Source organism: Sus scrofa, chromosome 13, assembly GCF_054392235.1.
Source record: "Sus scrofa isolate SSC_HxYL_T2T_F1_AM1 chromosome 13, Sscrofa_HxYL_maternal_Yorkshire_Landrace_v2.0, whole genome shotgun sequence".
NCBI lineage: Eukaryota > Metazoa > Chordata > Mammalia > Artiodactyla > Suidae > Sus > Sus scrofa.
This window is the reverse complement of record NC_139395.1, coordinates 131,828,990-131,901,078: the sequence shown is the minus strand read 5'-3', so window position 1 is coordinate 131,901,078 and position 72,089 is coordinate 131,828,990. Positions and strand designations below refer to the sequence as shown.

Genomic DNA, 72,089 nt, shown 5'->3' with positions numbered 1-72,089 from the left:
ATGTCTGTTGCCAATATATTTATTTATTCAGTGAATAAACACCTATTATGTACTGGTTAATGTCCTTGGCAATGAGAATACAAGTGTATATAAGATAGAGTCCCTAGTCTTTTCATGAAATTTACATCACGGTGGGGGATACAGACAAACAGGCAATTACCAATGCAGTGAGTCAATACTCTGACTGTAGGAGTACAAGATGCTATGGGAACAGGAAGCAAGGATATCTAACCCAGACTAGACTTTTCAAAAGGAGTTGATATGAAAGATGAGTAGGAGACAGCCAGTTAAAGGGATATGGATGGAGTGTGCAAACGTTTCAGGAAAAACAAATAGCATATGTACATGAAGCAGAGAAAGGCCAAGGGAGCTGTAGGAGGAGGAAGAAGAGATGAATCTAGAGAAAGAAGCAAGAAACAAATCATACAGGTCTTCAAAAGCAAGGGTTTTACAACCTGTCTATTAGAATTACCTGGAGAACTTAAAAACAAACAGATGTTTGAGCTCCAGCTCAGAGCAATTAAATCAGAATCTCTAGAAATGAGGCCCTGGCAGTGTTTTTTTTTTTTTTTTTTTTTTGTCTTTCTTGGTCTTTTTGCCATTTCTGAGGCCGCTCTCGTGGCATATGGAGGTTTCCAGGCTAGGGGTCTAATCGGAGCTGTAGCCACCAGCCTATGCCAGAGCCACAGCAAAGAGGGATCCGAGTCTCGTCAGTGACCTACACCACAGCTCAAGGCAACGCCGGATCCTTAACCGACTGAGCAAGGCCAGGGATCGAACCCTCCACCTCATGGTTCCTAGTCAGGTTTGTTAACCACTGCGCCACGACGGGAACTCCTGGCAGTGGTATTTTCAAAAAGCTAACTAAATGAATTTAATACTTAGCCAGGATTGAAAACCACTGTAAGCTATATGAAGAAATAAACATACACATTTATTACTGCAAATAAGGGAAAAAGTGATCTTAAATCATTAAATATATCTGGCCCTAGTTTCTTTGTCAAAAAGCAGGATAGAGCAGGTTACAGGTAGCATGATAAAAGAAGTCACAAAACATTAGTTTTGTCAATGAGTCTGTCACCTGACACATGTCTGACCTTATTAGATTAAAACATCATTTCTCAGAGATAGTAATACTGCCTTCTCTGAAGGACTGTTGTATAGCTTAAGATAAATATATTTAATAAAACAGCTCAGTAACTGTGCTAATATAATAAAAACCATAATTTCCCAAGATTTATGCTTCTCAAGTTGTAGTTAAGATTATAAATATTTTCACCAGAGGTGAAGTTTGCTATGCTTAAGAAACACATTTCATTTAAAGAATCACCCAAAACTTGAAATTCAAGATGGTAAAGTAATAAAACAGAGAACTGATCCTTTTAATGCTATTCTAGTCGCTGAAAGAGATTAAATGGGATTAAGTCAGCCCTTTCCAAATAAACAGATCAACAGAGCAAATGCCCTTTACATGGTAAGAGCAAATGTTAATTTTTTTTCGTTTTATTCAGTAAAGGGCACTAATAAGGAACGCTATACACAAAGTAAACTATTTCCGGAAATGTTATGATCTACTTTATTATATAAGTATTTTCACTTATAAATTTTTATAAGGGAATACTTATTTGGGACAGAGAGGATCTTATCCTGACAGGAAGGAAGCTCTGCTTCAAGAAGGGTTGTTCTATGCAGAGCTAGGCAGAGCCACTGCTCTTTCACAGCCTTCCTTTTACATATACCTATCCCCATGAGAATATACACGTTCACAGAATAATTTTTTGGTTTAGGTACAGTATTTGTATTTAGTGACATTTCTTTAAAGCTATATTTAATTTACTTAAATTGAAAAAACCTTTAGACATATAAAAACACTGTTCTGCATTTATATCTAGTTCATTTTTAATTCTACTAAAACTGATAGGAATGCCTTTCAAGCTCTATATTCATAGTCAGTGATAATACATTAAGTTAAAATTCATTCACTTTTTTATTTTTCCCATGAAAATGAGAAATACTATGATGAGCTATCATTTCTTTCAATCATCTATTTTGTGATTTTTAACAGAATAGTACTCTAATTTACAATGATGAAAAATGCACAAGAAACTTTTGAAAAAAGTTACGGATGAAGTTTTATTTAATTTTATCCAAAAACATGAGGTGCGGAAACATAGAAAACAAAACATTAACACACACACACACACACACACACACACACACACCCCACTGGGCCATCATCAGATAATTTTGGCTGATGACACCACAGAACAGTTAATCTGATAATTAAAATTTTCCAGAACATGTGATGTTTAGATAGAGATCTATGCTGTCAAACAGAATTCAATGCTTTGGTTAAAAAATGTTAAACCTTGAACACACAGACATATTAACAAATTCTTACACTGCAGTTGCTTCTAGAGTCCATTAATGAAGAAAAACTGTTCTGATTTAGACAATATAAACTAGCAACATGGCATCTTAAGTATTTTCCAGATCTTTCCTTAATAGCACGCAATCCAGCACAAAAACAAAATCTGTGAAGTGCAATGTAAGCAAATACTCAGAGAAGCTACTTTCTGAGTAGAAAAACATGCGACCAATATTGCCTACAGTGGTTCAAATGTGGCCATAGTAATTACCCGACGATTTGAGTTACCAGGAGTTCACCAACCCAAATTTTCTAGGGGTTCTCCGAGGCCTCACAGACTAGGATTCAAAACATCATCTCAAAAACCCATGTCCTGCATGTGCACAAAGGCGCAGTACTGGAATGAGGAAGCTTCACAAAACGAAATCACAACTCTACTTCACTAAAGAATATGCAGGCTATTTTTACAAAGCCCCCTCTTGTTGCGCTCCTCTTAACCTTTATATAAAAACGTAAACAGTTCCCCAATTACTGACATCTAAGAAAATAGCTTCGGATTCCCAAGTCGGGTAACTAGCCACCATCACCACTATCCCTTTAGCATCCTAAAATAAACCCCTCAAGCCTCGGTCAAAACACACTGGCTGAACGTCTGGTGTTTACATAGCCCAATCCCGGACGCTCCCCTACCTTTCCGAACCACTTAGGAACTATGAAACAGTCACCACATAATAGACTCACTGAAGTCACAAATCACGAGACAACGTCTCAAGTGAATGAATGAAAGATCCCATATATTTGTCTCGGTTAAAAGGCGCGGGGCGGGGGGGGGGGTGGACTTCGAGAGGAAGGGTGGGAGGGGAACTGCGGGGTAAGGGGGGAGCGGTTTTCCTTCCAAGCCCCAGCCGGGTGATTTAAACCCAGTATGAGGCAAACGCAGGGTCGCCAGGCTGGCGGGGCCGGAGTCCTCGGGTGTGACAGCCCCTCAGGAACAGCTCGCCGCTCGACGCGGGGATCCCTTACGCCGCGGTACTCGCGAGCCGGGTGGATGTGCAAGGGTGCTGAGGACCGAGCCACAGCGGCCGGGGCGGCGGCCCTGGGTGCACTTCCTCAGTCTCCAGCCGCCCCATCCCCAAAAATGGGAGGGGAAGGAAACGAGAAACAAGGCAGCGGCCAGGAGAAAAGAGGGAGCGGCGAGCCTTCGCCTCCGTATTTGGGTGAGGCCAGTGGCCGCCGGGGGAGAAGGAGCCGCGAGCGCAGGCGAACTCCGCTGCGGGCCGACGTTGGGAGAGACGACCGGCGGGCAGCCCCCGCCCAAGACGGCGGGCGCGCCCGTAAGTCCCCGGCACCCACCCGGCCCCATCCCGACCGCACCCGTTCCAGGCCACTCCGCGCTCTACTCACGCTCGGGGCTCCTCCAGGCTCCGCGGCTCCAACCGCATCGGGTCCCAGCCCCGCGCACGACGGCGGCGGCGGCGGCGGCGGCGGCGGCGCCGAGGGAGAGGAGAGCGGGCGGCACAGCCCCCGCCTCCCGGCCCCTCTCCCCCGCCGCTCCGGAGCTGCCCGGCCGGGCCCGAGCCCTGCTTCGCCGGCGGCCCCAGCCCCAGCGGCCGCAGCGGCAGCAGCCCGAGACCTTAGCGGCCGCAGCGGCGGCACCGGAACTGCCGCTTTCTCCTTCTCGCAGCCTCTCCTCGCTAGCCCCCGCCGCACGCCCCCCGCCCCCGTCTCCTTTCTCTGTCACCCCTGTTTTTTTTCCTTTTGTTTCCAGAATAAACTTTATTGGTCTCTTTTTCCGCTCACATCGTGTAAACAAACAACGAACTCTTCCCCACCCCCTCGACTCCCCCCTCCTTGGGTAGAGGAGGGTAAGAGCCGATGAAGGGGCCGAGCCTACTATGCCCCGGAAGCAGATGCGCAAACAAGGGGAAGTGAAATTGCAGAGACCTGGAGAGGGAAATGGGCAAATCGGGTAACAGTGTGCCAATGCGCCTGCGCCTTGGTTTTCTGCCCGAAGTTCGGGTGGTGCTGGAGGGGCTTTTCGGGCCCGCGAGTGTTTAATGCTGTTGTTTATTTGCGGTAGTGAGGCTACTGTGTCATCCTAGGGCGGCATATATGTCCTATATCTGTTTCTACGAGCAGCAGGCAAGTTAGGGTGGAGATAGAAGAAAGAATAATTGGGAGCAAATGAGCCCGTTCACTTTTACGCCCAAAGAGATTTCCTCCCGTTTCGTGGCGAAAGCAGAGGGCGCGGTAGTTAACCACCTATGTCAGCGGCTAACCAAAAGTGAATATCGATACTGGGAAGAAGTCTTTTTACACAACGTTGCTGCGCGTTCTTCTGCCAACGTAAGGTTAAGTTGTAGCCCATCCCAAAAGAGGAATGCCCTGCCACAGCCCTCTGCAATCCTTTGACTCACTCGGGGAGACCTTTTGCAGTGTCCTCCACCCCTCACCCCAAGATTTGAATTAGCTTGTAGGATTCAATTATGACTATTCAAAATACGTCTTTTTTTTTCATGTAGTGCCCACGAGACCTTAGAAAAGCCATTTTGGCTACACATTAGGTTCAAGGTGGTACTTTGGTACGGCGCACCATAGAAGCCTCTTTTTCCCTGAGAGTAAGAGGATCTGTTGCCTTTCGAGATCACTATTGATAAAGGTCCTGTTTTTTGCGTGTTTCCCCCCCTAGTGGTCTTTCATTGTATTGAAAAGGCGTAGGAACAGTGGTAAGAAGACTTAAGTCCTCTAACTAGGGCTCTCCCTTGAATTGTAAGGAGTAGAGGACTTGGAAATAACCGACGGTAGAGATGTTACAGTCCAAGTTGTCATCCAGAGCAAAAAGCTCACCAATAACCAGTTTTTGCTCTAACACCACACGTCCATACCCAGTCGTAAATAAGATCCATTCCTCTCTATGTGGTCATAGTCTCATTTGACTGTATTTCTGTCTTTCCTGTGTTTTCTTTCTTAAGCTCTGGTTTTCATCTCACAATTCAGAGGTCTACGTTTCTAAATGCTTTTCTTGAACCAGTGTTTTTCAGTAGTTTCAGAACACTATGTTACTCCAGAGCAGGGGATTAAAAAAAAAAAAAGCATAGCATTAAATTACTAGTCAAAGTAAACTTTATGACCACATTTCCCAAATTGTGTTTCCAGGCACAGAGGTTCATGAAATATTAATAGGTAGTCCTAAGTGGGGAAAAATTATAATTTTCCTTCTAAAATTTTTAAGAGAAAAATGCTCATTACATGTTACGATTTTTGTTATGTGATAATCTGTCTTTAAGAAATAAGTGTCACAGCAGAAATTCCCATACTTGGTACTTAAATGTGTGATTATTCAGTGATGCAGGATTAGCATGTACTGCCCAATTCACAGTTTTGATGTATATGGTTTATTTGGTGACCCTTGATCTATCATGTGTTTATCTTGCTTTCAGAAGTATTAGCACTATTGTTCAGTGTTTAGAATATGTTAGGCATCTGTATGACAAAACTCATTGCTCAAAGTCCTGCAGAAGAAGAATGTTTCAAAGGAAAAATTGAAATTGTTATTCCTGGGCTGTAAGTCAAACAAAAAATGCAATACCTCAGAATTAAGGAATTGTTTTCTTAAGAGGTGAAATGTCCAAGATGAAACTATTGTTCCATTCTAACACATTGGAAATATGATAACAGTTACTTGCCTTTGGTTTCATTTCCATTGAAAATAAAGATAACTGTTACTCACATGTGCATTGTGCACCAAAACATCCTCTGACAACATTTACCTCACTACTGAGCTTTGAAGTCATTTGGAAACAAGACTCAACTTGATTATGAAGCAATATACTCCAGATATATAAAATTGCCAAGTTGAGCAGTAAAAAAAAAAACAACACACCAAGGCCTAACAAAAGCGAGCTATCATGTAGCACTTATTAACTCAGTTATGGTCAAAAAACCATATTTTTAAGATTTTAGTTCTTTTCCATTTGTTAAGGTTTGTTTTGCCCCAGAATATCTTGGTAAATGTCCTGTGTACACCTGTAAAAGAACATTTTATGTATATTATTTGGTGGAATGTTCTGTGTTAATTATATTAAGTTGGTTGATAATGTTAGGTCTTCTATATATCCTTACTGGTTTTCTTCAGTAGTTCTATCAGTTTCTGGGAGAGGAACATTGATGTCTCCAACTATAGCTATGGACTTGTCTATTTCTCCTTTTGTTTCTGTATGTTTTTGCTTTATATGTCTTGAAGCTCTGTTGCTGGTGCACTTACGTTTAGAGGATTATGTGTTTTTGATGAATAGACTGTCATTATGTACCATCATTAAGTCACTTGTAATATCCGTGTTCTGAAACCTATTTTTTAAATATTAATGTGGTCATTCCATCTTACTTTGACTAGTATTTGTATGATATATAGTTTCCTATCTTTTTATTTATCTACATTGTTGTATTTTAAATAGATTACTTGTAGAAAACACATAGGTCTCTCTTTTTAAATTCAATCTATTTCTTTTTTTGATAGTTGTGTTTAGACTACTTACATTTAATGTAGATGTTGATAAGGTTGCATTTAGACCTACTTTTTTGTTATCTATTTTCTTTGTTCCCTATGTTTTCTCTGTTGCTACTTTTCTGTCTTCTTGTGGATTTTTGAATATTTTTAATATTACATTTTATCTATTATAAGTTAAACATATCTATTTGTACTTTTTCTTATGGTTCTATGGTTTTCAATATATACATATGAATTTTCACAATCAGGTAAAATGTGGAAAGACACCTTGAAACCACATAGGTCCCCCCCATTCACTAACCTTTATGGTATAGTTGACTATGTATTATATTTATATATATGGAAACCTCATCAAACAATTTTATAATTTTTGCTTTCAACACTCATACAGGCATACCTTATTTTGTTGTGCTTTGCTTTATTGCACTTTACAAATACTGATTTTTTTTTTCTTTACAAATTGAAGGTTTGTGGCAACCCTGAGTCAGAGTTTACGCTGTTTTTACAATAGTATTTGTTTACTTCATGTCTCTGTGTTACATTTTGGTAATTCTCATGATATTTCAAACTTTTTCAATATTATTATATTTGTGCTGATGATCTGTGATCAGTGATCTTTGATGTTACTGCTAAGACTCACTGAAGGCTTACCTGATGGTTGCATTTTTTAGCAATAAATTATTTTTAAGTTAAGATATTTATATTTTTTATGTAATGCTATTGCACATTTAATAAGCTACAGCCTAATGTAAACATAACTTTTATATGCACTGGGAAACCAAAAAAATTGTTTGACTTGGTTTATTGTGATATTTGCTTTATTGAAGGTGTTTGGAACAAAACCTGCAATATATCCAACATATTCCTGTATGTACTTTAGAGAACATGAGTGGAAAAATAATCTTTTTTATTTACCCATCCATTTACTTTTCCTTTTCTCTCCTTTCATTCCTGAAAACCCATGTTGCCTTCTGGTATAATTTCCCTTTAGCCCAAAGAATTTCCTTTAGCATTTCTTTTAGAGAAGGTATGCTGGTGATGTTTTCTCTTAGTTTTCCTTCATTTGAGTGTATCTTTATTTTTATTCCTGAGGGTTATAGTCACTGGTCATAGAATTCTGGATTAACAGAGTTTTTCCCCTATGGCTTTAAAGATGTTGTTCCACTGTCTTCCCTGTCTATGGTCATTCAAACAGTTTTCACCCTATATGTAATTTGTCTAGAAAATCTCCTCTAGATTATTTCATGATTTAACACTTTTTGTTTCAATTGTTTGATTATGATGTAGTAGGGGGTGTTATTTGAGTTTCTGTTTGAGTTTTCTGAGTGCTTGAATTTGAATATTTATGTATTTCACTAAATTTGGGAAGTTTTCAGCAATTATTTCCTCATGTATTTTCCTGCCCAGTTTCTTCCTCCTTTTCTGGGAATCCAGTGATGAGAAATTAGACATTTTGATGTTGTCCTCCATGCTTCCGAGGCTCTATTCATTATTTAAGTCTTTTTTCTCTTTCTTCTTCATATTGGATAATTTCTATCAATCTCTCTTCCAGTTCTTTGTTTCTTTTATATCCATTTCTACTTTTGAGCCTACGAAGGAAATTTTTAAATTTTGATATTTTAAAATTTTCTAATTGGCTCTTTTTTGTGGGTTCTATTTCCCTAAGAACTTGTATTTTCCCATCTTTCCCAGACTTTCATTTCAAGTTTGCTTGTCTTTACCTCAGAAAGCATAGTTACTAATAAGCTTTGCAGATATTTTTGTGAAATTCATTGGGCAAAACAGCTCTGAAGGGAAGAATAATCAGTTTTACTGCATTTTAAAAAATTCAACATTGTTTAAAAAGAAACAGATTTTGCTTGTAGGCCACAAGGAAGAACGATTTTCTTATATTGATGGCTATGGTTAAAATCAATTCTACAATTGCCAAAGATATTTTCAATGCCATTGTATAGTCTAAGGATTTGCACAATCTCTGTTAAAATATTTCTACCTAAGAAACAACAGGAATATTTGTGTTTGGATCCCCTTACAGTTAGTTAAACCAGTTGTGTTAAATGAGTAGGATCATTGGGTTCTAATAGAAGGGACGTTTCAATGTTGGGTAAAACAATTTTTTAAATTTAGCCTAGTGATTTTCAATGCAGCCTAACTCAGAAATACTTGAATATTGAAAACCATGCACTTCATTTTCTTAATCACTTTGGTGTACTATTCCTATGTGGAACAAAATCTTTACATTGTACTTTAATAAAAACAAATTGTAGAAATAGACTTGATTTTTCAGTAAGAGTATCCATTTCAACAACATCATTCCTGAGTGGGTGGTTTATGATAATAAGGCAAAAACCACTGTTCTAATTTAAATGTTAGCAAATGTAATTTCATAAAAGCTTCTTCATCCAAGTGTTATTTTTATTCTTTTAAAATAATGACTGGAGTTCCCGTCGTGGCTCAGTGGTTAACGAATCCGACTAGGAATCATGAGGTTGTGCGTTCGATCCCTGGCCTCACTCAGTGGGTTAAGGATCCAGTGTTGCCATGAGCTGTGGTGTAGGTTGCAGATGTGGTTCAGATCCCCAGTTGCTGTGGCTCTGGTGTAGGCCGGAGGCTACAGCTCAGATTCAACCCCTAGCCTGGGAATCTCCATATGCCATGGGAGCGGCCCAAGAAATGGCAGAAAGACAAAAAAAACAAAACAAACAAAAAAAACAAACAAAAAAAAAACAAATAAATGTTTAAAGGGGAAAAAAGTCTCTAAAAGATAAAGATGGTTATTTTTACTTTGATATACATCTTCTAGCCCTTTTCCCTCAATGTATACACACACAAATTATTTTAAAAAATAAGTAGCAAAATTTACAAGCAACTTAGATGTCCTTCAATAAATGAATAGTTAAAGAAACTGGTACAATAGTGCCATATAATACTATTTAGCAATAAAAAGGAACAAATTGCTGATACAACATGAAGATTGAAATTATTTTCTTTGGTAAAGGACTTGTCTTGCCTCTTTGCCATTTTCCTAGGCTCTTCACTTATTTGAAATGTCATATTAATCAAATAATAAACATCTACATACATCTGAATCTATTTATGAGTTTTACTCTGTTCCATTAATCTCTTTGTTTATGCTAGCATGGAAGAATTTGAATCATGGTGCCTCTATTATTCACTTTGATATCTGATCAAATTTTTTGGCCACGCTCAAGGCATGTGGAAGTTCCTGGCCAGGGATCAAACCCACACCACAGTAGTGATCTGAGCCACAGCAGTGACAATACTGGATCCTCAACTCACTGAACCATTAGGGAACTCCCTGATCAATCAATTCTGCTGTCATTATTCTCTTCAAAAATGTATTGGTTAATCTTATAGAGAAAAGTACAAAAAATTATATAACAAACACTCATTTTCCTGCTGCTTAGGATTAACAGTTATTTAACAGTATTATGTCTGAGTGAAATTTATTGTTTCATGTCAAGGAAATAAAATGTTGAAATAAAGCTGAAGGGAGTTCCCATCGTGGCTCAGGGGTAACGAATCCAAGAGGAAACGGGTTTGATCCCTGGCCTCGCTCGGTGGGTTGAAGATCTGTTGTTGTCATGAGTGGTGTAGGTCAATAGACGCTGCTGAAATCTGGCGTTGCCGTGGCTGTGGGATAGCCCATCAGCTACAGCTCCAATTCGACCCCTAGCCTGGGAACTTCCACATGCCAATGTGGCCCTAAAAAGCCAGGAAGAAGGAAGAAAAGAAGGAAAGAAAGAAAGAAGAAAGGATGGAAGGAAAGAAGGGAGGAAGGGAGGGAGGAAGGAAAAAGGAAGGAAGGAAGAAAAGGAGGGAGGGAGGGAGGAAAGAAGGAGGCTGAAGTATTATTTGGCTCCATATCCAAGCCCTAATTCAATTCTTCCCTAGAACTAACCACTATTTTTAATTTGTTTTTTTTTTCCTTTTTAGTTTTATTCTAAAATTTTGCATTTTTCATACTTCACCAGCCTGTATCTAGGAACAAGGAATAGTATTACTTTTATTTTTTTTTATTTTTATAGCACAGCAGCAATCCAACACACTGCACCGTAGAAGAACTCCCTAGCTTATTTATTTTAAAAAGCCTGACACATTCTTCTCTCCATTTCCAACTCCTGTATTCCCTTGGTTTGCTAGCTCAGTTCTTTTAAGTCTTTATTCAAATGTTGGTGTGGATTTCCCTGACCATCCTTTAAAAAATCACACATACTTTCTCCCGTCTCAGCTTTGTTTTTCTCCATAGCTCTTATTACCATCTAACATATTATGTACTTCTCTATTTGCTTATTACTACATTGCTCCGAGAATGTAAATTACATGAAGGCAAGGATATTTGTCTGTATTATTAACTGCTATGTCTCCAGTTTTCAGAACTGTACTTGGCAAATAGCAGCCACTCAAATAAATATTTGTTGAATGAACCAATGAATTTTAGTGATATGGCAATCAATAGTTAGGTTATTTTCAATTTTTCCATATTTCAAGCATGCTACATTGGATATTGTTCTGTGGCTCCTGCATGACTGTGAACTTCTAAGTAGTAGTGTGTCCATTTTTCAGTTTTGCTTAACTGCTAAATTAGTTTTTTGCTATACCAATTTACCATCCTATCAGTTATGAATTTCCCCTTTTGTAACAGTTGGTAGTGTCAGAATTTTTAAATTTTGTTCATCTAATGAGTAAAAACATATGCCACTATCAATTTATTTTTTAACATTATTATGTTTCCTTTCACTCTTTGTTTTTTTAAACTTTTAACACTGTAACACATGCACATATACTTAAAAATATAATGCCAAAAAGATTATATAGAAAAGAGTAGTTCCCCATTCTTTCCATCCTATGATTAGCTTTACACAGCTATATTTCATAATTTTTTTTTCTTTTTAGGGCTGCATGTGAGACATATGGAAGTTCCCAGGTTAGATGTCAAATTGGAGCTATAGCTGCTGGCCTGTGCCACAGCCACAGCCATGTAGGATCCAAGCCGTGTCTGCAATCTACAAGGCATCCTTTACCTGCTGGGAGAGGCCAGGGATCAAACCCGAATCCTTGTGGATACTAGTCGGGTTCATTACCACTGAGCCACAATGGGAACTCCCTATTTTATAATTTCTTGATTGAGCTCTTTTACAGACACAATAATATCCTTGCTTCTCCTCCTTTTATACACTCAGTGTAATTAAAATTTTCATTTAAGGATCAATATTTATATTATGACTACGTTAATATTGTTAACAACATAGCCAAGTAATGCATGCTTTTTTTGTCTTGGGAAGTTTTTTTCTTGAAGAAAATAATTGTATCATTTACCACATGTATATTTTTCTACATACCTATTCTTACTGTTTTTCTAATTACATATCAATTCTGTCATATGCCTAATACTAGTTCTCTTCATCCAATGCTCAGAAATATTCTACTTGTTTTTTTTCAGAGACCTCATCTTGGTGCTCTTCCTCCTCCTGCTCCAGTCTAGATCACCAACTTCCTACTCTCTTATAGTCTGTCATTGGCAACTTCCCTTTGCCATGTCCTGTTTTAGAGTCCTTATTTCCTGGATCCTATGCTTTGCTCTTTCTTGATTATCTCCTCATTTCAGAGGAACCCTCTTCTAGTAGTTTCCCAAGAAAGGGTAAATGGGAAGTAAATTCTCTGAAATCTTATGTATCCAAAAAGGTTTTCATTCTATCCTAATGGTTTTCAACTCTGGTTGCCTATTGGAATTAGGGAAAAACCTTAAAAAAAAAAAAAAAAAGTACAATATTCTCAGACCCTGCCTCAGACCAAGTAAGTGAGAATTCCAATACTAGGATTTAATAGTTCCCCAGGAGATTCTAATGTGATACTAGCTGAGAACCAGACTGTCTCAAACTCAAAACAAAAATTTAGCTGGATGTAGTAGGCCAGATTCTAAGAATATCAGGCGGATGTTCTCCTGTTGGCCTTGAAGATGAAGCAAGTTGCTATGTTGTGATAGGAGGGAGCCATATGTAAAGGACATGATGATTAAGCATTAGGAGCTGAGAGCAGTCCCAGGATGACAGCTAGCAAGAAAAGAAGGACTTCGGTCATGCAACCTCAGGGAACTGACTTCTGCCAGCAAAAATGAGATTGGAAGAGGACTGTAAGTTCCAGGTGAGAGAACAGCTTCAGTTGACAATTTGATTCCAGCTTTGTAAGATCCCAAACAAGGAATCCAACTACTCTGTGCTCAGATTCTAACCCACAGAAACTATGAGATAATAAATGGGTGACTGAGATGATGGTAATTTGCTCTGTAGCAATAGAAAACTGATTATCACAGCTGAGAATAGAAATCTCGAAGGAGGATCATTTTCCCTATGAATTTTAGGAGCATTGCTCCATTGGCTTCTAACTATGTTGCTCTCGTGAAATTAGATAACTTTTTTGGGGGGAGGGGGGGTCTGTGCCTGTGACACGTGGAAATTCCCAGGCTAGGGACTGAACTTGTGTCATAGCGGCGATCCAGGCCACTGCAGTGACAACGCCAGATCCTTAACCTACTGTGCCACAAGAGAACTCCTTTCTAATCCCCACTTTCTTGAACCATTTGCGAGTAAATTTCACAGAACACGTCACTTTGCCATTAAATATTGAGGTGTATTTCATAAGAACAAAGATGTGCATTTAACAACAGTGAAATTATGAAAATCTGGAAATTTAACTTTGTTGTAACACTTTTATCTACAGATCTTATTAAAATTTCCCCAATTATCCTAATAACGTCCTTTGTAACATTTTAAAAATAACCAAGATCAAATCCAGGGTCATGCATTGCATTTAGTTTCCAAGTTTTTGTGTCTCTCTAATATTGAACAGTTCCTCAGACTTTCTTTCTGTTTCATGGCATTGACATTTTTGAGAACAAGAGTCCAGTTATTTTGCAGCGTGTACCTCAATTTGGGGTTGTCTGATGTTTTGTTATGCTTAGATTCAGGTTATGTATTTTTTGCAGGGATACTACATAGATGTTGATGTGTTCCTTTCAATACATTTCATCAGGAGGCAGATGATGTCAATTTGCCTTACTTATTTATTTATTTTGCTTTTTAGGACTGCATGTGCAACATATGGAATTTCCCAGACTAGGGGTCGAATCAGAATTACAGCTGCTGGCCTATGCTACAGCCACAGCAACTCCAGATCTGAGCCACATCTGCAAACTACACTGAAGTTCACTGCAATACTGGATACTTAATCCACTGAGAGAGGCCAGGGATCAAATCCGCATCCGCTGAATACTAGTAGGGTTCATTACCGCTGAGGCACAATGGGAACTCCCTGTCTGCCCTATTATTTGTGATAATAACTTTGATCTATTGGTTAAAATGGCATCTGCTGAATTTCTCCACTGTTATTTTTCCTTTTATAGTTAATAAATAATGTATGTGGAAATTTTTGACAATGTAATTATTCTGTTCTCAAATAACTTCACCTACTATTTTTAGAATTTTTGTCAATTCTTGCCTGATTCAATTGTCACCATTTTTAAATGATCTAAATTCATTGTTTCATTCAATTTTCAGTGATGTTTTTCTCTCTGAAAGTGCTAACCTCTCTATCCTAAGTGTACCCTAATTTCATGATTTCTGTACTAGAATTTAATGATACCAATATAGTTTTCCTTTATTCATACTTTTGAGTACTCAGTAGCTTCTTTTAATCTGGGAATTCTTGCCCTTTAGAAAAACTTATTTTGATTATTTTCTATTCCCCTTTTTTGGAATTCTTTTTAGTCATATATTTATACCTTCTGTATCATTCTTATTATTAATATTTTCTGCACTATATCTGTTTCTTTAATCTTCTCTTTGTTGTAGATTCTGGAATACATCAATCTGATACCTCCATTGAAATTTTTTTTTTTTGGTCTTTTTATGGCTATACCTGTGACATATGGAAGTTCCCAGGTTAGGGGTCAAACCAGAGCTGTAGCTGCCAGCCTACACCACAGGCACAGCAACTCCAGATCCAAGCCACATCTGTGACCTACACCATAGCTTACGGCAACACCAGATCCTTTAACCCACCAACCGAGGCCAGGGATCAAACCCACATCCTCATGGATCCTAGTCAGGTTCATTACCGCTGAGCATAACAGGAAATCCCAAATTTTTAGTTTTTATGATTATATTTAAAAATTTTCCAAGGCTATTTGTCGTTGTTCAATTGTTACTTTTTAAAAAAATCCTGTTCTTACATTATATTTATATTTATGCATTTATATATATGGGATCTTGTCCCTTTACCCACCAATAAACATGGTGAGTCAGCTATTAGAATCCCTAGACATTAGTATTAGATACTATAAGCAATTTTCTCATAGCCATTTAGTTTCTTTAAAAAAAAAAAAAAAAAAAAAAAAGATCCTCTGGTCTTCCGCTTGTGAAATATGTGTCTGATACTTGGGATTCTAGGATGAAGGAAGGGTCTTGGCTTCTCACTACCCAGAATTCATGTTTTTACACAATACTTCTCTCCTATTCTCTGCTGTGCCTATTTTGTCTAAGCACAAAGACTTTCTGATTTCAGTTTCTTCAGAGAGGGTTGTGATTTGGCTATGCTGAATTGAGGGAAGAACCTGTTATTCTAGTCACTTTGCATGCAAATTTTGACCCATTTCTCTGTTTTCATCCCTGTGTCTCATCCCCACAAATGGGATCTGATAAATCCATGTTTTGAGCCTGTCAAGGGTTCAGTGAGGTAAAGCAATATACTTGTCTCTGATATAGGCATCTTAACTTACAGCATCTTCTTTTCTTTATCCATCTTTCAAAAACTTGCTGATATCACTTGCCAGTTATCCCCTGCTGTCTTCCTTTTCCCCATGAGTTTATCTTTTTCAAAATCCATATAATGTCATTTTTAGGTAGGATTTTGGAAGAAGAGAAATTAAACTTCTATGGTCAACGTGACATTTCTATTTTAACATATTTATTCTTCTTGATGAATTTATAACCCATTTTCTATGTTATACTAACTCACCTACCCATCCACAACATGGGAATTTACATAGAATTGCATTGAATCTATAGGATAACTTGAGAGGAACATTATTTCTACAACACTGAAACTTCCATTCTGGAAATTCTCCATTTATTCAAGTGTTCTTTGACATATTTCAGAAATTACTATCAGGTGCTTCTTCTTCTTCTTCTTCTTTTTTTTTTGTGCCATGCCTGTAGCATATTCAAATGCTTCTTATAAAGCTTGTATATTTCTGGTAATTGCATTGATAGATATTTCATCTTTTTGACTGCTCTGTATTGTCAAACCCTACTCCAACTCCCCCACTACATTTCTAACTAATTATAGAAAAGAAAATAATTATATATTTATCTTGTACTGATCACTTTGATGAACTGAAAGTTCTGGAAAAGTATAGTTGATTTTTTATGTAAATGTGTATAAATATTTGTAAATATATATATTTTTATGAAAAGAATGCAAAATGAAAGCTATTTTATTAAGCCTGATAAATTTTGTTATTCAATATTATTTTTAATTTTCTGGCAGCAGTTAATCTGAGAGTTTTTTTCTGTTTTCTTTTTATGCAAATAAGCATTATGTGTTAGATGTTCTTCTTGATGGAGATCTGTTCACATACTTTCATTTGAGAAGTATCCCATGATCAAATAAATTTGAAAAATGCTGTCTTAAAAAACCAGACACTTAGCAGTAGTTCAACAAGAACATACTGAGTAAACAAATGTATTCAGTCTTTCCAACCATCTTCTTTCCTTTGGGCTTATTCTCTAAACTCAGACAGATGGGAAACATTTTCTAAAAATTCTCCAAGGTGAATATTTCATAACATCCCTAGAAACTCATGTTAGTGTTTGACAAATCTCAATGTCAGGAAACTTCCTTACCCTAAGGCTATTTTACTATAGTTTAAGTCATTTCCTTTTATTCTTTCTTTAATGCCTTTAGAGAACAGGTTACCATTCCTTGTGTATAAATCTAGGAAGAACGTTGCATGGAAGTAAAATTTAGTTTAAGGTGTGCTTTAGACATTCTTTTTTCCTCTTTCCACCATGATTCTATAACATGAGAATATTTCTGCCACCCACAAAAAAAGTGAATTTATGTCAGAATATTGGAAAAATATGTCGAACAATTTTAGAGAAAAGTGATACTTGAGTATGAAAATGTTTTATCTCACTCCTCAGAACTCTTTAAACCAATAGTTTCCAAACTTGACTAACTTTTATATACACCATCTGAGCTTAATAGATGTAAGGATTTTTGGCCCCCATGCAAATATATTGAATTTGATTACCAGATGAGTGTTACTTAGAAACTTATAATTAAAAAGAAAGTCTGGGAGTTCCTGTCGTGGCTCAGTGGTTAACAAACCCAACTAGCATCCATGAGGAACCAGGTTTGATACCTGGCCTTGTTCAGTGGGTTAAGGATCTGGCGTTGCTGTGAGCTATGGTGTAGGCCAGCAGCTACAGCTCCGGTTAGACCCCTAGCCTGGGAAATTACTTATGCCACGGGTGAGGCCTTAAAAGGACAAAAAGACTATATATATATAGAAAGACTCTCTCTATATATAGAAAGACTCTCTCTCTATATATATAGAAAGACTCTATATATATATATAGAAAGACTATATATATATAGAAAGACTATATATATATAGAAAGACTAAAAGACTATATATATATATAGAAAGACTAAAAGACTATATATATATAGAAAGACTATATGTATATATAGAAAGACAAAAAGACTATATATATCTATAGAAAGACTATATATATATATATATATATAAAGAAATTCCACTCTGGAAGCCTTTAGGATCTCATACTTATGTCCAGTGTTATCATATTCTAGTTTGGGTAATTTTTCATATTTTGTGTTAGGCGGTAGGGAAGCCCTCTTATGAAGTTAGAGATGTATGTCCTTCAATTTTGGAAACAACTTTTATTTAATTATCCCATCTTTTATTTATTGGTTTTCTCTTCCCTGGCTTTTCAATTAGTTGGGAATTTGAGCATCTTGAGTAAAGCTCTATTTCTCTTACCATTTTTCTGAGAATAATCGTTGCTGATTTTTTGTCATCTTTTCTCAACTTTACCTGTCAATGTGCTTATTAAATTTCTACTTTGATAGCCACAATTTGATCATATTTATAATTTCCTAGAGCTATTTTTCCTTTTATGTGGTGGTTTAAAGTATTTCCACAAATTATTTGATGTGCCCATCACAAAGTAAATCCTGGAGTTCCTGTCATGGCGCAGAAGAAGTGAATCCAACTAGGAACCATGAGGTTGTGGGTTTGATCCCTGGCCTCGTTCAGTGCTTTACACATCTGGCGTCACCGTGAGCTGTGGTGTAGGTCACAGACTCAGCTCGGATCCTGTGTTGCTGTGGCTGTGGCGTAGGCCTGCAGCTATAGCTCTGATTCCCTAGCCTGGGAACCTCTCTATGCCGCAAGAACAGCCCTAAAAAAGGCAAAAAAAAAAAAAAAAGTAAATCCTAATAACCCTTTCTTTGAATATGGGCTGGACTTAGTGACTTGTTTCTATAGAAAAGTTCAATTGAGAGTGTGTGACTTTTGGATACCAGGTAATAAACGGCAGTGTGGCTTTCTTATTGCTCTTTCTTTGGATTACTTGTTCTGGAAATCAGTTGCTATGTTGGGAGAACACACAATGGTGTTATGGAAAGTTCCATGTACTGAGAAAATAAGGTCTCATTCCAATAGCTGTGTAATAAGCTGTATTAAAGAGGATTCTGCAGCCCCTGTTAAGTCTTCAGAAAACTAACCCCAGTTGAAAGCTTGATTATAATCTCATCCATCTAATCTCCAATTCCTAACCCAGAGAAACTGTAAGATAGTAAATGTTTGTTGTAAGTTACTTAGTTTTGAGATAATTTGTCATGTGCAATAGATAACTATCATATCTTGCCTCTGAGTGTTCCTTTTTTAGCATTCTGTTCTTGTTTCATAGATGTTCTATCTTCTATAATTTCACAAGACATTAGTAATCTCTTTTGTTTTAAATTTTATTATTGTTGATTTATAATGTTCTGTTAATTTCTGCTATACACAGTGACCCCATTATATATATATGTACATATATATATATATATTCCTTCTCTCATATTATCTTCCATCATGTTCTATCACAAGCAATTGGATAGGCTGTGCCACTGGCATGTGGGAGTTCTTGGGGCAGGGATCAAATCTTCACCACAGCAGTGACCCTAGCTGCTATAGTGACAACACCAGATCCTTAAACTGCTATACCACAAGGGAACTCCATGATATTAGTAATCTTTATTTGCTATTTTAAGTTTTCTTTTCCTCATTGCATTGTCTCTAATTCCTTTGAAGTTAATTTTTTTTTGATTCTGGATAGTTGACCCAAAAACCCAAAGAGATAGAAGGGGATACAAATTCTGGGAGTGAGAACAGGAGAGAGGAGGCAAACAAAAGGCCAATCAATGTCTGCTACATGAGTCAAGAAAAGGAAAAAAATTAAATATGTTATAAGAGAAAGAGATGTGTGAATATATTTTAAACAGGTTTGTATTGTTCATGATATCATCACCTAACATTATACTCAAATTCCTTAGTCTGCATCATCTTTGGTAAAGATCTCTAATATAGCATAAGTTAGAAGTACTCAATAGTGCCTCTACACTGTTTAACTTGAATTCTGTTCCTAAAGTTTTGTTTTGTTGTTGTTGCTTTTTAGGGCCGCACCTGCGGCATATGGAAGGTTCCAAGGCTAGGGGTCTAATCTGAGCTACGATTGCCAGCATACACCACAGCTCATGGCAACACCGGATCCTTAACCCACTGAACAAGGCCAGGGATTGAACCTGCATCCTCATGGATACTAGTCAGGATCGTTACCTCTGAACCACAAAGGGAACTCCTGTTCCTAACATTGTATAATAGATAAACCAAGAGATTATGAGGCTATGTTAAAAAAAAAAACCTACATTTTTTTGTATAGTAGTGGCTTGAGTGTTGAATTAGTCCGATTGTAGTTTTCAAAGTTAAATGTCAGTGGAATCATTGTAGACTCCATTACTTACTGTCTTTGCCTTTGAGTATGTTTTTCAATTTTAGCCTCTTTTGTAAATGGGAATATTAATAGTGCCTGCCCTAGTGTTATTATAAAGATTTAATTAGGTAAGTTGCTTAGAACAGTGCCTGGCACAATGTTCCCTGTCTTTTTTCTTCTTTTCCATCTGCTTCCCCTTCTTCTCTCCTTTCTTCTCATTCTTTATTCCTTTTCTCCTTCTCCTCCTCCACCTCAAGTTTCTTCTTAGTACTGGCATACCTTATTTTATAATGCTTTGCAGACATTGCTTTTTTTTTTTTTTTTTTTTTTTTACCCAAATTGATAGTTTGTGGCAATCCGGTGTTGAGCAAGCCGATTAGCACCATTTTTCCAACAGCATTTATCCACTCTGTATTTCTGTGTCATCTTTGGTAATTCCCACAATATTTCAAACTTTGTTATTATTATTACATCTGTTGTGGTGATCTGTGTGATTGGTGATCTTTGATGTTACTATTATAATTGGGGCACCATGAACCCCACCATAAGACAGCAAACCTAAGGGATAAATGTATGTATTCTGACTGTTCAATGGACTGGCCGTTCTCTAGTCCCTCTCCCTCTCTTCGGGCCTCCCTATTCCCTGAGACACAATAATGCTGAAATTAAACAAATTTATAACCTTACTATGGCCTCTAAGTGTCAGGCGAAAGGAAGAGTCACACATCTCTCACTCTAAATTAAAAGCTAAAAATGATTAAGCTTAGTGAGAAAGGCATGTTGAAAGCCAAGATAGGCCAAAAAGCTAGGCCTTTTTTGGCACTTAGTCAAGTTGTGCAAAACTTCTTGAAGGAAATTGAAAGTGCTACTCCAGTGAGCACATAAACGTTAAGAAAGTAAAACAGTAGTATTGCTGACATGGATAGAAGTCTGGATAGAAGATCAGACTAGCCACAACTTTCCTTTAAACTGAAGCTTAATCCAGAGCAAGGCCCTAACTCTCTTCAATTCTAAGAAGGCTGAGAGAAGTAAGAAAACTGCAGAAAAAAATTTCAAAGCTAGAAGAGGTTGGTTCATGAGGTTTAACGAAAGAAGCCATCTCCATAACATAAAAGTGCAAGGTGAAGCAACAAGTGCTAGTGAAGAAGCTGTAGCAAATTATCCAGAAGATCTTGCTAAGATCACTAATGAAGGTGGCTACACTAAACAGATTCTCAGTGTAAATAAAATGGTCTTATGTTAGAAGATGATGGCACCAAAAACTTTTATAGCTAGAGAGGAGAAATCAATTCCTTGCTTCAAAGTTTCAAAGAACAAGATGACTCTCTTGTTAGGGGCAGTGCTGCTAGTGACTAAGTTGAAACCAATACTCATTTACCATTCCCAATATCCTAGGGCTCTTAAGAAGTTTGCTAACTCTACTCTGCCTGTGCTCTATAAGTGGAAAAACAAAGCCTGCATGACAGCGCATCTGTTTTCAACATAGTTTAATGAATATTTTGATCCCACTATTGAGATCTGCTATTTAGAAAAGATTTCTTTCCACATGTGACTGCTCATTAACAATGCACCTGATCACCCAAGAGCTTGAAATTAATGTTGTTTCCATGGCTGCTAACACAACATCCATTCTGCACCCCATGGATCAAGGAGTAATTTTGATTTCCAAGCCTTAATATTTAAGAAATATGTAGGCAATAGCTGTCATAGATAGTGATTCCTCTGATGGATATGAGCAAAGTAAATAGAAAGCCTTCCAGAAAGGATTTATCATTGTAGACAGCATTAAGAACATGTATGATTCATAGGAAGAAGTCAAAATAACAATATTAGTAGGAGTTTGGAAAAAGTTGTTTCCAGTCCTTATGGATGACTTTGAGGAGTTAAAGACTTCAGAGGCAGAATTAATTGCAGTTGTGGTGAAAATAGCAAGAGAAGTAGAATTAGAAGTGGAAACCAGCAATGTGACTAAATTACTACAATGTCATAATAAAACTTCAACAGATAAGGAGTTGCCATTTAAGGATAAGCAAAAAAAAAAAAGTGCTTATCCTTATCCTTTCTTGAGATGGGATCTATCCCTGGTGAAAATGCTGTGCATATTGTTGAAATGACAACAAAGTATTTAGAATATTACAAAAATTTAGTTGATAAAGCAGCGGGAGAGTTTGAGAGGATAGATATTTTAAAAGAAGTTCTGCTATGGATAAAATGCCATCAAACAGCATTGCATGCTACAGAGAAACTGTGAAAGGAAGAGTCAATTGATGCAGCAAACCTCATTATTGTTTTATTTTTAAGAAATGACCACAGCTGCCCCAACCTTCAGCAAAGAACACTCTGGTCATTTAGCAGCCATCAACATAGAGGCAAAACCCTCCACCAGCAAAAAGATTATGACTCAATGAGGGCTCAGATGTTGGTTAGCATTTTTTAGCATTTTTTTTTTACCTACTTGCTTTATAAATAAGCTCAGACAGTATATTGCTTGCAGCTGTATTCGTCTTTTTTTTTTCCTTTTGGTAAATCTCTTCCATCAACTACTTCCATTTGTAGGTGATGAAATGTATAAGAAATCCACTTCAGGTGTTGGCACTGCTATGAGCCTGGTCTTTCCCTTTGCTTCAACTCAATTACTTTTGATTCTTGTTTCTATTCCAAGTCCGGGAAGTGATTTTCACTGCAGAAGATATCTGAAGACAGTCTTATGCCTACTGGTTGTGATCTACAACCAGGCTCTAGCTTCTTTAGGAAGGCTACACAGCATGGATTTAGATATTATATATTAAACTAAGAGACATCCTTAAATGAGTTTATTTTTAGATAACCTACATGACGTGATTTTTTTTTTCCCTCAAAAACAATTCCTCTGCTCCAAAACAACCAAAAATCGTTGTCAAGATAATGACATCAAGGTGCCACCAGTCCCATTTGTCTAAATCCTGGTGTTTTGTGGATGAAAAGCAGGGGCCAGCCACTTGTGATCACAGGTGACAGATCTGAAGTAACTGACAAATTTAACTTTTTTCCATTTCTAAGCCACCCTTAAAGAAAATCATATATGGGTGTCACACCATCCTCATGGTAGTCCAGCAGAGCAACCATGCCAACTGGATTCATGTTTTCACCAATAAGGAACTGAAAGTTTTTGAAATTAGCAAGGATGTGATTGATTTATTCTGCAGCTCCTGTCATAAAAGGTTTTACTCTCTCTGGTCTCTGTTTTTCAAGTTTCCCTTTGATCGACTTAATATAATCTTTGATATACTTCTTGTAGGCTTCTTTTGTGAAGTTTGTTTCCTGCAAATGATGGTTCATGACAATAGTGACACCAGTGATTACTGTGCTTTTGGTACCTTCGCCCTTCGGCTCTTCAGTGGAGGCATTTCCACCAATGAGCAAGTCATGATGTTACCCTCTATCCTACTGACCATGTCCCCTTCCACCTGTAGACACAGCCAGACCGAATCTCCTGGATCTTCTAGATGTGGAAGAACATCTCATCACGGCTGATGAGGTCCCAGTAGATGATCATGATGGTGGCTGGAGGAACACAGCTGCAGTGCTGGCTTATCAGGAACCCTGAGCTCAGGGCTGGCCTGGTGCTGCCTGAGAGAAGCTGGGGGTGGGTTGGGGAGATCAGGTGGAAAAGCTAGCAATAAGGTATTTTTAATTAAGATGTGTATATTGCTGGCATTCCTGGTCATGGTTCAGCAGAAACAAATCTCACTAGTATCCATGAGGACACAGGTTGGATCCTCGGCCTTGCTCAATGGGTCGGGGATCTAGGCCAGTAGCTACAGCTCCAATTTGACCTTTAGCCTGGAAACCTCCATATACCTTGGGTGTGGCCCTAAGAAAACAAAGATATGTATATTGCTTTTTATACGTAATGCTTTTTCACACATAATAAACTATAGTATAATGTAAACGGAACTTTTATATATACTGGACAACCAAAAAATTCATGTAACTATTGTGATACTCACTTTATGGCAATGGTCTAGAAATGTGCTGCAGTCTAGAACCTGCAATATCTCCAGCCTGTATCAGTATTAGTATTATATAACAATATATCACCTGAACCTTAAATCTGTTTTGGAGGGAATCTGGGGTATTGGCCACTATTACAACTCTAATCCGTATGCTACCGCACCAAATTATAAGATATTGATTGGCATCTGCATTTGTTAAGTCATAAGCAGACCTCTAACATAGAAGCTTGATTTCCTGTAATACAACTAAATCATTCAATAAAATTTTATAGCTTCTGTGAAAGAAGCTGTGCTGGATAGTGACTATATAGAGATACAACACACTGCTCATAGTCTAGTGGAGGAGACAGTCAGATATTACACAGAACTCACCGCTGTTATAGGCTATCTCAGAATGCTGTGGGAACAAACAATGAACTCTGATATGTTTATGATGATCACAGAAGATTAGGCAAAGAGAAAGCACATGAAAAAGGTGGGATGTGTGCGTGTGTGTGTGTGTGTGTGTTGAAGAACTGAGAATGATTCCAGATTTAGAAAACAGCATATGAAAAACTACAGAAGTATGAAAGTTCATGCTATGGCTGGAAACTAGCGAGTAACTGAATGTAAAATCTGAGAACCTACTATGTATCAAAGTTAAAACTTTGATAAGTTTTACTATAAATAGTAAAAAGGGAGTCTTCAAACACAGAAACATAGCAACAAAATAAATCCTCATATAGTGTTTAAAAATTATAAAATCAGCAGAGAGGAAGTACTCCCATAGCACTTTGTAATAACCCAAGTATGTGTTTAGTAAGTTGTTAATGTTTGTTGAATAAAGGAATAAATAAATGATAAATCTTAAAGCATGTTTAGGAGTCACACAGGTTCTGTTTTTGTTTCTCAAATGTTACCATTATGTCTTTACTCCAGTGCTTCAATATTTATGTAATACACAGATTTTCTTCTATTTGGCCCTTCTAATTATTTGCTGCCATCTAGTGTAATAAAGTTGATGTAATGTTCCCGCCCCCCACCCCCTTTTTGTGTGTGTCTTTTTAGGGCCACATCCAAGGCATATGGAAATTGCTAGGCTAGGGGTTGAATCGGAGCTACAGCTGCTGGTCTACAACACAGCCACAGCAATGCAGGACCTGAACCACGTCTGCGACCTACAACACAGATCCCAGCAACGCTGGATCCCCAACCCACTGAGAGAAGCCAGGGATTAAACCTGCATCCTTGTGGATACTAGTCAGATTCGTTTCTGCTGTGCCATGATGGGAACTCTTACCCCAATTTTATTGAAAAATAATTGACATACATCAATATGTAAGTATAAGGTGTATAGCACAATGGTTTGATCTACATATATAGTGAAGTAATTACCACAGTAGGTCAGCTAACATCAATCTTCTTATGTAGATACAATAAAAATGAAGGAAAGAAGAAAAGAAAAAAGAAAATAAATCTGCTTGTGACAAGAACTTTTAGGATTTACTATCCAAACAACCACTGTATATACTGGTGGTTGTTACTAGCTTTAATTATCCTATTGTATATTATACCCCTCATACTTACTTATCTTAAAACTGGAAGTTTGTACCTTTTGATCACCTTCCTCCAACTCCCCCTCGCCATACCCTCAACCTCTGCTTATCAGAAGTTTGATCTCTTTTTCTGAGTTTGGGTTATTTGTTTGATGTTTTTTAAAGTTACTGTATATATATAAGTGAAATCATAGAGTATTTGTCTTTCACTGCTTGATTTATTTCACTTAGCATAATGCCTTCCAGGTCCATCCATGTTGTCATAAACTGTAGGATTTCCTCATTTTTATGGTGGAAATGTAATATATAATGGAATATATATATTATATAATGGAATATATATATTAATCATATAATATATATATATATATCACAAATTCTTTATTCATCCATCAGTGGACATTAAGGTTGTTTCCATGTCTTGGCTATTATAAATAATGCTGCTGTGAATGTGGGGGTACAGATATCTTTCTGAGTTAGCATGTTAGTTTTCTTTGGATATACTCCCAGAAGTAGAATTTCTGGATTACATGGTAGTTCTATTTTTAATTTTTTAAAGACCCTCCACACTGTTTTCTATAAAGGCTGTCCAAATTTACAATCCCACCATGTCCACACTAGATTTATTATCCTTTGTCTTTTTGACGATGGCCATTCTAACAGTTGCTATGTAATATCTCATTGTAGTTTCAATTTGCATTTTCTTAGTTACTGGTGATGTTGAGTATGTATCTGTTAGCCTTTCATATAGCTCCTTTGTCATGTTGTTTTTATTTTTTATATTTTTATTTTTGTCTTTTTGTCTTTTTAGGGCCGCACCCGCAGCATATGGAGGTTCCCAGTCTAGGGGTCCAATCGAAGCTGTAGCTGCCAGCCTACACCCCAGCCACAGCAATGTGGGATCTGAGCTGTGTCTGCAGTCTACGCTACAGCTCATGGCAACGCCTGATCCTTAACCCACTGAGCAAGGCCAGGGATAGAACCTGCTTCCTCATGGATGCTAGTAGGGTTTGTTAACTGCTGAGCCATGATGGGAATGCCTGTCATGTTGTTTTTAATTAACATGATATTCTGTTGGTTTTTCAGGCGTGCTTCCCTTCATATTTCATTTTAAAATTTAAGCTATAATTAAAATTTGAATAAAAATTAAGTGTCATAATGATGGTGCTATTTAATTGTGTGTAGCGATGATTTTTCAGATTAGATTCTATATATTAAAGCTAAGTCAGTGAAAGAATCTGATATAAAATTCAAGGAATTGTGGGTACAAAGGTAACAAATAATTTAAAAAATTGAGAACACTCTAAGGAAGTGCAATGGAATGTGATGCAAATTGGAATATCCCTGTCCTATGTTGTTGTCTCTTGGGTTCTTGTACTCCATTTGCTCAAAGTTTGTTAATGTTTTCCTGATGATGATTTTTTACTGTTTAAAAATGACATAGAAAAAAAAAAAAAAGGAGTTCCGTCGTGGCGCAGTGGTTAACGAATCCGACTAGGAACCATGAGGTTGCGGGTTCGGTCCCTGCCCTTGCTCAGTGGGTTAACGATCCGGCGTTGCAGTGAGCTGTGGTGTAGGTCGCAGATGCGGCTCGGATCCCGCGTTGCTGTGGCTCTGGCGTAGGCCAGTGGCTACAGCTCCGATTCAACCCCTAGCCTGGGAACCTCCATATGCCGCGGGAGCGGCCCAAGAAATAGAAACAACAACAACAAAAAAGACAAAAGACAAAAAAAAAAAAAAAAAATGACATAGATTGTATCATTTCTTGATAATTAAAAAGAAACTTAGGAGTTCCCTGGTGGCTCAGTGGGCTAAGGATCCAGGTTGTCATTGCAGTGGCAGGCATTCAATCTCTGGCCCCAAAATTTCTGCATGTGTTGACATGCCCGAGAGAGAGAGAGAGAGAGAGAGAGAGAGAGAGAGAGAGAGAGAGAGAGAGAGAGAGAGAGAAACATACATAAGTGAATTAAGATCAGAAAATACCATTTAACGTGCTCATTGGCTTTAACTCTCACATGCGCATTATAATGTTATTCTCTCTTTCTCCCTTCACCCCTTTTTTCTTTTTTATTCTTTTTTATTCTGTGCAAAAGAAAATACTACTTTGGTTTTTATTTCACTTTTAGAAAACTTGTAGCTCTGAAGGAAATGTTGGCTGAATAGGTCTGTCATGACATCATTACTAGACTTTCAAGACAAATGTAAAATTAAGTTGTTTGAAGCTAGCACTTGCTGTGATGGAAGAGACTCCGGAAGGAAGACTTCCACCCTTCGAAGGCTTAGGGCCTCTTGGGGTTTCATCTAAGAGTTATCAAATTAGAATTGGAATGATTTATTGGAATGTTTTATCTTTCTTCTTTTCCTCAATTTCCCATCCACTTGTACCAGCAACACCATGAATTCCTACACCATGAAGAAACTCCAAGTTGGCACCAAGAACCCTGAATTCTAATTCTGGCTTCTGTTGTAAGTGGTGGTATGACACTAGTCAAGACACATGGGCCTCACTTTCCTCTTTTATAAATTCAAGCCTCGACTTAAGATGGGTTTTGTGGTTGTTGTTCTTTCAATTTCTAAGGTGCAGTGATTTTTCTTGCTATTTACTTTGCTGAGATTTATTTATTCTCCTGATTTGAGGTGAATGCAAACCTTTATTAGAAAATGATTCCTGAAGAGGGAGGAAAACTATAGTGAAAGAGTTGTTGAGATAAAAGGAAGGTTAATTGGTTGCCATTCTTCTTTTAAATCCATCTGCTAAAAGGTAGCAGAATTATTTCTGACATGTCCTCATCCTCGCATAATGAAAAAAACCGGTATGTTAAGTCTGAACATGTGTTTCTATTTTTAAAAGGATTCAATATCCAATATTGGGAAAGATCTAAGTTTATAATATACAGTCTATCACAAGGAAAGCTGAAGCTGGGGGAAGAGAAAATGGAATGGAATGTACATTAAGTACTGGAGGGATGTTTAAATATTCAAAACACCACAGGTGATTCAGATTATCCCGACTCCTCTATGATAAGCTGCAGACAGTAACCATCCACTTACATTATTTGTGGAAACTGGAGCTCTTTTTATGAATTACCGACTTTCTAGAGTGGTTTATGGAAATTGTCCTTGTTATTGTCTCATAAATAGGATAATGAACACATTCTTTGGATAATCGGAAAAAAAGAAAGAATTCCACCTTTAGAAGTGAGGCAATTTTACTTCACTTGGGGATAGGAGCAAGGAACCACTTAACCTTATAAAGAAAATAAAAAGTTGGAGTTCCCGTCGTGGCTCAGCGTAAACGAATCTGAATCCATGAGGACGCAGGTTCGATCCCTGGCCTCCCTCAGTGGGTTAAGGATCCGGCGTTGCCATGAGCTGTGGTGTATGTCGAAGTCGAGGCTTGGATCCCACGCTGCTGTGGTTGTGGTGTAGACAGCAGCTGTAGCTCTGATTAGACCCCTAGCCTGGGAACTTGCCAATGCCACAAGCGTAGTGCTTAAAAGACAAAAAAAAAAAAAAAAGTTATGTATCAAACTGAGAGTCTATCACTATTAGGAACCTTTTCCAGGAGTCTGTATTATGGGAAAGAAGATTCAAGTGCTTCATTCTTTCTTTTCTATTTTCTGCATTCAAGACCATATAACCCATCCAAAAACATTTACTTAGCACCAGTTCCCCACTATTACAAGGGCCTCTTGTTGAAAATATTTTTAAAAATTTATGATGCCTATCTCATAGCATTTATATTTTTGTACCTAGTAATTATAAGATGACACATACATAAAAACCTGCCATGAATTTAGACCACTTTTAATGGTATCTGACTAGTTATGCCTAGTAGTTCTATAGCTCTGGAACACAGTTACATATATTATCTGGAGCCATTCTTTATAGATAATATTAAGTGAGCAAAAATATTGGATAATTGCTTGTATTATCTCTACAGGCCCAAGGTTTAAAGGTAGGAACCTGTCTACTGCTCTGGAGCATTGAAACCCAACCAGGTTGGGAGGGGAGGGCCTGAGATGCATGTTAGCTGAGCTTTCCCTTCTAGAGTTAGCCTTATGAAAACAAAGGGTATATTGAAAATTCGTGTTTTTCTTCCTCAAACATTCCCCTGCCTTGAGATTTGTGCACTCTGCCAACTCCACCACCATCCCTCAATACTTTGCTAGGAGCAGTGGTTTCTGTACTTAGTGGTTTCATGCACAGGAAACATTTAATAAGACAAAACCAAACAAAAACATGTAAATATTGGGAGAAAAGGGGAAACTGTGTGATTAAGAAGATTAAAAAAACCCCACAATACACCAGCATTATCATATTCTAAAATAAGTTACAAGATTAGAAATAATATAATCTCAATAGACAGTCAAATTTAAATTAGATAAATTTAATTTAATGGAAAATTGACAGCCCTAATTTTTTTTTCATTTTCTGTAAGATTGGTAAAATTATCTTTATGGACTAGTGATTTGGAACCATTACCCAGAGGATAAAAGCATAATCTTCATTTCAAATAACTTCTACTTTTATTGATATTTTTATTTTTTCTAACTAGAATTTGTATTCAAATCCTTTAAGAAAGCCTCAGATAATAACTTACTTTCTTCCATGTTGAAGAAAGCATCCAACTTGGGTTTAACATGAAATGTTTACTTCTTTGTTTATATCCTTTTATCTTTTTATGGTTATATTTATTCATTTCATCATAAAAATACTTTGCCTCAATCCCATAAAAAGTATTTTAGGTGGCTTTAGCATATATTGTAAAAAAAATTTAAATAAATAGAAGATGAAATTTAGATAAAAAATAAAAATAAGGAAATAATGTTTGAGTGCAAAAATACATGCTGAGTCCTGTACAAATTTTAGAGGTGAGCTTCATATTTGAATCTAGGATTCCTAACAGAGAAAAGAAGAGGGAAACAGACTGATAAATTATACATTACTGTATAACAAATCAAAAATTAGCTGCTTAAAATATCAAACATATATTATCTCTTAGGATCAGGAATCTAGAAGGGGTGTAGCTGGGGGGTTTTGGCTCAGCGTCTCTCAAGAGGTTGACTTTAAGATGTCAGCAGGGGCTGCGGTTGTTTGAAGGTTTGACTGGGGCTCTAGGATTCATTTTCAAGATAGTTCATCACATGGCTGTTGGCCGAGGCTGATAGTCTTGGTTCCTGGATGGCTGTTGGCAGAAGGCATTAATTTTTCACCATGTTGCTCCACAGGGCTGCCTGAGTGTCATTAGAGCATGGCAACTGAATTTCCCAGAGTGAGTAATTTAAGACAGAAGGCAAGAGGGGAAGCCATATTGCCTTTTATGATCTAGTCTTGGAAATGACATACTGTTACTTCTATAGTATTCTGTTGCTCACACAAATAAACCCTATTACATTGTGGGGTGCAACCACACAGGAATGGGATCACTGGGGATTGCTGGGGTCCATTTTGGCAAATGGCTTCACAGTGATCAAGTTAAAGATTCTGTATTATTAATTTAAAAAAAAAAGAAGTTTTGTGGGGAAAAGAAACTTGTTTACCACCATACCCCAGACTGAGATATAAAAGAAATTTAATTTATTTCATGGAACTGCATAAAGAGGTCATTATATGAAATGACAGAAAATGCTCTCAACGATATACCTAAAAGAGCTCTAGTATGAGTTACATATTAATGTTTTTCATGTTCCAAAGTTGATCATATATATGGTCTTGGGAGGTGAGGCTTTGGGAAAGTAATTAGATTTAGATGAGGTCATGAACTCATGGGGGCGGAGTCCTCATGGTGAGAATTGTGCCTGCTTAAGAAGAGACCTAAGAGTGCTCACTCTCTTTCCTTTTCTTTCTTTCCCTCTCTTCCTCTCGCACTCCCTCTTTGCCATGAAGAGACAGGAAGAAGATGGCCATATGCCAACCAGGAAGAGGGCTCTCACTAGACACTGAATATGCCAGCATTTTGATCTTAGATTTTCCAGCTTCCAGAACTGTGAGAAATAGATTTCTGTGGTTTAATCTACCCAACCTATTATTGCAAACTGGACTGACACCACTTCATGTAAATTGATGGCATAAAAACAAAATATCACTAAGTGAAAGCACTGATGTGAGAAAGCTACAAAATCAGTCAAAACTGAAAGTGTTCAGATGTAGCATAATACAAGGATAATCTTTAGGGAAATTGAGGTGGTGCTTCTCAAATTGAGGTGATTCTATCCCAGGGATTATATATATCAGTGAACTGGAGATACTTAAAACCAATGAATTAACCTGTGTAATCTTTCTGAAGCATTAAATTTATTTGAAGATTTTGGGGGAAAGTTGTGATTTTTTTTTTCTTTTTCAGCCATGGCATATCAAAGTTCCTTGGCAGGAACTGATCAGAGCCACAGCTACAATCTATGCCAGAGCTGAGGCAATGCCGAATCCCTAACCCACAGTGCCGGGTGTGGGATCAAACCCAAGTCTACACAGCAACCTGAGCCACTGTAGTAGAATCCTTAACCCACTGTGCTACAGAGGGAACTCCATGAATATTTTTTATTGAAACATTTTGTCACATAAGTCCACAAGAAAAATCAATAGTTATCCTTTTTGTGTTTTTATTTATTTTTTTTACAAATTTATGTTTTACATTTGTTTAATTTTTATATGTTTTAATATTTTTATATACCAGGAATTACTGGGAAATTTGGACTTACAGGACTCATCTCAAATTACAGCCACATTGAGGGTAAGGTCATCAGCATATTAACTTTTGAGGGACATGAACATATAGTCCATAATACCCCCTATTAATGTGGGAGCACATCAGGGTCCAGATAATAAATGGAATCCTGACCAAAGTCTGACTTCTCATTGGTCCATTAGATTCAGACACATCACGTGTTAATTTTCATGTTGCTGAATTGAGAATGGCCTTCTTGGTTATCTTGAGCATGTCAGAGCCCCAAAATTGATCTTGGTTTGTGAGGTAAGAACTATCATACTAGCGAAAACCAAGTGGAAGTCCTTGGAACTTCCCAACCTTACCTCAGACCAAAATAGTAAATCAAAAACAATTTGTATCCCAGGGAATATAGTGGAGTTCTCTAAAATATCTAAAGGGTGCAAAGATAATAGTCCTTAAGGTCTTTTCTTCTTTCTTTCTTTTTTTTGTCTTTTGTCTTTTGTCTTTTTAGGGCCTCACCAGCAGCATATGGAAGTTCCCAGGCTACGGGTCTAATTGGAGCTGTAGCTGCCAGCCTTCACCACAGCCACAGCAACATGGGATCCGAGCCATGTCTGTGACCTACACCACAGTTCATGGCAACAGCGGATCCTTAACCTACTGAGCAAGGCCAGGGATTGAACCTGCCACCTCATGGCTACTAGTTTGGGTTCATTAACCACTGAGCCATGATGGGAACTCCCTAGTCCTTAGGTCTTAATTTAATCCACCAGACTAACCTCTGCAGAAGCCATACAGCTCCTGCAGAATAATTGTAGATAGACTGTCTCTAGTAATAACTTGATTGCAGTAGGCATGTTGGGAGTGGTATTTTTGTTAGAACAGATGAATATGGCCTCAAGTACATTATTTGCGGTCACTGATTTTGGTGAATAAATTTTTTTCCATCCCAATGATGAAAGAGGATCACAAATAATTTGTATTCACATGAAATGAGTATCAAAATATTACATTTAATGGAACTAGAAAAAGAAGAGCAAATAAAACCCAGAGTCAGTAGAAAGAAAGAATAATGATCAGAACAGAAGTAAATGAAATAGAGACTTAAAAAACAGAAAAGATCAATTTAACCGAGTTTTTTTTTCAAATGATAAACAAAATTAATATACCTTTAGCCAGACTCATCAAGGAAATTAAAAAATGAATAAATAAAATCAGAAATAAAAGAGAGCAAGTTACAACCAACACCACAGAGAAACATAAGAGATTACTACAAACAAATATATGACAATAAAATAGACAACTTGGAAGGAATGGATAAATTCATAGAAACAAAGTATGAATTAGGAAGAAATAGAAATATGAATAGACCAATTACCAGTAATAAAGTAAACTAGTAATTAAAAAACTCCAAACAAACAAAAGTCCAGGACCAGACAGCTCCACAGATGACTTCTACCAAACATTTAAAGGAATTCTATTCTCAAGCTATTCCAAAAAATCAAAGTGGAAGGAATGCTTCTGAACTTATTCTATAAAGCCAGCTTCACTCTGATACTGACACTGAATGTCAATGACACTGAAAAAAAAATTACAGGCTGACATCAGTGAACCTAGATGCAAAAATCCTCAACAAAATACTAACAAACCAAATTCAACAATACATTACAAGGAACATACACTATGATCAAATGGGATTTATCCCAGGAATGCAAAGATGGTTCAATATCTACAAATCAGGGATATCCCATCATGGCTCAGTGGTAACAAATCCAACTAGGATCCATGAGGGTGCGAGTTTGATCCCTGGCCTTGCTCAGTGGGTTAAGGATCCAGTGTTGCCATGAGCTGTGGTGTTGGTTGCAGATGCGGCTCAGATCCGTCATTGCTGTGACTGTGGCTACAGCTCTGACTTGACCCATAGCCTGGAAACTTCCCTATGTCACAGGTGTAGCCCTAAAATACCAAAACAAACAAACAAACAAAAATTGCAAATCAAGCAACATGATACACCACAATAACAAAAGGAAGGGTAAAAATCACATGATCATCCCCATAGATGCAAAAAAGCATTTAACAAAATTCAACATACATTTATGAAAAAAAAAATAAAACCTTTTGACAAAGTGGGAATAGAGGGCACATAACTCAATATAATAAAGGCCGCATATGACAAAACTATAGCCAATATCATACTCAATGGTGAAAAGTTGAAAGTATTTTCTCTAAGATCAGGAACAAGACAAGGATGTCCTCTCTTGCCACTTTTATTCAACATAGTATTGGAAAGCCCAGCTATAGCAATCAAACAAGAAAATAAAAAGATTCAAATTGGAAAGAAAGAACTAAAATGATCACTTTTTTTTTTTTTGGTCTTTTGAGGGCTGCACCCAAGGCATATGGAGGTTCCCAGGCTAGGGGTCTAATCGGAGCTTCACCTGCCAGCCTATGCCACAGTCACAGCAACGCCAGATCTGAACCATGTCTACGACCTACACCACAGCTCACGGCAACACCAAATCCTTAACCTACTGAGTGAAGCCAGGGATCAAACCTGCAATCTCATGGTTCCTAGTCGGATTTGTCTCTGCTGTGCCATGACAGGAACTGCTAAAATTATCACTTTTTGCAGTGTTTCTATGATACTATACATATAAAATCCTAAAGATACCACCAAAAAGCTACTAGAGCTCATCAATGAATTTGGTAAAATCAGAGGATACAAAATTATACAGTAATCTATTGCAATTCTATACACTAACAACAAACTATAAAAAAAAGAAATTAAAGAAACAATTCCATTTACCATGATATCAAAAAGAATAAAATACCTGGGAAAAAAAACCTACCTAAGGAGGTAAAAACCTGTACTCCAAAAACTGTAAGACATTGATGAAAGAAACCGAAGATGATACAAACAGATGGAAAGATACACTGCGTTCATGGATTTCCAATAAATATTGTAAAAAGAACTGTACTACCCAAGACTATCTACAGATTTAAAGCAATCACTATCAAAATACCAATGGCATTCTTCACAAACTAGAAAAACTAATTACACAAATACCCTGAAGAGCCCAAACAATCTTGAAAGAACAGAGCTGGAAGTATCATGCTCCATGTCTTCAGGCTATACTACAGTAATCAGAACAGTATGGTACTGGCACAGAAACAGACACATAGATCAATGAACCAGGATAGAGAACGCGGAAATAAATTTCACACTTACATTGCCAATTAATCTATGACAACTGAGACAAGAATACACAATGGGGAAAAGACAGCCTCTTCAATAAATGGTGTTGGGAAAACTGGACAGCTACATGCAGACAAATCAAACTGGACTATTTTGGAGTTCCGGTAGTGGCACAGTGGTTAAGGAATCTGACTAGGAACCATGAGGTTGCGGGTTTAATCCCTGCCCTCGCTCAGTGGTTTAAGGATCTGGCATTGCCCTGAGCTGTGGTGTAGGTTGAAGATGTGGCTGGGATCCCACGTTACTGTGGCACTGGTGTAGGCCGGCGGCTACAGCTCCGATTAGACCCCTAGCCTGGGAACCTCCATATGCCACGGGAAGCGGCCGTAGAAAAGGGGGAAGAAAAAAAAAAAAAAAACTGGACTATTTAAAAACAATGTGGTCATTTAAAAATTTGGCACAAAGTACGTATACATAAACAGAAGCTTAGTTCAGAAAAACTCTTGTTTTCTACCTAGGCATGATGAATTACACTGCACAAATAGCCTGTGTACATTAGCAGTGGTTGCGATTTTTAAAGCATCATTGTATATATTAAGTTATTTCTAGAAAACACTCTATTTGGTTTGTTGGTGATAGTATTGGATGGCGTGCTTCAGCCAAAGAAAAAGCCTCAATTTGCTGCAGTAGTTTGCCTACAACTATTAGGACACATCTTGCTGTATGTAGATCTCCTTGACATTTTAATTAATTATTAAAAAATAAACACAACTTGTGAATGTACTTAATATCACTGAACTGAACATTTAAAATGGTGAAAATGATAAATTTATGTTATGTATATTTTACCCCCCCTCCCAGAAAATATTCTTATTGTATTCTTATTGGAGAATTTACTAGTTAATACCATTTTAGAGCTGGAATTCTCTCGACTCATCTCTCAGTGTCGTCCTTGAAAGCGTTGAGGTTTACTATGAGAGGATGTGACATTTTAGTCTTAAATGTCTCTTCCTGGTCTTTTCTGTCTTGCAGGTGAGGCTGAGGGGACGGGGAGCAGCGCGAGCAAGAGAAAGTCATCTCTATCTTGCCAGCTTTGGGTGCTGGGGAGGGTGTGTGTGTGTGTGTGTGTGTGTGTTTCTCGAGTCGGAGGGTGGGGGGAATTCTTATGTGATTGGAATTCTTTATCCTGGAAGAAGGTGCAGTTTCAAGGTTCTGCCGCAGGAGTTTAAAGGATCCTGGATATTTTGGCAGCTCCTCTCAGTCGCCTGAGCCGGCAATCAGCAGACTGAAGGCGGGGCTGGAATGAAAACAGTTGGGATCTCAATGACTGGAGGTGAAAGTTGCAAAAACTCTGTTCAGGTTTCTGCTCTGTATCAACTTTCCAGGTTATATGATAAACAGCTTTTAGGGTCCGCGGTGGTGTATCAGCCCTCTGACTTGTGCCTTTGTTCCTCAGTGCCCCTGCGCTCACAGTCCCCGCACATGCCCAGCGCGCACCGCACCCGCCCGGGATGCTGGAGCCGCTGCCGCCGCCGCTACTGCGGCCGTCGCCTGGCCTGCTCCACCAAGGACATGCGCACTGGCGACGCCGGGCCGGCGCCTTCAGTCTCCTCCTCCGCCGCCTCCCGGTTCCGCAGTCACTTCCTGCAGCTGTTTCCCTGTGGGTCCGGTAGCACTGACTTTTGACAGTCAGCCTTCAGCTGCGGAGGGGGCTTGCCTGGGCCAGCTGAGAAAGTTGCGCGGAGGGAGGCAGAGTTGAACCCGGCGGAGACGAACCAGGCAGATTCGAGCGCGCAGGACGGACGGCGGCGGGTGGCCGGGGAAGACGCGGCGCCTAGACTCCGTCGAGTCCCGGGGGTTCCGGTAAGTGCGGGGTATCGCGAGCCTCGGGGAATATAGGACGAGCCCAGAAGCTAAGGGACTAGCGGTTCCTTTCCGGTGCGGTCTTTCCACCTGTGCTCCACGTGACAGGTTTGCGCTGCTTTTATTTATCTGGTTGTTTTTAAGCATTTCACGTGTACTGTTTGGATCATCTAGGCGTGCAGCTGCCTTGGCCCTCGAGCTTGCCCCCGCCCCGTGGGAGACCGGGGATTCCATCTTTCGTGATGGCATCCTTATGGGATTGAGGTGCGTGCGTGTGAATGTATGTGTGTGTGCGCGCTTCTGTATTATGCATGCACATTTTAGGAATGTAGGGTATATGTGGGCGATACTGAAGTACATGTAGCTTTGATTCCAATATGTGAAAGGTTCCCTAGGATTAGGAACCGTCATAGCTGAGACTGGAAAACATTCGCCAATTCACCCAGGCCTTTTCTCCCCCAGATTCTTGCGTTCTTTTGGGTCTTCTTTATGCGATGTACCTTACCTCAACTAATTATTTTTCTATTTTCCTCTTTCTCATTCCTTCTCTCTGCCTTCTGATGACCTCTGAATAATGCTCACCGTCTTTCCCTCATTTCCAGAATTTCCAGTTACAGACTTCCCTAGTTTGCTGAGGGTGCTGGTAACCTGTTTCTTTATTGTGTTCTCTTTCCTCAGAAGATTTTTCCGAATGAGAAAGTGGTTGTCTTTAATACAGTATGTGAAGAGTAGGCCCCAGTCTGATCATTATAACTATGCTATGATCTTTCGTTTTCCTTAAACAGGGTACTCTGTGAAGCTTTGGTTTTCTTTATTGTTCCTTCAATCCCTTCCACACCGGGTCATTAACCATCGTAAGTCCTTCATTTATGCCACTTTAAGCGTCAAATTGAACGGCTTTTATGATCTGAGGAATATTTTATTTATATCATTCATCAAGTTAGTTTCTTTTAATCTAATGCAGTAGTTGAACACAGCCGCATTTGCTTTGAGTCTCTTTATGTTCCACCATTCGTGCTTTCGTTTTACTACAGAAGGCTTCGTTTTACTACTTCTTGTAGATTTTAGTTTTATGCTACTGTTAAAAAATTTTTTTAAAGCATAGTAATATCTGATGTAATTGTCCTGCACACATTCTTTCGGGGTAGTTGACATCATTTTTATTGTTACATATTATAAGAAAAAATTTTAGACTATGTAGCTTTTCTTCAAACGTTGTAAAGGTAAAATGTGATAATAGGTAAGTTTGTTCTTGGCCAGAATTTTTTCTTGGGGAGGTTATCAGGCCTTTATTTCGACGGAAACCTGTAGAAGATACTGGAGGAGCCCCATGCTATTTCCTCAAGTGGGAGTGAGCTTTCATAAAACAAGTCCAGACATGTCTAGGCAATTGGTAGCATTTGATTTTCTGTTTATATTGCTGATTTTCTTTATCCAGATATTTTGACACCCTCTGCCCCCATTTCTTTTCTGAGTTGACAGTTTGTCATTGGCACTTTGGTATCAGTATGTCTCTTTACAGGTGGTATGCATAGTCTTTTAATATTATGAAGTATTATAATTAGGAAGTTAAACTTTTTTAAAAAGTGGCCTTTCTCTCCTTAGTTTTCCTTTTTAAAGTATCCATATCTGCCTTTGCTTTCTGAATGTCTTTGATTTAATTGAGAGAATAATATGATTGTAGAGAACCTGACTTTTTAAATGTTCTGAATCTGTATTGCTTTATTAAAAAAATTCTCTCAGAGGTATGGACAACATACTTCTGCTTGAGAATAAAATATTATTGTTCTTCTAAATATTATATTTAATGAGAAGTATTGTTAAATACTATGCTAATAATTTATGTACTTTGCCCTTTACTACATTTTCTCACTGTACTGATATCTTCTGCTGCCCCTAGACCCTGACTTTAGTATAAAAGTTGTTAACTTGGTTGCAGTTTCTATATGTAAATACTTATTAAATGTGGTAAAAGAGGTTTTAACTTTTCAAAATGTTCTTGGTTAATTTTAGTAAATATATTATTGCCGTGAAATGTACCCATTCCTATTGCAGACAGAAAATTTCATCAGTTTAAAATTGTTATATTCTTTTGACCAATAAAAGAGGTTTTAATAGTATTGAGAGTGGAAGGAATAGGAAATTTTGAAAGAAGGATTTTAATTTGGATTAATTAGAATTGTGGGATCTCAAAGCATGTGGTGTGGTTCATTTTGAGATATTCAGGGTTAGAAGTTGCTACCTGAGTGGGAGGCAGAAGATTCACCAATACAATTAAAGTGGGATTGGAACATATTGGGTGTTTTCTGAGGGAAACAGAATAGAGACCATCAGTTATTTAGTAAGTAGGGGGGAGCAAAGAGTCAAAAGACTGAGGAACTAAAATTATATTGGGGCTTATTGTAGTGTGTTCCAGTATGCCAGTGGACATTTAGTTGGTACACTATTTTTGTAGGTAATTTACCTACAGAGGGAAGGAAAATACTATGATTTTATAGTGACCTCATGAATACAATCTAAGGCTTTATGAAGTGGGATCTTAAACTCAAGGCAATGGGAAGCAGACAATTAACATAATATAGGCAACAGGCTGAATGGAGACTGGGGTGGCCTGGAGAAGGCAAGCTTGGCTACCTGGGACAGGGCCTCTTAGCACTAACTTGCTAATTGTTGTCTATGCAGGACCATAGGCTTGCAAGATCATCCTTTTATCAAGAGGAGCCATAAATCTTTGATTTTTAAATGTTGATGACTAATTCAATTAAACCAATGAAAGCAAAACAAAACATTGTATATTCCAAACAGAGCACATCAGTGGCTGCATGTGGCCTACTGTAGGTAACTTTTGCTCTGAGGAGTCATTGGCTCAATTATTTAAATATTGTTAGTTGATCAGAAGGTACGCTTTTATTTATTTCTGTCACATAGTAACTCAGAGTTATTCCTTAAGTTCCTTGATATTTCAGCTAGTTCTAGAAGTGCGTGAAGTAATCTGAGAAGTGACACTCTTTATTTCACTCTTTTTGGTATCATTTGGATGGAATGACTATTTGCTAAGGTTCTTTACTGATGGTGTTTTTTGGATTATTTATGATTTTCATCAAGAGTGTCTAAGTGTAAGTGTGCCTGAGGAAAGGGGTCTGTTCTAGGTGACCTTTGATGTCCATTTCAGCCATGTGACTTTTAGATTTAATTAGCCATGGATGCAATGCTATGTTCACAGGCCAGAGAGACTGCAGTTGGAGCTGTACCAAGCAAAAAAAAAAAAAAAAAAAAAAAAGCCAAATCTATAAAGCTATTCTCAATGGAAGAGCATTGTGTCAGTGTGGATTCACAGACAGGAGAAGTCTGCTAGATGATACAGAGGGAGAGAAGGCCCAAAGATGGTTTAGAGAAGTAAGGGACAGGGTCAGATAGTGTGGTCATTTACATGTCATATTGCTGAGGACACATTTTAAAGTTTTTGTTTTGTTTTGTTTTTTGCTGTTGATTCAGATTTGAAGACCCAACTTCTCACCACCCATTGGATTATGCCCAAGGCTTTCATACCCAATGATTCTCTTGCAACACGCCGGGCTTCCTCCACCTAAGCGGCCCTCATCCTCTCTTCCTATGTCAGTGGCTGCTAGGTCTACAGGAACCTTTCAGCTTCCACCACCGAAGGCTTTTGGGCAGGAAGCTTCCTTGTCTCTGGCAGGGGAAGAGGAGTTACCAAAGGGAGGGGAGCAAGACTCTGCCCTGGAGGAGCTATGTAAGCCCTTGTACTGCAAGCTCTGCAATGTCACCTTGAACTCAGCACAGCAAGCCCAAGCTCATTATCAGGTAAGGGAAGACAAGGAAAATCTGCCATTTAGTGGGATAACATTAGGGTTCTGCCCATTTCAGAGTTGTTTCTGAAATGACCCACTGTGCCTGGAATAATAAAATCCCTAAGTATTACTGTTTTGTCGAAAGCACAGTTTCTACTTTGAAAGAAAGCGTCACTTTTCATAGAATGAGGTCTCTCTCAACATCCTACACTTAGCTATGTGACATTTGATAGCTTACCAGTTGTTTTTGGCAAATGTAAATCATCTATCCATGTTTGAACCTGTAATCCTAAGCACAACAGGTATTTGAGACATGATGTGCCAAATTCAATTCAGTGTCAAAATTGTTTAGAAGAATTTGTCTTATATTCTCTTTCAGCTAACAGTTTGCATCATTTCAAGGTACTCTCTATGAATCTTATTCTTTTCCTTTTGATGTCTAACTCAATCACTGCTAAGGAAAACTTCATTCATAATAATTATATCTGGTTCTTTTTAGCCTCTTAGTATGAACTCTTACTTATTTCTAATATGTAAAGCTTTCACCTCCTTGTAGAATTGCTAGTGGAAAGGGCAATTTTATTTTTTCCACTTTTTTTTTTTTGCTTTTTAGGGCCACACCCATGGCATATGGAAGTTCCTAGGCTAGGGGTCGAATTGGAGCTGTAGCTGATGGCCTCACCACAGCCACGGCAATGCAGGATCCGCACCATGTCTGCGACCTACACCACAGCTCATGGCAACAACGGATCCTTAACCTACTGAGCAAGGCCAGGGATTGAACCCGAATCCTCATGGATCCTATTCAGGTTCGTTAACCGCTGAGCCATGGGGGGAACTCCCGAAAGGGCAATTTTAGAGCATATCATTACCAAGGATTCTAGGCTCCATACCCCCAACTACAAAATAAGTCATCTCATCTCTACGAATGCACACCTCCAATTCTGGGAGAGAGCCAGAAATGGGTGCAAAGACACCATGGCAGGGGTATAGTATCAGGGATACCAGTTACAGGGCTCTTAGCTATGTCCTGAGGATGCTCCGTGGAGATCATGTTGGGGGCCAACTGCAGCTCCTCATAAAGACCAATTCCTGAATCCCTCTTCTCCCTTACCCATGTTATCCACTTCACTAGAATGTCTCAAACCTAACATATAAACATATATGAAATTAGGAGTTCCTGTTGTGGCGCAGCGGAAACGAATCTGGCCAGGAACCATGAGGTTGTGGGTTCAATCCCTGGCCTTGCTCAATGGGTTAAGGATCCTGCATTGCTGTGAGCTGTTGTGTGGGTCGCAGACGCGGATCTGGCGTTGCTGTGGCTGTGCTGTAGGCTGGCGGCTACAGTTCCGATTAGACCCCTAGCCTGGGAACCTCCATATGCCCTGGGTTCGGTTCCTAAAAAGACAAAAACAAACAAACATCAAAAAAACCCATATATGAAATAAAATGTTTTTTTTCCAAAATTGGATCTAAAATAGCCCGGGCATTAATGGGTTACTCCCACAGACAACGGCCACAGCATTTCATAGGGTCCCTGCTCTCAATGTCCATGGTATGCAGAGCAAACCTCTTTCTATGACTATTCAGGGCAGATATTTTTCACTCTATGTTGACTAATAGCTTCAGATCAAGATGATTTTCTCTCAACATCCAGGCTCCAGCCATGCCAACCTTCTCATTCCCCAAATACAGTGGTGCAAATTTGCTTTGTTTTTTTTTTTTTTCTTAAATTATAGTTGATTTACAATGTTGTGCCTACTTTGGGGTCCTTGCTTCTTCTGTTAGATGCTCTTCTCTCATGAGCCCCCCTCTGCAAAGCTGTTCATCAAGCCGGTTCTCAGTTCTCAAAGAGGTCTGTTAGTCACCCTGTGCACAGAGGCCTTCTCAGGCAATGACACCCCTCACAGGTGCCACTTGTTTCCAGTCCTCAAACTCCACTCATGCTTAGTATGGTTCCTGAACTCCTGAGTCAAGTCTGACTCTCCCACTGGTCTCTAAGCTCAGTGAAACCAGGGGTCCTGTCTTGTTGTGGTCTGTGCACAAAGGTTGGAAGAAGAATTTCCAGACTCATATTGGGGTGAAAAGAAAGAAAAGTTTATTGAGAATGGTGAGGTGAAGAGAAGTAGGGTTTATTGAGATAAGAGCTACTACAAGTGCAGCAAGGATGACTCCCTGGCCATCAGGGAGAGCCGACCATAGAGAAAGAAGAATTTAAGAGAGACACTATGAGCCAGAGAACACAGCAGGACCACTGCCTGATGATCAGGATGAGCACGTGGTCATGTCTGTTTTTGTAACCCAGGGAAAGGAGAGGTCTCAGGATATAATGACCTGCTGATTGGTTGGGGACGGAGGGGTCGTAGGATATACCTGCTGGTTGGTTGGTTGCATACAAGGGCCTTAAAGGGGCAGGATGAGGAGTGGGCCACATACCTTTTGTAGCAGGAGGTAGGAAGGAGTAGGGAGGTTGCTCAAGGTAAGGGAAGGGGCATTACAGTGAAATGGGTGGGGTGATGATAAGGGTCTGGGAAAAAAAAGGATATTATTACCTAAAAACAAATAGAAAATTAAATTTTGGCTGGAAAGAGAGGTACAGTATTTCTTTTTATTCTAGATTGTTTTCTGTATAATAAATTACATGCTGCTTTATTTATTTATTTATTTATTTTGAGAAAAGAGATTCGAAAAGTAATTGAGGCCAAATGTCATTGAATGAAAAGTGTGTCTTCTGGGTCATCATTAATTTGACTATTTATTCTCTGCATGAATATCTGAAATAGTAAGACAGCATGGTAGAAGGATGACTGTTACAAAGACATTTCTTCTATCATGCCTCTATAACTTTCTCCAACTTAACATTTTTATTTACTCTGGGTGCAAGTCTTTTTTGTTTTGTTTTGTTTTGATCTTAAAGACTAATAATTGTGTCACTTTGTGATTGTACATCAGAAACATTTTGATGTTAAATTGTTTTCTCTGGGATATAGGGGAAAACATGATATGTTACTTCTCTGGAGTTCCCTTGTTTGGGTTTGTTTTTCCCTCCAGTGCAAAGAATTGAGTTAATTATATCACTCAGATCTTGGCATGAGTCATTATTGGTTCATAAAGGCCGCTTCTGGTTTTATTTCAATTTTTGTTTCCCTTTTCTCCAATCCCTGTTCTCATTCTCTCTGTGTACCACTCCATATGATTATGGTTTGATACAGGGTCTTCTGATGCCTGTTTGGCTGTTCACTTGGAGTTTGTTAGGATGATCTGTCTCAAATCCAGGACCCAGTGCTAGCTTTTGTCTTCATTTGTTCCTGTGGAACGTTCAGTTTTATGGCCTAAGACCCACTTTGAAAAATCAAGCCTGGGTTCTAAAGTTTTGATTTTTAGCTGTATAGACAGCACCTAATAAACCTTTAACTTGGGAGCAAACCCTCTTGTGTGTTATCCACATACATAATTACTGTTTACAGAAGAATTATTTGCTTTTATGAGGGAAAATTCTTGGGCAGTGTGTAATTTTAATATGTGTGCATGGATTGCATGTATATCTCCTGCGTTTTTGTCTCCTAATATCATTTTGTGACCTTATAGACAGTGATGGATGCTTCTAGTTATGCATAGAGAGAGTTTAATTTGAGCAGGGTCATTGGATTATTAGGCTTAAACTAGATAAGAAAGAGAATCAGTATTTATTTAGGATTTTTCTTTTCTTCCACATTTGTGTGTGTGTGTGTGTATGCTCTGCATTTTATAGCCGACAAGTAGGATATACTTAATTTCAGCTCCCTCAGTGATCAGTGAATATATCAATTGGAAGATATAAGAAAATAGAAGTAAATTCTAGATAAATGTCTCAATAGTCAGAATTTAAGTGTAAAAATTGGAGGAGGAGGACATCCTATCATAGAAATAATTTAGGTAGCCAAGAACTAAGGAAGGTCAGAGTAGAGTAGAAACATGTGCGTATCAAGAAAGTGAAACCTAATAGAAAATGAAAAGTTTGACTGTAATAAAAGCAGATTCTTAAGAGCTTAGGAGCAAAGATTTGAATGAAACCAATGTTACTGGCAGTTATTAAAGTTTTCTGCAGAGAAACAGCAAAGCAGAGAGTGGTTTCATTATGATAGCATAGAACAAAGCTAATCTAGAAGTGAAATTTGGATTCCAGCAAGATAGAAATGGTCAAGATGAGAAAATGTGGACCAAATAATTGATCGGAATTATAAATAAGCAGATCATGAACGCAACCTCGAGGTGGATAAACCAACATAGAAGAAAAGCATAGAAATGTTAGCCTGAAAGATGTGTCAAAGATTACACCAAGGATACATGAAAAAGGCTGTGATTTTAAAAGGCTCCTAAATAGTGTTACAAAGCTTTTAGAATTTGTCTAGCAGGTTTTCTGGTCCACACTGAAAAACCCTCATGCCAAAAAAAAAAAAAAAAAAGCTTTATTTCAACTCCAAAAATCTGCTTTGTAATTTTTCATACAGAGTGATACCAAGACCATAAATTCATTATTTTAGTTATGTGTGAGATAAAAGTGGTCAGTGGTAACCTATTTATAAGCTAGAAACATATTCATATGAAATAATAAATCACTGTTGATTATATTACTCAAAATGTTCTAGTCAGTTGATGCCATTGTTGAAATTTCAAAGTTTTTAGTTACCTGGGATACTGTAAACAACCTTCAGTCTGATTTGAGTGATGTTGTACTAGAGACGAACCATATCATGTTTCAGTGATTCAGGACACACAATGGAAATTGCTCAATAAATATTTCCCTTTAAGCTCACTGTGATCTTTCCCTGCTATCCTCATGTACCTAAGCTGGGACTGCCTTAGCAATGACCCATGTGTATCAGTGATTATCACAGATTTAGTTTTATTCCCAGGACATTTTTAACCCAGTCAGCTTGCTTCAGAATACCCTTAGCCATTGTTTTATTTTAAATGAGGGACCTATTTTTGTGGTCTTCAGATTATTGCGTTAGTTACATTTTAATTTAAAATAAAACGTTTGGAGGAACAATATATCTTCATTTTTAAAAATCTGACTATAAGATTGAAGTTACCCAGGGTAGGCCTGGCATGGAGTAATGTAATACTGTTTCAGCAGCATAAATGCCTAGAGGAAGAACCACTTTAGAATGAAAAGTCATTAACAAAATGTAAAAAGCAAAACATGTGGATAAATTTTGCTAAGGCATCTACAGTTTAAAATAAAGTCAGCCATTTTTCCCACGTGCTAATTTATGCAACCCATTTGAAAAAGAACTATTTACTCAAAGTATATTTCTAAAATCTGCCGTAAAAAATATTTCTACTTGTAATATTTAGTAGCCCATAACAACCTACTGTAGTCATTAGAAGAATTTGAAAGAGAGCCAGAACACAGTTTTTTTTTTTTAAAAAAAAGCAGTTCTAGAATTATAATACCGAAGGTAGTAATTTTAATTCATAATGCAGAGAATTCAACTGATGTTATCCCCAACTTTAAAGTACTGATTTTGGCACATACATTGATCATTCAGCTTTGGATGGCATGACCTCTATTCTCAGCTCATTTTTATGTTTTCCCATCTGATTGTTTTCCAAATGAACTTTCAGTGGACTGAGCATGGTCAGAATACACTTCATTAGTGGACAGAAGCTCTCCATGGTCCTGCTAGTAGCTGGATCTCATTAGCTCTCTTCCTCCCCATCTGAGTCCACTCCTATATCACTTCTTTGTACTTCAGAAGAATAGATATCCCTCATTCTGGATAAGGCTGATTCCTCACCCTGTGCTCTGGATTTCATCACCTGTAATTCCTCCTTCACCTCAATCCAGTTATGAACATGCTCAAGTTTTTTTTTTTTTCTTCATATAAATAAAAAATAGCAACAGCAACCTTCCCGTTCCTTTTCATCCCTCTTGCTAGCAACCTTTCTTTTCTTCTCTCCTGTCTTTAGGGTTCTGCTAGGAATACTTGTCCTCTTCAGGGCTTCGTTTTCCATTCATTTCCCAGCACACTGTACTCTGGTTTCCATTCCAATATTGTAGTAAAATGGTGTTTTTAAGGTGATCTTTCTCCCTTCACCTCTTGTAGCATTTGTCACTGGTAACAGCTTTCTCCTTAAAACATTCAAAGATATTTTCTTCGAAATAATGCTTAGAATTAAAAAAGGGCTCAGAATGAAAAAGCGGTGATCACCTGTTCTTCCTTCCTCATCCATCCCCTTAACTTTTCTTTATTCTCCATTCTTCTTTCTACCTCCCATCTTGGGTTGACTTTTATTTTGACATTGTCAAAGTTTATCACATTTTTGTTTATTCTGTAATCAAATTAAGTTTCCCATGTTTGGTATTTGTAGGTTGATTCCAATTGTTGAAAATCCATATTCAGCTTTCACATTATTATCAGTAGGGAAATGTTCACTGCAAAGCCATTTCTCTCTGTTTCCAATGTCATGATTCCATGCTGCTTAAAAAGATATGTTTAAGGAGTTCCCATTGTGGTTCAGCAGGTAAGAAGCTGACTAGTATTCATGGGTTTGATCCCTGGCCTCGCTCAGTGGGTTAAGGATCCAGCATTGCTGCAAGATGTGGTATAGGTCTCAGATGTGACTTGGATCTGGCATTGCTGTGGCTGTGGCATAGGCTGGCAGCTATAGCTCTGATTCTGCCCCTAGCCTGGGAATCTCCATATGCTAGAGGTGTGGCCCTAAAAAAAAAAAAAAAAAAAAAAAAGATGTTTAAATGGGTAGCCTTTTTCAGAAAGTCAACAGTTTCTTCAAATCATGTCCATTTTAGTTTATTTCAAATATAGATTATAACGTTGAAATAGCCTTTTGTTTTTCCTTTTAAAAAAAAGGAAGAAGAATCTTTGCCTTAAAAAAATCTACTAGCTTCTTAATCTTTTTATTGTTTACATTCCATTTCACTTATCTTCGTGAAACCCATAGATTTCTTGTACTACTTTGGACTAGTTATTTTACATTTGGATCATGACTTCATTGTGCAGCTTTTTATATTTCCAAGAGTTTTTAATTGGTTTTCTTCTTTTTCCTTTTCTTACATAATGTATCTTTATCATATCCTTACTTTCCCCTCCAAACTCTTGATCACTCTGTCTATTGTGTGGAGTCCCTTTTTTATCCTGTATCTCTCTCGGTCCGTATTCAACTGGTTGCCCTTTGAGTTTGCTGCATGATGTTAATTTTGAACTTCTCTTCATTGGTTTATGGCTTGGACTACTATTTTCTAAATATACATTTCCTTTTTCTAAAATCTGGTTTTATTGTACTACATCTTTATGTCACTTGAAGGGGAAAAAGGATAAATATAAATGTATATTACAGCACATATCTCTTTAAAGTGAGGTATAATGGGAAATAAATATTTCTGAGCCCTTGTATGTCTAAAAATGTTTGTATTCTGTCTTATATTTGTCAGTTCAGTTCCAAGTCAAAAATTATTTTTCTTAAGAATAAAGGGATTAAAGTCTATCCGTTTTGTGTGTGTGTTTTTAGGCTCTCCTTTTTATCTTTGATATCTGAAATTTCACAATGATGGATTTGTCTAGGTCTGGGTCTTTTTTCATTTCTCTTGGTCAGCACTAATGATCCTTTCAGTTTGCATGCTCCTGTTTCTTTTGAGATTTGAGGGATTTTCTTTGATACTGTCTCCTTGATAATATTCTTTTCTGTATTTCCTCTGTCTTATTTTCTGGTAATTCTATTAATGCTATCTTGGGTTAGCTGGATCGATTCTTTCTTTTTTCCTTTTTTTTTTTTTTTTTTTTGCTTTTTAGGCCAAGGCATATGGAAGTTCCCAGGCTAGTGGTCGAATCAGAGCTACAGCTGTCAACCTACACCACAGCCACAGCAATACCAGATCTGAGCTGAGTCTGTGACCTACACCACAGCAATGCCAGATCTGAGCTGAGCCTGCGACCTACACCACAGCTCATGGCAATGCCGGATCCTTAACCCACTGAATGAGGCCAGGGATTGAACCTGCGTCCTCATGGATCCTAGTCAGATTCGTTTCCACTGAGCCATGATGGAAACTCCAAGCTGTATCAGTTCTTTATATTGCTTATTTCTCCTTTCTTTTAACATTCCTTTATTTCTTAATTTCTGAGAGGTATTCTTGAATTCTAATGTTATCTTGAATTTTTTTATTTTGAAAATCATATCTTTAATTTTAAGGCTCTCGATTTTTTTTATTATTTTTTTTCTAGCATTTGTATTATAGGATATTAACTAAGGACATGAAATCATGGACTTAGGAGTCAGACTGGGGTTCAATTTTTAGTCTTATTACTTACTAGATGTATGATATTGGGGATATTTCCTAATTTCTCTCTGTCTCATGAATATGATGATGGTAATAATTATATTAATAATACCTGCAATTTAGTATGTATAAGACATTTAAAACAGTTCCTGGTACCTAATATAGTCCTTAATTCTGTTTTGTTGTCCTAAGATGCGGTGGAACATGGTGTCATGGGCTCTGAAATGGTGTCCCAACTCTGTAATTTATTTGTGGCTTTGGGCAAATTTTATTTTATTAACTTCATTATTATTATTTTTTTAATGGCTGCACCTGTGGCATAGGAAAGCTCTTGGGCCAGGAATTGAATCCAAGCTGCAGCTGCAACTTACATCACAGCTTTGGCAATGCCAGGTCCTTTAACCCACTGTCCCAGGCCAGATATCAAACCTGTACCTGTGGTGTGACTTGAACCACTATAGTCAGATTCTTTTTTTTTTTTTTTTTTTTTTTTGTCTTTTTGCCATTTCTTGGGCCACTCCCACAGCATATGGAGGTTCCCAGGCTAGGAGTCTAATCGGAGCTGTAGCTGCAGGTCACAGCCACAGCCAAAGCAATGTAGGATCCAAGCCGCATCTGCAACCTACACCACAGCTCACGGCAGCACCGGATTGTTAACCCAGTGAGCAAGGGCAGGGATTGAACCCACAACCTCATGGTTCCTAGTTGGATTTGTTAACCACTGCGCCACGATGGAACTCCTACAGTCAGATTCTTAACTCACTGCATCACAGCAGGAACTCCTTAACTTTTTAATTTTTTTTGTGTGTTTTTAGGGCCACACCCATGGCATATGGAGGTTCCCTGGCTAGGGGTCAAATCAGAGCTGTAATCGCTGGCCTACATCACAGCCATGGCAATGCCAGATCCTTAACCCACTGAGCGAGGCCAGGGATTAAACCTGTGTCCTGATGGATGCTAGTCAGATCGTTTCTGCTGAGCCATGATGGGAACTCTCCTTTTTTTTTTTTTAATTTGAATAACTATTAATTTACAAAACACAAAAACTTTCTGCATGCACCTCATTGGATTCTTCAAATATTAATTTTTTTATATAACTACAGTATAATTATCAAAATCAGGAAATTAACACTAATAACAATAATATTTTCTAATCTACGGACTGTTTATATTTCACCAGTCATCCACTAATATCCTTTTTCAGGTTCCAGGATCCAATCAAGGATGAAATTTTGCATGTAGTTGTTATGTCTTCTTTAATCTGGGTTATGTTTTTCTATGCTTTTTACCATTCTTGCAATTTTTGAGGAATTGTTTTGTAGAATGTCCCAATTTGAGTTTGTTTTCTTATGAACAAATTCAGATTATATATTTTTTGGACAAAAATACCACAGAAACAATGTTGTGTCCTTCCTAGTGCATCATATAGGAAAAGATATGATGTGAATATTTTGCATCACTGGTGCTGTTAACTTAGATCACTGGTTAAAGTGGTGCCTGCCAGAGTTCTCCTTTGTAAACTTATAGTTTTTCTTCTTATGTTTAAGAAGTGTCATGTGGGGAGATACTTTGAGACTATGTGAATATTTCTCATTATATTTTTACTCAGTGGTTTTGACATCTCTTGATGATTCTTCTTTGCAGTGATTTTTACTACGGTGTTTGCCAAGTGATGGTTTTTCTGTTTTAATCCTTCTTTCTCCATTTATAGTTAGAGTTTTACTTTAAAGAACTTTCCCCACTTATTTATTTACTTATATCACTATGGATTATGGATTCTTATTTTATTCTAGGGGTATAATTTCTTACTATCATTATTTATTTTGATGTTTTAACTGTCTCAGATTTGACCAGGTCAAGTCCCTTCAGGCTAGTGCTCATATCCTTTTGACATGTCCCCATATTTTTTTCCATACTTCCTTACTTTCCAACAGTGCAAAAATATTCCAAGTTTTCCCCATGCTAACCATTTTTTCAGGGAGTTAAACTTTTTTTTATTGGACAGTGACATTTAGAAACCAAACTCTGAGTGTTAGGTGCGCCCTTTGCTACTGGGGTGTCATGGATTCTAGATCCTCTCATGGCAGAGCTAGTAATATGTATGTATGTAAATATACATTTATATTTATTTATATGTATACATATTGAAAACTGAGTTAAGACTGATGCTTCCAGTTTCAATACAGCATGACAATGTTTATTCCACTTCCATTTTTCCTTAATGTTTAATTCCCATCTTCGATGGTGAGAAGCGTGGACTTTCATTATCCACAACACACACATGCTGCGTGTGCACATGCGCGTGTGAGCGCGCGCGCACACACACACACACACACACACACTCGTTCTTTCTCACTCACAGTATACATAAAATAGTTCAGGGATTTATAATCTATGTCCTTTTGAAAATCAGGCCTATTAAACAAGAGGATAATATTTGTGTATTATTCTCTTTTTCTTTAGCATTTCTTTGAGTAGTCAAAATACTATCTTACAAAGTTGCTTAGGTTACAAAGATGCCACCTGTTGGGACTGTCCTTTGTAAAGTTACTATTTTTCTTCGTGTGTTAATAAATATCATGGGGAGCTACTTTGAACATGTGAATAATTTTTTTCTTCCTTCCCACTTCAGTGTGGTTATTATTTGTTTGTTTCATACAGTTAGGCTTATTTCTGTTTGTACATATTTCATTTCAGGTCTTCCTCAATTCTTGTTGGCTTTGATTCTTTTTCTAAGTAAAATTTCTGTAAAATGTTAATGTTCTAAAAGTCAGAACCATGAAAAAAGTATACTTAGAAAAGGGACAAATTGTCATATCTCATTTTTATTCCCTTATTTTTTATATAATTTTAAAATGCTTTTACCAACCTGTTTGGTTATTTAATGTTTTACTCTCTGGCTTATCAGCTTTTAATGGTATGCCAGCTAGTGCCTACTGCAGAATCAATGAACTTTTTCTTCTTTCTTCTTTCCCTTTTCTTCTCATTTTTTGTTATATTATTTCCATTATGTCATAATGTATGACATTTGAACGTTAATCTTTCACCCTCATCTTCAACTTTTATTTAGTTTTGATACAATTAGATATGAAAATACTTATCAGCCCTTTTGCTGGTTTTCTCAGTCATTTCATGGTTGAAAGAAACTCTAATAGATTTCTCAAGAATCACTTTTAAGTACTGAATTCCTAAGGTCTTGTATGTTTTAAAATGTTTTTCTGTAATCTTGATACTTGGATACAGGAATAGTTGACTGGACATAAAATCCTTGGTTCATGTTTTAAATTTTTTTAATGCTGCTCCATTATTGCCTTGTTTTGCATATTGTGGATGCCATTATAATTCTTTTGCCTTTGAGAATTGGATCTTTTAGTCTGGAGAGCTTGAGGATTTTTTATTTTGAAATCTCATACTTTTTGGGCAATTTTGCACAATTTTGGACAATTATAGTTTCAAATATTGGTTCTGTTTGATTGTTTTGCTTTTCTTCTTCAGGGTCTCCAGTTTTATATAAGTTATTCCTTCTTTACTTGTCTTCTACTTCCATTGCTTCCTTTCTGACCCTTTACGTTTTTTTCTTTGCATTGTTTTTATTTTCTTGATTGCTTTTCTTTCTTCAGTGTCTCTTATTACATTCTCATTTGACTCTGTTCTTCTTTGACACTTGAATTTACTCCTCATTTTTGATGTAATTATCTCTTTTCTGAGTTTAATTATCCTTCCTTTTATTTTTCATTATGTTTTGCTGATTTTTTTTTGTACATTTTGAATTCCTGATTCAAGATGATTTTTTTTTTATATCTTCAAAGTTTTGTTTGAACACTATGTTTAATTCAATTTGGATTTTTTTTCTTTTCTTTCTTTTCTTTTCTTTTTTTTGGTCTTTTGGGGCCATACCTGCAGCTTATGGAAGTTCCTAGGCGAGGGGTCAAATCAGAGCTGTAGTTGCCAGCCTACACCACAGCCACAGCGACACAGGATCCCAACGGCATCTGTGACCTATACCACAGCTCATGGCAACATCGGATCCTTAACCCACTGGGGGAGACCAAGGATTGAACCTGTGTCCTCATGGATCCTAGTCTGGTTCATTACCACTGAGCCACGACAGGATCTCTGTTTTTTGTTTTTTGTTTTTTCTGTTTCTTTCTTTGTTTTCTTTTTTTTTTCTTTTTTTTTTTTTTTTTTTTGCAGGGGTGATTCATTAGCTGAGATGTGTTGATTTTTTTATAGTAATTTTATATAGAACTGATTTGGTTTTGTCTATTCAGTATGTAGACTTGGGGTCATTTATGAGAGTCTTAATTCAGTGGCAACCTCTTCTATCACTGTAGTAAAGTCTAGTTCTTTAATAATTTGTGAGTTTTTATTTATGGTAGTCAGGAGAGGGCTGATTTTTGTTTTGTTCTTTTTCATCTTGCAGAACACTAGCATTTCCTGTTTTGCTTCTTTTCACCTTTTCTTTCCAGTTGCCAAAGTGTACCTCTCTCTTCCTTTTTGCCTTTTTCTCCTCTAGAAGCTATGTTGAAGATAGCCACTTCGGGTCATGAGTACATTTAAGTCATTCTCTCTAGCAGTCAGTGACTGTGTCATGCTTTAGAATTTCCAAAATTAGGGGACTTAACTTTTTTTCTGGTGGCATTTGTAAAGCAATTTAGGACTGATATTAGATTCTTCTCTCTATCCTGCAGGGTTTGTTTGTTTGTTTTTTGTCTTTTTAGGGCCACACCCAATGCATATGGAGGTTCCCAGGATAGGGGTCAAATTGGAGCTGTAGCTGCTGGCATACACCATAACCACAGCAATGCAGGATCCAAGCTGCGTCTGCAACCTATACCAGAGCTCACAGGAACACTAGTTCCTTAACCCACTGAGCAAGGCCAGGGATTGAATCTGTGTCCTCATGGGTGCTAGTCAGATTCCTTTCCTCTGAGCCAGAATGGAAACTCCTATCCTGCAGTTTTTGTTGGACTGCTCTTGCTTAATGTGAAGGCTTGTGTCAGGAGCATGAGTGACTGCTCACTGGGATTTGATGGTTTTTCTTTCGTTCACTTAAAATTATTTTGGAGTCCGGGCTTTCTGTGGCTTCCAGCTGTATGGAGGGCATGGTTTTTGTGCAGTTTTGTTTTTCTTATTGTTTTGTATTGTTTGTAGAAGATAGATGGAGAAACGCAAATCTAGGAAGCCTCTTCCTAGCTGGCTGAAAGCTCTTGGGCTAATTTTTAACTCTCTGAAAAACGTAGTTTCCTCATATGTAGAATGGGGATAATAATTATACCTACTTCATAGAGAATTTATGAAAGTTAAGTGAGATAATATTTACAAAGTGTTTAGAACACTGCCTGTCACATAAGTACTCAAAAATTGTTAATTGCCATTGTTATCATTATGTGTGGATGCAGTCTCTGCTCGAATACTACTGTGGATACTGCTTTGGAAATAAAATACCTTATACATCTAAAGTTGATCCCTCCCATAGTCCTATGTATCTCATCTTCTTCTGCCTTTTTATGGACTATGCTTCTGTAACTGTGCTTTATCTCCTACATAATTGTTCTGTTTTTATGGACTGCCTAGAACACTAGCATACACATTAGCACATTTGCTACTCACAAAAATCCTGTAAGAGGAATTTGTTAATGTTACACAACATATGACAGTTACGGAACTTCAATCCAGACAGTGTGGGGAACTTGCCCCCCGACATTTTCAGCAGGCTTAACAATAGGGACAGAGCTTGAGCCAGGGCTTCCGAATTCAAAGCAAGTCCCCTTTTCACTACAGCATGATGGCTTCAGTATACAATGTGAACAGACATTAAATGGATTTGCCTCTTTCACTGTGTTTAGTTTAATTAATTATGCACAAGTTTATGGTGAGCTAATACAAACCAGTAGAAAGAGTCAGTGGTCCAAAAGCATTCTATATGAAAGTAAAATGGTATATTGTTCTTTCAACTGCACTGTAAAATCCAAACCTGTTGGCAAATGTTTATTCACCTTCTATATGCTAAGCCCTAGAAATAAATGGAAATAGCATATGGTCTAGAGGAGGAGACAGATATGTAATCAAAGTAATGAGCTAAGTTTCACCTTTTGGCCACTGGAATGCTATAAAGGTGCCCTTTCCATGGACACAGTGACCTCTGGAGAGTCAAATCCAGGGGTCACGCTTGTGCCTTCATTGTGCTCTAACTCTAGGCAGCATAACACAATTGATAGTCCCTCCTTCTCTTATCTTCTATGACTCCGTCTTACTACCCTACCTCTCACTCTCTAAATGCTGCAGCATCCAATGCACTAGCCTTAGCCTTCTTTTCTCTCCATCCATATGCAAACTCTAGGTTATTTTACCTAGTCTCATAGCTTTACAATACAATCAATAAATTGGTGACTCCCAAAATTATCTATCTCCATCCCTGTTATCTACTGATTGTTTGTGGCCTCCCAAATTCCTATTCTGAAATCTAATCCCAAGTGAATGGTATTTAGAAGTGAAGCTTTTGGGAGGTAATTAGGTCATGAGGGTAGAGCCTAATTAGTGCCTTATAAAAAGAGGCCGGAGAGCTCCCTGGCCCTCTTTCCACCATGTAAGGGAATGGCAGAACTCAACCATGCTAGCTCTCTGAGCTCAGGCTTCCACCCTCTAGAATTGTGCAAAATAAATGTTTGTTGTTTAAATCACCCAGCCTATGCAGTTTAAAGTAGCCCCAACAAACTAGGACAATCCCTAACCTTCAGAGCCATATATTCAATCGCCTCCTTGCCATCCACACATTGTAGTCTTAAGAGCATATCCAACTTAAAACATCTGAAATACAAATTGTGGTCCCCCCCACCACAGAACTTTCTCATAACTGCCACCACAACTCTTCATCCACATGGCAGTAAACGACCCTACCCTCCACCCAGTTGCTCATGGAAGCCTGAGGGGTCCTTTTTTTAAACTCCATCCCTCCTTAAAGCCAGCACATCCAATCCATCAGCAATCAACCTCCAAAATATATCCTAAATTTTTTCATTTATTTCCATGGACACTCAAATATCACAGTAATCCAAGCTATGAACTTTTTCACATAGCTGCCTGTATTGCTTGTCTCCATTTTCACATCTCCCATTCTCTCTGTAAGCCACTCCATACGACCTTTTATTCCCAACTACTCTGCTGAAGTGGTTCTTATCAAAATTCTTCTTGACCTTTGTCTTTTCAAATCCAAGTATGACTTTTCTGTCCTGACCTGGTAAACCACTGCCTTTTTTGTTATTGGTGTTTTAAAATTATTTTGAAGTCCTTCAGACATCAAAGTATTTAAAATAATATAATGAACATTTGTGTTTACCATCTAGCTTCAAGAGTGAAAATTATCGTTTAGTGGGTTAAAAATCCGGCATTGCCGTGAGCTGTAGTGTAAGTCCCAGATGTGGCTCAGATCCTGTGTTTCCTGCAGCATTTAGAGAGTGAGAGGTAGGGTAGTAAGACGGAGTCATAGAAGATAAGAGAAGGAGGGACTATCAATTGTGTTATGCTGCCTAGAGTTAGAGCACAATGAAGGCACAAGCGTGACCCCTGGATTTGACTCTCCAGAGGTCACTGTGTCCATGGAAAGGGCACCTTTATAGCATTCCAGTGGCCAAAAGGTGAAACTTAGCTCATTGCTTTGATTACATATCTGTCTCCTCCTCTAGACCATATGCTATTTCCATTTATTTCTAGGGCTTAGCATATAGAAGGTGAATAAACATTTGCCAACAGGTTTGGATTTTACAGTGCAGTTGAAAGAACAATATACCATTTTACTTTCATATAGAATGCTTTTGGACCACTGACTCTTTCTACTGGTTTGTATTAGCTCACCATAAACTTGTGCATAATTAATTAAACTAAACACAGTGAAAGAGGCAAATCCATTTAATGTCTGTTCACATTGTATACTGAAGCCATCATGCTGTAGTGAAAAGGGGACTTGCTTTGAATTCGGAAGCCCTGGCTCAAGCTCTGTCCCTATTGTTAAGCCTGCTGAAAATGTCGGGGGGCAAGTTCCCCACACTGTCTGGATTGAAGTTCCGTAACTGTCATATGTTGTGTAACATTAACAAATTCCTCTTACAGGATTTTTGTGAGTAGCAAATGTGCTAATGTGCATGAGAGTTCTTTTTAAGTAAAAAGATACTCTGTGTTATTTTTGTAAAAGTAATTGGATTATCCATTTCAGTACTGGCTTATGAAGTAGATTAGATCAGAGCACCATAAAATTCATATTTAGGCAGTGGCGTATGAATGGCAACAAGTTGGGGTAGGACACAGATCACTAGAAAATGTGGTACTTTTCCAGAAATATATAGGAAATTAATTTCTTTTAGCCTTGTCCCTGTATCTTTCCCAGATAAATTTAATCATTCTGTTAGAATCAAAAGAGCAGACTCTTCTATAAGATCTAATAATCAAATCTAGCTAGTCATCTGTTTACCGCTGTGTTGTATAGTTCTGAAAGAATAAAATGTATTTTTTCTTTTACATATATATGTAAATATTTTATATGTATAAAATACAGAAATATATTTTAGTGAATACATTTATATTTATTATATATAAATACGTATTTTAGTGACTATATGAATAAATATATATATATATTTTTGTGTGTGTGTGTGTGTCTTTTTGCCATTTCTTGGGCCGCTCCTGCGGCATATGAAGGTTCCCAGGCTAGGGGTCCAATTGGAGCTGTAGCCACCAGCCTACACCAGAGCCACAGCAACGCAGGATCCGAGCTGCGTCTGCAACCTACACCACAGCTCATGGCAACGCCGGATCCTCAACCCACTGAGCAAGGCCAGGGATCCAACCCGCAACTTCATGGTTCCTAGTCGGATTTGTTAACCACTGAGCCACGACGGGAACTCCAATATATTTTTAATGAATACATTAACTTGATTTGACAAATTTTTCTCACAGTGATTATTCATTTCACTTTACTTCTAGGGTAAAAATCATGGTAAGAAACTCAGAAATTACTATGCAGCAAACAGCTGTCCTCCTCCTGCCAGAATGAGCAATGCAGTGGAACCCGTGGCTACCACAGCTGTTCCTGTCCCTCCACAGGTGAGACTTGTGTGTCAGGGTGGGAGCTGTCCTATGCACAAAGGGTCATGGATGAAATTTGTTATCTGTGTGCCCACTGAGATATGATTGGGCAAATACACCTGAAAGATCCTACTTGGTGCTTTTAACTCCCTGAACTGTGGTGCTGGATTTAATGCATGCAAAAATCCATGAATCCCAAGATATCCCCTTGGCTTTGGTTATGATGCATGAAATGATGAAACAAAATTATTTTGTGAGTCTTTCTCTGTGCATTTATCAAACTTCTGGGTTAAATGGCCTTGAATGTCTAGGCGAAACCCTGAATGAAAAGAGAGATTTAAAAATATTTGTATCTTTGCTGCATTTAATCCCATTGACTTTATATTTTTGCCTTCTAGCAAGATCAGTTTCTTGAGACTGCCCTTTTCTTACCTCTATGCAGAGAGCCTGTATAAACTCTTTCTGGACTTTAGTATCATGATATACACTTGAGAACCAAGTTGCTTTCACTGTTTGGGAGACAGAACAGGTATTTGAGGCAAGATATTCCTGTACTTTAGTAGCCTCAGAAATATGGATTTTTACTCTGTCTTTGAAGTATTATTTTTCTATAGGTCATACATAATAATAATAATAATAATAGTAATAATCACTTTAATTGAGTACTTACTATGCCAGGTACCCTGCCAAGCCCTTTTCATATGTTACTTGATTCAGGACTGGGACCATAGTGAGGTGAGGGATGCATTTGACTTAGGCACAAAATTTAAGAGGGAGCCTAAACACTCAGTAATCAAGATAAATAATGTGACATTAAAAAAATTCAAGATTAATATGAAAAAGTCAGGTGATGAACAAAATGTCAAAATCTCAAAGACAAGTATTACTGATTTTCCTTTTGCTTTAGGGGGCAGTATGGCTTGGGATGACACTGTTGCTGATCCTGGCCTTATTTAAAATTTTGATATTTTATTCCGCATTGATTTTTTTTTTTTGCAATAAGTTTGATTTGTAAAAGTATTCCACTAAGTATTTTAAATGTTGATTGCTAAGTTTTTCAGCGCTCCCTTAAATTGTGTGCCCATGGCAAGTGCCTCCCTTGCCTCATTCTCGGCTTGGGTCCTGACTTTGCTTAATGCTTGCAACAACTCAGAGGTATTGCCTTTATTTCTCAAAGTGTGAGCCATGCGCCACTAGCATTGGTCTCATCTGGAAGTTTATTAAAAGCTGAGGTAAGCCAAGTTACTTGTCCAAGGCATTATAAATTTTGTAAAGTGGTGGAGCAATGATTTCTCTTGACCTTAGACCTCTACTCCTAAACACCATGGTGTAACTTTACTTTTCAAGGATCAGTCTTCCAGTACTTTCAGTGCGGATGCCAACACCAGCTGTTTCTCTGTCCTCATAAGTTTGTGGGGGTAAATGAGATATGTTAAAAACAGAATCAGAGGACAGGAAAATACCCAGAGAGATCTTCAGGCTGGGTAGTTGTCACAGTGCTAATTCCCGAAGGTTGCTCTGGAATTGGATAGCTGCTTCCTAAAGGGAACTGTTTTCAGCTAACTCCACGCTCCTGGGCAAAGAGCCTTAGGCACAGCATAGCCCTCTGTGATTTTTCTTTTTTTTTGGCCGCACCCATGGCATATGGAAGTCCCCTGGCCAGAGATTGAATCCAAGCTGTAGCTGTAACCTATGCCACACCTGTGGCAATGCAGCAGCCTTAATCTAAGCACTGTGCCTGGGTAGGGTTTGAACTCAACTCATGACTCCGCAGCTGTCTCAGCTGCTACAGAGACAGTGCCTGGTCTGTAACCTACTGTGCCACAGTGGAACTCCACAGCTCTCTGATTTTTGTGATTTTTGTTATCTCATCCCTAGAAAAATCTCTCGTTCCAGGTGAAACAATGCAGTTTCATTCAGCTGGTCCTAATATAATATGCCTTCTAGATTCTTTATTGTATATTTTGTTCTTCTTTAGCTAAAATCCAAATGTTTTTGTTTTGTTAACCCATCAGTACTTATTGAGTATATGCTATTTCCCAAGCACTGTGTTAGGTTTCCCTTAACTCATTTTTTTCCCCCAGCCTGAATACAGTTGTCTAGATCTACTGGTTATTTCCTCTTAATTATTTCTGTAGCTAATCTGTAGGCTCTGAGGACAGAGCTCTTTTTAAAAATACATGTTTATATATCACTTTTGCATTAAATAGCAAGCCCTGTAAACAGTAGGCATTCAATGAATGCTTGTTGATGGATTCTGGGAGGACTTTGTTCTTTCCGGTAATGTGATTTTAGTCCTTACCTGTACTGTCTTAAATCTTCTTGCTAGGTTTTTAAACTTCTCTTCTAAAATTTCTTCCAGCGGAGATAGCAATAAGACATTCATCAGTTTGGTATACAGGTGATTGTAATGCAAAACCATGATTAAGTGTCTCCCAGCCTTTTTTCTTTTTGGGGGGAACGAATTATTTCCTGTTCTTATAAAGCTGAGTGCTCGTGGTCATACCATAACCTTTGGCTATTTTTCAACTCTTAGAAGGAAAGAACTTTGGGGAGAAGACGAGAATAAACTCCACATGTTTAAACCTTGTTTCTTGTGCCTTTGCTGACAGATGGGCTCCTTTAAGCCAGGAGGCAGAGTGATTCTGGCCACAGAGAATGATTACTGTAAGCTCTGTGATGCCTCCTTTAGTTCTCCGGCTGTGGCTCAGGCTCACTATCAAGGGAAGAATCATGCCAAGAGGCTGCGGCTGGCAGAAGCTCAGAGTAACTCATTCTCGTAGGTATTGCCATTTTCTCTTAGGCCAAAGTGTTATGTGAGACTGTCTTTAGAGAAAAAGGGTTGAAAGGGATCCTTGTTTCAAAATCTCACTCTTTTAAAATTTCTTTTTGCCAGAGAGTCCTCAGAGGTTGGTCAGCGGAGGACCCGGAAAGAAGGGAATGAATATAAGATGATGCCTAATAGGAGAAACATGTATGCAGTACAGAATAATTCAGGTACCTTGTGGATTTCCACATATCTCGGCTATGTTCTCCTAATGGTCTCCTCTGTTTTTATTTCCTTTTATAGCCCTGAGAATTTGGGGTCAGCTGTTGTTTTGTGGAATTGGTCTAGTGGCTTTTCCAGCTGTTGTTTGTTTCAGGGTTTATTTATTTCCTGTTTAGTATATCATTTATTTTGACTTTAAACCAAGTCTGTGTTTTAAAGTCTCTTATCATAGTACCTTTTTGTCTTGGTATTTGCAAACTCAGAAATTTAAATGTGTTATAAAAATAGATTATTTGGTTTAAAGTTGCACAACATGAGATTCCCATTTGCTGGGGAAAATGAAGATTATAGCAGTGGTGTTTAATCAGGGTAGTGAGTCAGAATTACCTGGGAAGTTTTTATAAAATACGGGTGGCTGAACTGTGACAGAGATTTTCAATCAGTAAATTTATTTATTTTTAATTTTTTTGGCCATGCCCATGGCCTGTGGAAGTTCCCTGGCCAGGGATGGAACCCAAACCACAGTTCAGAATTACTAGTTTATAGGAATACTTCCTGCGTATTCTTTCTTTTTTTTTTTTTTTTTTTTGATTTCTGAAAATATTTTATTTGAAAATTTTTACAATTTATTTATTTATTTATTTTTACGGCTGCACCTGTAGCATATGGAAGTTCCAAGGCTAGGGGTCAAATCAGAGCTGCAGTTGAGACTTTCTGCATTTTCTAATTATTTTTGGTAGAGAGTAGGACTGTGCAGTCCCTCATCTTCCTCTGCCCCTACCTCCAGTCATACATATATTAGCAGAGATCATCCATGTGAACAATAAAGCAAACAAACAACAGCAAATTAGTTAGAAAGGCCAGAGAAGCACAGAAAAAAAGGACACATAGAAAGCACAATGTAATATGATTAATAAAAGTCTAAACATAGAATAGTAATCGCAATAATGTAAACTTACTGAGATCCAAGTTAAAAGACAAAGTTTTTAAGATTATATAAAAAATATTTAGCTGAAATGAAAGAAGCTGAGATAGCTATATTAATATAGATTAAAAAGATCTTTAGGATAGAAGGCAGTTTAGACTTATGTTTTCTGATCAGAATACAATTAAATGGGATGTTAATAACAAAAACACTAAAAAGCAAACAAAATTTTTATGTGTTTAGAAATTTATAAATATTCTAAATAATTCACAGGCCAAAGAAGAATCATACTGAAAATTCCTAGAACCAAATAGTAATAAAATAGATCAAAATTTGTTATATGCCGTTAAGGTTGTATTTTGAGAAAAGCCTTACATGTTTATTAATGTAGTAGAAAGGAAAAGCAGAAAATTATTGAGCTAATAACTTTAGTTATATAAAAAAAGAGAAAATCAATTATTAATAATTCCACCAATATTTTGTCTATCATCCGCATTCTTTATGTATATTATTTCAGTGAAATAGAAATGTGATCATAATTAGTGATATTATTTTATATAATATCATATTATAATCAAGTATTATAATTAAAGAGTTTCCTATAACATTGTTTTTAGTGATTGTATAGCTTTTCATTGCATTCATTACCATGATTTTTTGAGTTGTATTTTTGGATCTTTCTTTTCCCCTCACCCCTCAAAAAAAAGCCTTTATAAACTCTGATGAAATAAATGTCCTTGTTCATCAATCTCTATGCAAAAATTCTCAACATTTTCTTAGTATAAATCTTAGAAGCAGAATTTTTGGGTTAAAGAATTAGCATAATTATATGACTTTTATTATAATACTTAAAGTATTTTAAAAATTATATTCACGTTTTAGAGACACTGCCATTTAGAGTTTGGATCTGGATTACACTAACATTTATGACAATAGTTGGAGGAATCATTTTTGCTTGAACCTGTATAGAATTGTAATTCAAAAAACTCACAAACTTCACATTCCTTTGATACTAGGAATCTGTGAATTTTATATTCTGAGCTTAGAATTACAAATTAAAGAGATAATTGGTCAGACCAACATTCACTCAGTGAATATTTTGAAGTGAATACATTACTTTTGTCTCTTGCTTTAGCAGGTCCTTACTTCAATCCCCGCTCTCGGCAGAGAATTCCACGCGATCTGGCCATGTGTGTTACTCCAAGTGGCCAGTTTTACTGCTCCATGTGTAATGTTGGGGCCGGTGAAGAAGTGGAATTCCGGCAGCATCTAGAAAGCAAGCAACATAAAAGCAAGGTGTCTGAACAGCGGTACAGAAATGAGATGGAGAATCTGGGATATGTATAGTGATTGTCATATTCAGATAGAACAGCTTGTCCTGCCTGTTGTTTGCCTTCTGTCAATATGCCCTGCTTTGTGGTTCTTTTGGTATGAGTACATTCCTCTGCTTAATGTTAATACACGTAACCTGTAGCTGTACCACAAGGTGTCAAAACTGGGGAAGGAAGAGAACGTGCTTAAGTCATGATGCTTTTTCCGATCAGTTGTGTTGAGCTACTTAAAGCCTGTGACCTACCTACCCCATGAGAAATAACTTTTTATCTTGACCAAGTTCGAACCAACTAGTAGCCTGCCAATTAGAGCTTTAACTATTTAAAAATTTCATCTTCTTTTGCAATTTTAGTGTTATGTCCTGTTAAATAAGTAATTTTATTGAGTTTTTGCTTCAGATCATAGTAAGAACAGGTCAGCAGAGATTTCAGTTTACCAAAGCTTTTTTGGAATCACCACCTTTACTCAATGCAGTAGGGTATACTATATATATGATTAATGCAGTAGGATATACTATATATATATATATATATACACTACATATACTATATATGTATAGTATACACACACACACACACACACACACTATACTATATAAACTGCATTAGAGTCCTGCCCAGGACAGTTTTTCTCTTTATCATGTTCTCCCATTATTGAAATGTAGGTTTTCTTGTATTCAGAAACTTCTAATATGCTTGTGTACTTCTAAACAGTGAAACTTCATTTATGGTTGTAAATTTCACGCATTTTAGTTCACCTTCTTCCCTCCTCTTTTTTTTTTGCCCCCAGTTGGATTATCTTGTCTAATAAGCTTTTTTCATGCCCCAACTTTTTTTAGCTTTTCCAAGCCCCACATTTGAATAACCAGTGAGTTCAGGATAGCTATGATTTAAAAAAAAAAAAAAAAAATATATATATATATATATTTCAGCTGGTTTTAGGAAATGTGTTTGATTTTTCAACTTAGAGTTACTTCATGATAACAATATGTACTTATTATGATGATCCCAGCCATAATTTTAGATCTCTTGATATTTGTTTTGGTAAACTTTTTAGATAAACTGATTCTTACATTTAACATTCTTTGTTGTCTTGCTAGTTTGTTGACTGTCCTAAAAAAATACCACTACTTTATTGTTTCCTAGATAGAGAGAAGGTTATTTTTTAATTAATCAAATTTTAGTATCATCATTGCCAATAGAAAATGAACTTTGGTGTTATTCTTTGTAATTCAACTTATTGAAGGTAATAAAAATATAGAGTACTTTCATATCTGGTAGTTACAACAGTATTATTTTTATTTTTTGTTTTTAAAATAAAGCTCTAGTGTTATGTATAGATTAACTTAATGGAGGACTCTATGAATTTCCATTAACCATATTTTACCTATTTGCTCTATTTACATGGATCAGACCGATGCTCATCCATACTTCTTTTGAAAGGCCACATTCACCAGGAAGCTTATATTGAGCAATATCTTTGCACTATGGTAAATTCACTATTGATTGCGTATATTGCTAATTAAAAATAAGTCTCCTATTTTTCCTTGAGAATTCTATGGGCAAAGAGATGAGGAGAAGGAAGAGTATAACCATTATTACTTTCCCTTAGTACTTCTGAACAATTTTTTTTTTTCTTTTTAGGGTTGCACCTGTGGCTTATGGAAGTACCCAGGCTAGAGGACAGCTACAGCAACGCCAGATCTGAGCCGCGTCTGTGACCTACACCACAATGCTGGATCCTTAACCCACTGAGTGCGGCCAGAGATTGAACCTGCATCCTCATGGATACTGCTCGGGTTACCGCTGAGCCAAAATGGGAACTCCCCGAACAATTTTTTAATAATCTAGGTCCATATTTAAAATTCAGTTTTGTGATTAACCCCTGGCATACTATCAATATAGTTACTCTTCTATTGAAGTGGTGGTTTTTTTGAAAAGTAGAATTTTTTAGTAATTTTATTTTCTCCTTGAAACAGAAAAATGAAATAATGTTCTGTTGAGATTCTCTCTAGACCTGTGACTCTTAGTATAATAACCCTTTTTGCAGTAATCTATCAAGTATGGTTGATTATTTTAGGACAGTTTAGAGCTTATCTTATTGCCTGTAGGTTACTCATTTTGCTGCTAAGTATAATTTTTTAGTAGATTTCAGTATTATAGTGCTGGCCACATGGTTCTATGATTATTTAAAAATCTCATTTTTTCCTTTCTTTCTGCATGTGAGTATATATGTATACACATGTACATGAATGTGTGTATATATATACATATATATGAAACTATGTATATATAGTTTTATGTGATACCACAAAGAAAATTTCATAACCCTTATTTCAGATTATAAAAGATTATGGATAAGAACTTGCATTTTGTAAAAGTGGCATTCATCCACTTTCAGTTTTTCCTTGTGAATAGAATTAAAGGAAGGATTTCCTCTACTCTCCTCACTTAACAGTTTTATTTTATATATATAGATAGATAGATACACAAAAAGCAGTGGACTTAAGGCCTTGATGTTTTTTCTGGCCTTGCATATTCAGGTTTCTAGTCTCTCAGTGCCCTTAATGGATGTTATGAATGCATAAATGCATTTTCTTTTAATGAAAAAAGTTAGATTTATAGTGTTATTTCTTACTTGTATTTCTTTGCACTAAAAAAGCTGTGTGTTTGTTTTATATAACACTTTTGATGCCATATTGCCTACAAAGCTGGGTTTACTCCTTAATTTCCAAATTCTAGGAAGTTGATAAATAACTTCCATGATCATTTATAAAGGTTAATACACATTTCAAAAAAAAAATCACAAATCTCTATGACAGTGGGTTTTGTTTTGGGCTTGTTACCTTGCAATATTCTCCTGTGTCCCATAGGTGAAACAAAGGGCGACAGATGTGTCAGAAAGGAAATTTCTAAATAAATACATCTCTGCATGGTACAATTTCATATTCATGCATTCTTATCGACAGTGTTTTCTCCCTGTTGAAGAAGGCTGTTGTTACTACTGCAGTCAGCGATGTGTGATTTCCATTGGTTTCACTTAGCAAAGTTGAGCCCTACTCTGTAATGTGCTTTAGAATTTGCACCTTGTGCTCCCCAGGAATTGTTATCATCTTTTTATATGCCATGTACAGAGCCTAAGCAATGGAAAACCTTCATTTAAATTAGTAGATTCCAATAATCATTGGCAAGAACTTGTAGCATCAAAGTCTCTTTGTGAATGTCTTTGTGGCAGTTGTCATTCAAAAATCAATGTTAGAGGATAACAATTAGCAACTCTTCTAAGATATTGAGGGCAAGGAGTTGTAAAGGAAAAACTTGGTGTTCCAATTAAAAGACTGGATTGCTTATGCCTTTGAAGTGTTTCTTAAAAAATGTTTAGCTGTAGAACCAAGTATGCCATGTAATCCTTTCGACTCCACATTGAATGGAAAATACTTTGTTGGTCTTGCCTTTGTGTATCATGTGCTACAACTTGTAAATATGTGCATGTTGTTTATGACGTTTGTCTGCTTGTCTCTTATTGCACTGAATTCTGCAAGGTGAATAATTGTTTTATACCATTTATTTTGAAAAAGGTCCTCCTCCAAATCTTTTTTCATTAGTTGGTAAACTTAGAAAACCATTTAGAGTTTTTGCAGCCCTGAGATTGAATGATCATGGCTACCTGAGATCATCCCCAAGTCCTCTGACTTAAACAGCTAAAAGGAAAGCACGAGACCTTTCACCTTATTTTACAAAGCTATTCTATAGTATGCTTGCTTATAATACCTACCTACACTTTTGAACAAGGATAAAAGGGCATGTGTATCTATTTGGTTAAATCTTCCTCTGCAGATAGACTCCAAGGATTAGTGGTGGGATTAATGATTCCTTCCCTCCTTAATCAGTGGGGACTGTGAGCAGTGACAGTCCAGTGACCCATGTAAAACGAGTCTCACTTGTGTCAGGGGAGACATGTAGCTCTTCTGCACAGTATCGTGTACAGAGAGACCTAGGAATGATGGATTTGGAACCTAATCTGTTTTGTTTCCTCAGTGTCAGAACATAGGCTGGAAGGACTTTCTAAAAAGTCTGGTGGGCCATATCACTAACGGCAACAGAGCTGCTTTAGAAATAGAGAAATGTTTTGTCAGTACTGGCAAAAGTTTAAGGCAGGCTTTTGGACAGATATTGAAAACATATTCCACCTTGCTTTTTTTTTTTTTTTAAACCAGCCAAATCTCTGTTCAGGAGTTTCATTCATAATAAAGAGTGTTTTGTTGTTACTTTAGTTTTTTTTTTTTTGGTGGTGGACCCCTGTCATTGTGGGCTATTACAGTCAACCTAACTGAATGGGCAAATAACAGTGTACATAGTTTCTCATACAGCATTTCTACTGATAGCTGTTTGACTTTGTTTTCCCTTTATGAATGGGAGATCATTTATCAACTCCCTTTCTGGGTAGGTACCAAAAAAATACTGGCTTATGGTCCTATGTGACCTTGTCTTCGTTAAGCCCAGAATATGAGTGCCTTTAGCAAGTTTTAGCATTTCACAGAGAGAAGAGATGATAGAACTATTGCCATTAATCACCATTCATAAAATAGGATCTTGGAATAGCAAAGGTTGGTGTGAATTCTGTGTTCTACATCTCATTTTTTCTTCATGCAGTCTCAATTTGATATTGAGTAAAACTGAATAATTATTAATCAGGAACCATACATTCTGAAAATGAATGCACTTGTCCCAGGCTGGCAACAGTCATTGGTATTTCTTTATCTTGATCTGTGTTACATTTTATTTTTAGTGAATGGTAGTGTGGTTGGTTGGGAAGAGCTTGATGTTGATGTTTGGAAAAACTTTATTCCAGTGTCTTTTTCAAACTTATTTAATTCTGTAGAGAGGATAGAATTATGTATTTGCAAATGAAGTGTGTAAAGAGACTGTCTTGTACAATACTTATTAATTGTGCTAGTTCATCTTTGCATTAAAACAGGCATCTTAGGAGTTCCCACTATGGCACAACAGGATCGGCAGCATCTTGGGAGCACTAGGATGACGATTTGATCCCCACCCGTCACAGTGGGTTAAAGATCTGGCATTGCTGCAACAGTAGCTTGGGTCATGACTGCAGCTCAGATCTGATCCCTTACCTGGGAACTTCATATGCCTTGGGGCAGCCAAAACAAAAACAAACAAGAAAACCCCCAAAACAGGCATCCTAACAAATCAGGTTCAAAGTATGTAAAAGCAAATTTTTCCTCACTTCAATTAATTTAAAATTCTAAATTGCCTGAGTACTTTGAGTCTTTAAAATTTTATTAATTTTATTATAGAATTAATATTATAGAAGTATTAACATTTTTTCATAACACTTTACTATTAAAATTTGAAATGTACATTAGAGTTGAAGGATTTTACAATATATCCACCACTTAGATTCTACCATCAACATTTTATGGTACTTGTATTAGTGCTTATCTATCCCTCTATTCAACTATTAATAGAATTTTTAAAAAATACACATTTTAAGATAAATTTCAGACAGTGTATTTCCCTTAAAAGCTTTGGCATAGGTGTCATAAATTAGAGTTTAACATTTGTTTGAATATTAATATCTTTTAAAAAGCAGTGTATGAAGTTGATAACCTGAGACAATTAACATCCTCTTTTTCTCCTGTGAACTTTAGCCTTTCCAGTTTCTGTTTTTGAATGTGCTTAGAGTGAGGTAAGATGACTCCTTTTCAAAGTGAAGTTTTTTGGTGTTGTTCATTTTAAATGCTTAGTTGTCATGCATTTTAAAACTTCATGATAAGCATTTTTTCTTTACCCCTGTCTTATGTGTTTTTTCTGAACTATGCAGCTTCTTAAAAAACAAACTGTAAATTACTGATTGGCATTTATTAAATCAGCTTATACCTCATTTCAATCTACTGCTGCTTTTCTCCATGGTACCACTTCTCCTTTTACTACTTTCACCTGTACTTCCAGAAAATAAGAGTAAAGAGTCAGCCTCATAGATGATTAGCTATTTTAAACAACTGTAGAAGAACAGATTAAGTAGTTTCAAAAGGTAAAACCATTAATTTATCTAAAGCCTTTGAATTCCCTGAGAATTGTAATGGCCCATGCTTTCTTTTAGCCATAATTAGCAGGGTTAAAAATGATTGTACTGTACAATGAGGAGTTGTTGAAATTGTGAGCCTTAGTAGCCATCTTTAGCTTTACTCAAGTACTGTTTAGGAAAAAAAAATTGACATATGCCTTTATTTTTATGCCTTTTTTTGTGGACAAAGTCAGAAGAATTTAAGTGACTTGTTGCAGGTTGTGAAGATTCAGTGGGTAAGTCAGAACTGAAACTTCAGTATTCCTGATTCATATTCTTGTGCTTGTTTATAAGATTCATGGCTCTCAGAATAACTGAACACTTCTTTTGGGACCCTTAAAATGAAAGTGTGTATTTTTACTGATTAGACTTTCATTTTTAGACATTTCACAATTCTTTGACCTTAAAGACTTTTCCCATGGTCATAGTTCCTTATTAAGTCAATGCAACTGTGAAAAATCTCACTTTGCTGTTGAATAGTAATTCAAAATACAAGTTTGATCAGATTTCCTTTTACATTTAAATAACCTTCATGATTCACTCATAACTCTATGTAAGTGCTTAAGTGACCCCCTCACTAGTGAAAATAAATGTTCTATATCACTGATTATATGTATATTCTCTACATGATATATTTTTTTAAGGGAAAGTAACCCCATGTGTCTGGATGAACGATATTATTCCAGGGCAAAGCACATGTAAAGCAGTTTGTTTCTATTCTGAAAATCTGGCATTTATGGGAACAAAACTCTTTTAGAGTGGCTGGTGATTGTTTTGCCTTCTTTTGGTACTTGAGCACCTTTCTGTGGTTTTGTAAATTATTGTGTCATTTTGTAAGAATTTCATGTTGAGTCTGTGTTAATTGGTGTTCACCTTGTGGTATCCTTGCCTGACCATAATAATTTAGTTTGGGTGTGGTTGTCTGCTTTGAGATGCCTTACTAGAATATGTCAGACTCTGCTCTAAAGCATTCCATGTATCTGCTAGGACAATAAGTTGCCTCTCTTGGATGTATGCTCTAGATCCAGAAGCAAAACTGATGTCGCTTTCACTGTTAAGGTTGCATTTTAGTGCAGTGATTATTTTATATTAGAGAATAAAATTATGAAAAACCAAGGGAGAATTTAGAACCCTTCATTTAATGGCATGGCAAGCTTTTAAACTACTTTTATTATTTCATTAGAACAATGTCTCTGATAAAGGATATAGCTAAAATATGCCAGCCAAAACTGTATGAAATTGGGACTGTTTCCTACAGTTTTCTCTAAATGTTATACAGGGGTTTACCATCCATGTATGCTGTTGGGCCTATGTGCCAGTCACCATTTTGGAAATCTGTGTTCTGAGGCTACATAAATGACAATAGTGTCATGGGATTAAAACCAATTAACTGTGAATTGTGAAACTGAAATTTCTCTTTTGGTTTTATTTTCTTCAGTATATTGAATATAGAAACTGAAAGTTATTTAAAATTTACACTGCTTATGTTGATGGCTCATTTTGGCTGTGTATCCTCACTTATGTACTGATTTCTGATAAAGGCTTGATGTCATTATAACAGTCATTTTGTGTTCAATTTAATAAAAGAGTTTCTGAGTCTCGTCTGAAAATTGTTTGGTTAAGAGTTGGAGATGGGGAGTTCCCACTGTGGCTCAACAGAAACGAATCTGACTAGTAACCAATGAGGACACAGGTTTGATCCCTGGCCATACACAGTGGGTTAAGGATCGAGCATTGCCGTGAGCTGTGGTACAGGTGGCAGACACGGCTCGGATCTGGTGTTGCTGTGGCTGTGGTGGAGGCCAGCAGCTACAGCTCTGATTCGACCCCTAGCCTGGGAATTTCCATATGCTGTGGGTGCAGCCCTAAAAAGACAAAAAAAATAAAAAAATAAAGATAAAAGAGTTGGAGATCAAGGGAAGAAGGTGCATGGTCCGCACTGAAGTGCTGGGGCATTATTATTGATGCAGATGGTTGATGGCTATGGATTCACCATTCATCAGTCTGCAGGTAACCTGCCACTCACTTCTTGAACTCATGCAGGGTATTGTCACCTACTAGGGACTGTAGTAGAATTGACCTAGCTGCCCACACTACCCCTTTCCTCTGTCACTGGGATTAGCCTGGGACTGGAGTGAGTTCTCAACTTTATTTGATATTTTTTATATTTTATCTTCTCTTAAAATTCTGAGAGAAGTTGGGCTTCTGGACCATAACTGCTGCTTCTAGAAATCAACATATATTAAAAGGCATACATGCCCATTAATTTTTTGGGTGTTTCGTATATAAAATGCTCTTATAATCAGTATATATATATACACACACACACATATATGTATAAATAAAAACAATTACTAATTTATTAT

General features: G+C 37.3%; 2 protein-coding genes, 1 non-coding gene and 1 pseudogene across 14 annotated transcripts in view; 2 read left to right on the top strand and 2 right to left on the bottom strand.

Annotated features, from left to right (window-relative positions):
- PIK3CA (phosphatidylinositol-4,5-bisphosphate 3-kinase catalytic subunit alpha) overlaps positions 1 to 3,980 on the bottom strand; it is a 99,294-nt gene extending 95,314 nt beyond the window's left edge. Inside the window, exon 1 of the mRNA XM_084990368.1 lies at positions 3,773 to 3,980. The gene's annotated coding sequence lies outside the window, so the exon portion shown is untranslated. The remainder of the gene's footprint in view (positions 1 to 3,772) is intronic.
- An 18,994-nt stretch (positions 3,981 to 22,974) lies between these two features.
- LOC146397615 (translationally-controlled tumor protein-like) lies at positions 22,975 to 23,507 on the bottom strand (annotated as a pseudogene).
- A 13,450-nt stretch (positions 23,508 to 36,957) lies between these two features.
- Positions 36,958 to 71,333, top strand: ZMAT3 (zinc finger matrin-type 3). Of its 12 annotated transcripts, XM_021069850.2 has the most exons (8): positions 36,981 to 37,216; positions 37,391 to 37,480; positions 38,002 to 38,070; positions 40,712 to 41,038; positions 58,289 to 58,408; positions 61,003 to 61,169; positions 61,287 to 61,387; positions 63,440 to 71,333. In XM_021069850.2, exons 4-8 carry the CDS (start codon positions 40,769 to 40,771, stop codon positions 63,649 to 63,651), a joined length of 870 nt encoding a protein of 289 aa, XP_020925509.1. In that variant the 5' UTR covers positions 36,981 to 37,216; positions 37,391 to 37,480; positions 38,002 to 38,070; positions 40,712 to 40,768; the 3' UTR covers positions 63,652 to 71,333. The 12 variants fall into 12 exon arrangements, 10 of the variants coding, with proteins under 10 accessions (XP_020925512.1, XP_020925514.1, XP_020925508.1 ...); XM_021069853.2 differs by lacking the exon at positions 37,391 to 37,480 and having other exon boundaries at positions 36,958 to 37,216; XM_021069855.2 differs by lacking the exon at positions 38,002 to 38,070 and having other exon boundaries at positions 36,958 to 37,216; positions 63,443 to 71,333.
- LOC146397614 (U7 small nuclear RNA) lies at positions 45,386 to 45,447 on the top strand. Its single transcript, XR_014825385.1, has one exon. It is a non-coding gene; the product is annotated as a U7 small nuclear RNA (small nuclear RNA).
- Positions 71,334 to 72,089: the final 756 nt, after the last annotated feature.

Excerpts from the sequence above, each read along its gene's own strand:
- ZMAT3 (XM_021069848.2), top strand. The coding sequence starts at position 40,769 with ATGATTCTCTTGCAACACGCCGGGCTTCCTCCACCTAAGCGGCCCTCA. Across the intron at positions 41,039-58,288 it reads AAGCCCAAGCTCATTATCAG|GGTAAAAATCATGGTAAGAA; the intron begins GTAAGGGAAGAC and ends CTTTACTTCTAG. Across the intron at positions 61,170-61,286 it reads GCTCAGAGTAACTCATTCTC|AGAGTCCTCAGAGGTTGGTC; the intron begins GTAGGTATTGCC and ends TCTTTTTGCCAG.